The sequence below is a fragment of the Marmota marmota genome, unplaced genomic scaffold (genome assembly GCF_001458135.2).
Source record: "Marmota marmota marmota unplaced genomic scaffold, marMar, whole genome shotgun sequence".
Classification (NCBI taxonomy): Eukaryota; Metazoa; Chordata; class Mammalia; order Rodentia; family Sciuridae; genus Marmota; species Marmota marmota.
The window spans coordinates 35,409,453-35,481,541 of NW_025999900.1; the positions used below are offsets into that span (position 1 = coordinate 35,409,453).

The following is a 72,089-nucleotide window of genomic DNA, read 5'->3' on the forward strand; positions in this document are numbered from 1 at the left end:
CTCTTAGTGTTTTCTTATGTGTAGGCAAGTTATGTTCTGGCATCTGAGAACAACACAGTGTAGCACTCCACAGGCCACTGGGGAATTCTCACCTGATGGCAAAGGCAGTGGGCAGACAGTAAGGTTGATTCAGGCTTGGTCCTGGGCAAAACTGTGAAATGGGCCCACATCATCTTCCCATCTCACTTCCTACCAAGTCTTCTTGCCCTCTGACAGTTCCTTTCCTGCCAAGGTGAGTTGTTTCCCTCAAGGTGAGCAGCACTCTACATGGGAAGGATACCAGACCTGGAATTGGAGGGTCTGAATTTAAATTCTGACTCAGCCACCTCCTACCAGCTGGGTGGTCTTAGGCATGTACCCCTAACCCTTGAGATTCTCTGTCCCCTATTGGAAAATGGAGATCATAATGCCACATATGGCACCTCAAATAGGTGTTGGAAAATTCAAATGATATATATAAGTGAACCTGGACAATTACCAGGTTCTGTAATTGTCCAAGATTGTCTTAGCTATTCTTGGCTTACTGTGTTTTCATGTTGATTATAGAGCTAGCATGTCAATTTCTTTTTTAAAAAATTTATTTATTTTTGGTAGTTGTAGATACACAGAATGCCTTTATTTTTATTTTTTATATGGTGTTGAGGATCGAACCCAGTGCCTCATGCGTGCTAGGCAAGGACTCTGCCACTGAGCTACAGCCCCAGCCCTAGTGTGTCAATTTCTCTCTCTCTAGATTTTGGTTAGGACTCTTGAATACCCAGATCAACTGGGGAGATAATATAGAATCTTTAAGCCTATTTATATGGAATATTGCTCCAATTATATAGTCTTCTATTTTCCTTAATGATATTTTGTAGTTCTTTTTATTTGTTTTATTTTTGCAGGATAGGGGATCAAACCTATGGCCTCACCCATGCAAAGCAGGCACTCTATCACTGCCCTGCCTCTCCAGCTGAGAGTGACAGTGTCTACTAATTTGCTGAGGCTGGCCTTGGATTGCTATCTTCTTGACTCAGCCTTCTGAGTAGATAGAATTACACTTGTGTGCTATCAGACCAAGCTGCTTTGTAGTTCTTTTAGTTTTATCCTATATATTTGATTTTTTTTGATAATGGGGATTGAAATCAGGGGTACTTGACCACTGAATTACATCCCCAGCCCTATTTTGTATTTTATTTAGAGACAGAGTCTCACTTGGTTGCTTAGTGCCTCTCCATTGCTGAGGCTGGCTTTGAACTTGTGATCCTACTGTCTCAGCCTCCTGAGCCACTGGGATAACAGGCATGTGCCACACACCTGGCTTATTTGATATTTTTTGATGCTATGGAAAAATAATATCATTAAACATTAAAATTTCTATTTATCACTGGAGTATAAGCATAAAATATAAAACAAACATTAAACTTCCCATAGGTTGAACTTGTGTCCATGAACTTATTAATTCCAAGAGCATGTTAGTGATGATGATAATATTTCTTCCTTTCTTGCTTAGTCCTTTAACTTTTTCTTCTTGCTCTAATGCACTGGTTAGAAATTTTACTATAATAAAGATGGGATAGTAGGTGTTTTTAGTTCATTTCTGTTCTCAGAGGGTAATTTTTCAGTATTTTACCATAAAGAATAATGTTAGAAATATCAAGATGTATGTCACACAGAAGTGGCATATTAAATTTTCTGTTTTCTGAACAAGAATGGATGGACTAATAATGATACATATATGAAATGGCTATATGTTAGACTACCTGACAAAAATTGTCTATGAAGGGAGAATCTATGGAGATCAAGACAAGACTTTCATTAGCAGAGGTTGACAAGGAGGTGATTTTTTTCCCTCTCTCAGATCTGACTCAACTTTGTGAGAGGAGCTTGCTCACCTGCTCCCTGAATACCTGCTTCACCTGTTTGTTCCTCAGGGTGTAGATGAAGGGGTTGAGTGTTGGGGTCACCACAGTGTTGAGCAATGCCACCACCTTGTTCTGGTCCTTCCCCTGCCCACCCTTGCCTGACCGGATATACATGAAGATGCAGCTGCCATAGAAGAGGGACACCACAATGATGTGGGAGGAGCAGGTTGAGAAGGCTCTGTGCCTCTCCTTGGCTGAGGGGATATGCAGGATGGTGTGGAGGATGTGGCCATAGCAGGTGGCCGTCACGGCCAGAGTGCCCAGGAGGCTGCAATTGGCTATCACAAACCCCAGAAGCTCTATCAGACTCGTATCTGCACATATGAGTTCCAGGAGTGGAAAGCTGTCACAGAAGAAATGGTTGATGACATTGGGTCCACAGAACGGCTGCTGAAATATGATGTAACAAGGAACACAGATGAGAAGGAAACCTGTCATCCATGAGCAGAGCACTAGCTGGACACACAGCCTTTTGCTCATGATGGTGACATAACGCAAAGGGTTACAGATGGCCACATACCTGTCAAAGGACATCACTGCCAATAGGAAGAATTCTGCAGTACCAAGGAAGAAATAGAGGAAACATTGTAGGAAGCATCCAGCTAAGGAGATGGTCTTATGTCCTGTGAGGGTATTGTTCAGCATCTTGGGAAAGATGGCTGAGGTGAACCAGATCTCCAGGACAGCAAAGTTACGGAGGAAGTAGTACATGGGGGTGTGGAGGCGCCTGTCCACAAGGGTGATGGCCACAATGAGGAGGTTCCCCAGCAGTGTGAGGAGGTAGGTCAGGAGGAGCCCCAGGAAGATGAGCATCTGTAGCTCACAGGCATCTGAGAGCCCCAGCAGGATAAACTCGGTGATAGTGGTGTGGTTCCCCATGGCTCCTCTGACCTCTGCTGAAGCTGGAGTATCAAAGATGGTGAGCATCAGGGTCTGTGGTGCTCTGAGCATCTGAGGACAAGCTGGAACCGGAAAGACAGAGGGATGAGTGTCCTATTTTGTTCTTAAGGAATCTTTTAATTCTTTTAGCTACCAGCCCTGGTTTTTACCTCCTCATGCTGGTTTTCTGGGTGCTTCCTTGAGTTAGCATCAAGTTGTATACTTCAACCTAATTTTGCTCAAGTTTTTGCAAGTATTTTGGTACATTTTGTTTTTACCAATTTTTCTGCTATTTCCTTATTTTCTGTAAGGAAACTATAAATTCCTCTCATTCTTTTAGATCAGATGATTATCTTTTCCTACATTCATTCAAATGCTGTCAGGGGTCTCCTAAAATTAAAATATTTCCCTTTTAAAATCTGGCATCCAATGAGTCACCGACTTTTAATGAAAAGCAACATGCTGGCACTAGTCTCTGAAGGCATTTTATTCAAATGTGTGATTTACTAACTTATCTGTGACAAGTTACCTGTCAATACCACACCAATCCCTCAATGGGAACAGTTACAATACCTAGGCAACAATATTGTCCCTGGATTTAAATGGGTAATGTGTACCCAACATTTAGCCCTGGTCTGGCTACAAAGTGAGCAATCATATAATCCAAGCTATTTTTTTATCTCTCCATGGTTGAAACTCTATTAGGACAATAATAGTAAGAGTAAAATTACAAAAAAAGATGGTGGGTTTAGGACAAAATTATTGAAATCATAGAGATAATACAAGCCAATTTAGGGAATACAGAGGAATAAGAATAAAAAGAATCACCTATTGGGCAGAAGTTGTGGCTCAGTGGTAGAGTGCTTGCCTAGCATGCGAGAGACACTGGGTTTGATCCTCAGCACCACCTAAAAATAAACAAATAAAATAAAGGTATTGTGTCCATCTACAACTAAAAAATTAAAAAAAAAAAATCACCTATACCTATCCGGAAACAACTTCTAAGATTTTGATGGGGCTGGGGTGTAGCTTAGCGGTAGAACACTTGCTTCTTCTTTCTTTCTTTTTTAAAAATATTTTTTAGTTGTCAATGGACCTTTATTTTATATATTTTTATGTGGTGCTGAGAATTGAACCTAGTGCCTCACACATGCAAGGCAAGTGCTCTACCACTGAGCCACAAGCCCAGCCCCAGCACTTACTTATTCTATGAGAGAAGCTGGGTTCTATCTTCCAACAACTGAAAAAGAAAAAAAAATTTGATGTATTTCTATTGTATTTTTTTCTATTTTTAATTTACTGTTTATGTATTAGTTTACATAACTATGCTGATAGATTATGTTATTTTGTACCCCTTTCCTTGCCATATACTGCTATAACATATATTCTGTCATGCCATTACAAACTTTTTGTTATTATTTGGTTGATTTGTTTTTTGAGGAATACATGTCCTGTGAATCTGGTATGTAAATGGAGGAAAGCACACATTTAGAGTTTGGGTATTATGTTTAATACTTTCAGATAATTCCCTCAGTAATATAAAACAATAAATGCTGATAGAGATGTTTATGGGCTCAATTTTGACTTTAAAGAATATATCTTTCCTTCTAGTGATTATTATTTCTAGGTTACATTGCTTAATATTGTTCTCAGACATTTGGATAAAGAAGAAGGCAACCTTATGATTGATTGTTTTTATGGAAATGTCAGGTTAAAGCAAGCTTCTGTTTATTGAAAAGCTGACTCTACCCAGGATGAGTGCAGGAACTAATGTGATAAAATTGAATCAGAGAAATGATAACATAGGACCTCACAGACAAGGAAAATCTGAATTTAAGTGGAGGAGGACTAGATATGAATATGAAAAAATGAACATAATTTCCATGCAAAGATGGGAGAATTGTGGGTGATTTTTCTTTCATTATAACTTGTATGAAATTATAAATTATACAATAGCTTAAACCCCAAAATCATAAAAAGAAACAGAGTGAGCTCATTAAGAGTTGGGTAGAACATTTCAGGAGAGACAAAGGGAAAGCAAATGACTGTTAATGGAAAGCATAAGAAAAGCCTTGGGATTCTGTAACTTATTGGTTGAACATGAGTCAGGATATTAATAACAATGAAATTTCAAAGAAGTCAGTGGTGCCATAGCCTGCCAATGGACACCTGGAAACAAACAATAGACTTCTAGCAAGAGTGTTCAGAAGAACCCAATTCCTTTTACCCCATTCCTGAGATTGTACCAGACTGGTTACTTGACTAGCCACCGGGTGAGGTGCTCGATTGTTCTCCCAGGCAGTTCTGATGACATAGTTCCTAGTTTCATCAGAAGCTCCTGGGTCTTCAGTGCTGCTTGAGGACTATGGTTCCTCTGGGTTCACTAGACATGCAAAGTTAGACTTTCACAGTGAACGAAGCTCTGGAGCCAAGGCATGGTCTGCAGGTCATGTGCGTGGACAGGTCCTGTCCTTACCAAACCTTCATGTTTTCCCAAACCAATCTCTCTTAATGCTGCTCCTGGCTCTCTTATGACTGACATGTGCCCAGATCTGTTCTGGAAGTCCTCAGAACTTCTAGGTTCACTGATTTCTCAGGAGGCTACTGTTATTCCTGTCCCACTGCATCACTGTTTACTACTTTCCTGGGGAAGTAAATATAGAAACTTAATGAATTATCCTTCTACTTCTCCTCTGTTAAAGGAGACACAGATATCAATTGATGCAGATTTATAAGACTCACTTTCAGTTATACTTTAGAGTTTTCTGACTAATAATACACACTCTACGGGGCCATGGTGTCCATAGAAGATTCTGGGGATAAGCTATTCATGATAGACCCCTTGTCTCTGTGGAGCTGGCAGCAAGCCTGGATTGTGGAGTTGTGTTTGGTCTCCATGGAAACGCAGAGATACACAAAGCTATCCAGCTCAAACTTAACCCATCTGAGATTCTCACTCTTCTCTTGCTGGATACATCTGTACTTCCCTTGAGAGTCATTACCATCGAGACAATAGGGACTTTGGGATTGAAAGTTTACTTTGTTCTGACCAAGAGTGACAGAAACTTCTAATGAAGTTAAATTATAACAAGGAAGCAAAATGTTTAAATCATTCAATGTACTTTCGTTGAGAGCTTATTCTGTGAAAGGTTCTGCTTTAGATTGTAGATATACAGAGACAGAGTATTGGGAAGACAGACATTAAAAAGCCCACAAACAAACAATTACCATTAGTGTTCTGAAGTAGAGCTCATAGGAAATTCTGACCTAGATGGATAGTTGAGTGTCTTAGTCTTGGGCTGCTATAATAAAATACCAACACTAGGTGACTCAACAGAAATTTATTTCTTATGGTTCTGGGGATTGGGAAATCTAAGATGAAGGTGCCAGATGCTTTGGAATCTAATGAGGACCCAATTCTTTGTTTGCAGTTGGCTATTTTTTTGCTGTATTCTCACATGGCAGAGATAAACAGGGCTCTGGTCTTTTTCTTTCCTCATAAGGGTACTAATCCCATCATAGAGCTCTACCTTTATGACCTCATCTAAAATGAATTCTCTCTCAGAGGTCCCATCTCCAAACACCATCACATTAAAGGTCAACACATGAATTTTAGGGAGACAAAAACATCCAGTATGTAGCAATGAGGGAAGATCTTCCTGAGAAGTTTCATAAAAACAGGCTTGAAAGATGAATTGGACTATGAGAGGTGAAGAATCTTTAATTGAGTCATCTCTTAATCATTTATTCAACACGTGTTTATTGAACATCTACTAGATGTTATTCAGTCATTCAAGATGACTGACTGGTCAATTAAACAGATGTGGTTACCTCCCCCAGTGGGGGCTTACTCTTTATTGGCAAATCATGGGAAGAAGACATTGGGATAGTTCTTGGTCCTTGGTGTAATTTCTCTTTCTTTCTTTGGTTACCAAATTAACCAGATCCTCCATTATACTGTATCCTCCATTATAAAACTGACTGATATAACTTGACTGCAGTAAATCGTCTGACTTTAGAAGTCTTTCTATGTTTGAGAAGGCAAATGAGTGATTGGATTTCTGATATTGCTTAAAATGTGAGTAAAGAGGCTATTAATTTTTAAATTATTTTATCTATTTAGTGCTGGAAATTGAACCCAGTGGCACTTTCCCATTGAGGTATAGACTAGCCCTTTTTATTTTTATTTTGTGACAGTATCTCAATAAATTTCTTAGGACCTTGGTAGGTTGCTGAGGCTGGCCTGAAACTTACAATTCTCCTGCCTCAGCTTCCTGAGTTGATGAGATTACAGATGTGCTCAACCACACCCAGTTAAATAAGTTTTTAAAGTTTTAAAATATTTTCTCTTTTAATTTTATTTTTATTGGTGCATAATTAGGAGCTTCCCAGTTTCTGTTTTTTACCCTCCCCTCCTCACTCCCTGTGATCTTCTTCCTCTATCTAACACTTTCTCGTCTTTTTTTCCCCTGAGATCCTTTTTTTTTCTTTTTCTCTAGCTTTCATACATGAGATAAAACATACCCATTGACTTTCTGAATCTAACTTATTTTGCTTCACATGATGCTCTTCAGTTCCATCCTTTTTCCTGCAAATGACATCATTTTGTTCTTCTTTATGGCCAAATAAAACCCTATAGAGTATTTATACCACATTTTCTTTATTCATCCACCTGTTGATGAATACCTAGGCTGGTTCCATAGCTTGCTGCTCTAAACATTGGTATACATGTATCTCTATAATATGTTGACTTTCGTTATTTTGTGTAAATACTGAACCATCTCATGGTAGTTTCATTCCTGGTCTTTTGAGGAAACTTCATACTGATTCTCATACCGGTTGTACTACTTTACATCCCCGCCAACAGTGTTAAAGATTTCCTCTGGCCCTGCATCCTCACCAGCATTTATTATTATTTGTATTCTCAATGATTGCCATTTTATATGGAATGAGATGAAATCTCAGTGTAGTTTTGAGTTGCATTTCCCTGATGGCTAAAGAAGTGGAACTATTTTTTTTTTAAATGAAATTGTTGACCATTTGTGCTTCTTAAAAAGTGTCTATTTGCCCACTTATTGATTTGGGGATTTTGGTGTTGAGTTTTTTGAGTTTTTAAGGTATTCTAGATTTTAATTCTCTGTTGGAAGCATAGCTAGCAAAGATTTTCTTCCCACTCTAAGTTCTACCTTCATGCAGTTGTTTTCTTTGCTGTGCAGCAGCTTTTTGGTTTGATGCCACATATTTATTAATTCTTGGTATTATTTCCTGAACTTTAGGAGTCCTACTGAGGAAGTTGCTGTCTATGACTATATGTAGGAGTGTTTCTCCTGTGTTCTTTCTGGTAGTTGCAAAATTTCTGGTTTAATTTCCAGGTTTTTGTCTATTTTGAATTGACTTTTGTGCAGAGTAAGAGCTAGGGATCTATTGTCAGTGATTTAAGTATGGATATCCAATTACCCAAACACTCTTTGTTCAAGAGGCTTTTTTTTTTTTCCTACATAGGTTTTTGGAAATTTTGTCAAGAATTAGATGACTGTAGCTGTGTGGGTTTGCCTCTGTATCTTCTATTTTGTTCCATTGATCTATGTATCTGTTTTTATGCCAGTACCAACCTGGTTTTGAATTCTACCAGATCTTTAAAGCAGAGCTAATTCCAATGCTCTTCAAATTGATCCAGGAAATACAAAGGAAGAGAACACTTCCAAACAGATTTTATGTAGCCAGTATAACCCTCATACCCAAACAAGATAAGGACCTTTGAAGGGGGGGAAAAAGTATAGAACATTACTTAGTAAAATATTAGCAAATCATATTCAGCATGCAAGGCATTTGTATATGGTTTGCCATATATAAATCAATAAATGGACAAAAAAGATCACATGATCCTCTCAAAAGATGCAGAAAAAGCCTTTGACATTCATGACAAAAACTCTGAAGAAACTAGGGATAAAAGGAACTTAACATAAAAAAAATTATGTATGACAAACCTAAAGCCAGCATCATGATGAAGGGGGAAAACTGAAAGCATTTCCTCTAAAGTCAAAACAAGACAAGGATGGTTACTCTCACCTCTCCTATATAATAGAGTACTTGAAACTTTAGCCAGAGCAATTAGGCAAAAGAAGGAAATAAAAGGGATGCAAATAAGAAAGGAAGAAGTAAAACTGTCCCTGTTTGCAGATGATATGGTCCTATACATAGAAGATTCTAAAAGCTCCACCAGAAGACTTCTAGAGCTGATAAACTGATTCAGCAAGTCAACATACAAAAAACTGATAGCTTTTCTATACACAGATAACGAGTCTGCTGAAAGAGAAACCAGGTGAACAATTCCATTCACAATAGCTTCAAAAATAATAAAACACTTAGGAATAAAACTAACCCAGGAGGTGAAAGGCCTCTACATGGAAAATTACAGAGCACTGAAAAAAATCAAAGAAGACATAAAAAAATGGAAAAATCTCTCATATTCATGGATAGGCAGAATTAATATTGTTAAAATGGACAGACTGCCAAAAGCAATCTACAGATTCAATGGAATGCCCATCAGAAATGCCCATCAAAAATTATATGCTTCTCAGAATTAGATAAAAACAATCTTGAATTTATATGGAAGAACAAAAGAACTAAAATATATAAAGCAGTCCTGAGGGAAAAAAGTAAAGCTGGAAGCATCACCATACTTGTCTTCAAGTAATACCATAGAGTCCTAGAAATAAAATAGAGACTATTATTGACTAGAATTACTGGTCATCCTTGATGTGGCAAGGTGACTAACGTTGGCAGTCTATCCCTTCAACAGCTGATTGTCTCATGTGAATTATTGTGTAGACACCTTACTCCTGGTAAGAATTATGATGACCCAGTGACCTATAAGAAGGAGACCCAAAGAACTGGTCAGCAGATTGTAGGAGTGTACATGATTCACATTAGTTACATCTCCTGGGATATGCTTTTAGAAATTGTATTCCTCCTCTACCTAGAGCAGAAAGAGCCTGACTTTCTGTGCCTTGCAGCTCTCAAGCTGTGAGTACCCTTTTTTGGGTACCTGCTTAATAAGGTAAGAAATGGATACTAAAGCTCCTCTCTGTGGCTATTTTTCTACAGTGATGCAGCCACTTCAATGTTTATAGTAGTTAAATTCACAATAGCTAAACTATGGAAGCAAACTAGATGCCCTACAACAGATGAATGGATAAGGATAAATATGGGTGTATTTCTGTGCCAGGTCTATAAGTATTTATATATTATATACCATAATATATAAACAATGGAATATTACTCAGCCTTAAAGAAGAAAGAAATTATGTCATTTATAGGTAAATGGATGGAGTTGGAGAATATCACGCTAAGTGAAGTAAGCTAACCCCCAAAAACCAAAGGCTAAATGTTTTCTCTAATAAGTGGATGGTGATCCATAATGGGGGGTGGTATCAAGGAAAAAATGGAGGAACTTTGGATTGAGCAGAGGGGAGGGAGTGTGTCGGTGGGGGAAAGATGGTGGAAGTCACCAGTGGTAGTTATCTTGCTGCATCGATGAAGGACATTATGACCCTCGGTACGGGTATGATTGCATGAATGGTGTGACTCTATATTATGTACAACCAGAGCAATGAAAAGTTGTGTATAAAAAAAAAAGAATATGAGACAGGTTTAATGCAAATGCTTGGAATATTTAATGATATATCAAATATCATATGTATTTGGTGTCACACACCAGCATTGTTCACACAACAGGCAACCCTTAAGATGACCGCAGTGATTCCCATGTGATGCTTTCCACTTGTGAACATGGATGTGCAAAGTCCTGTTCAAGTCCCTGCTCTCAATAATGTTGGATATACACTCTGAAGTAGAATTTCTGGATTTTATGGTAAATATATGTGTAATTTTTTTTAGGAACTACCATAATGCTTTTCATGGTGGCTGTATCATTTTAGATTCCTACTAGCAAAGCATAGACATTGCAATTTCTCCATAGTCTTGACAACTTTTGCTATTTTCTGTTTTAAAAAGCCTTTTATTTTAACTAATACCATCTTAGTTAATGAGTTCAGGAGTGCAGTTGGGTAGGAGTAACTTTCAACATTATATAGCGCAGCAGGATAACATGGCTAACAGCAATGAACTGAAGTTTGAAAATTGTGAGTCAAGAGGATTTTGAATGTCACCAACACAAAGAATGATACATGTCTGAGGTTGTCAATATTCCTATCTGATTGTATACATCTTTTGAAATGTCACGTTTTACCTCATGAATATATAAAATAACCATTTCAATTAAAAATAAAATATATTGGAAAAATAGTCATCCTAATGAATGTGAAGTGGTATCTCATTATGGTTTTGATTGGTATTTCTCTAATGGTTAGTGATGTTGCTTGTATTTTCATGTACTTATTGGTCATTTTTAGAACTGGGTTATTTGTCTTTTTGTTGTTGAATGTAAAATCCCTGTTTTGTATACAAAAAGCATTAAAAATGCTTTTGATGGTAATGACACAAAATTCTTTAAAAGAAGATCCAAAGTAGGATGAGAATGGGAGACAAAGAATGTACATTTATTGAGACACTGTTGAAGGCATGGGGCATAGAACAGCTCATTGAACTTCTATGATAATCCTTTAGAATGGGCTTGTCATCCTCATTTTACAGAGGAGAAAATGAGCTAGAGAGTAATACAACTAGTAGATAAAAGAGTTTTTATTAATTAGAATGAAGAGTATTTTATGAATTTTAATACTAAAAAAACCCAGATATGACATATTTAAAATGATAAGCAATGGCCCTCAGCCATGTTTTGAGTTCTTATGGGTGTATTTCTGTGCCAGGTCTATAAGTATTAAATCATGATAGTACAAATAAAGAACGATTCTTTCCTCTGAGAGTGTTACAGAAACAAGCATATAAAACAATCAATCAGTGTCTAAGTACCCATTCTCATGGCTATGACAATGGATTAATATTTGAGGCCAAGAAAGAATTGCAGAGCTGGTCCTTGTCCTCAAAGAGCTTGTGACATGTTAGAAAACCAGGTAGACAAAGATGGAATGAACAAAGCATTCAAAGCAAGTAATTAATAAAATTTCTCCAGGATACTGAAAGCTTTTGAGTTTACGGTGAGTTGTGTGGGGACTGGCACATCAGAAATATCACATAGAAATATATCACGGAATTTTTCTAAATGGAAAAGGCTCCATATCCTGAAAGGACTTATATTCTCTTAGCTCTTAGTATGGATTATTAGCTTCAGACTTTTTTAAAATATTTTTTTAAGTTGATGATGGACCTTTATTTTTTATTTATTTACATGTAGTGCTGAGAATCAAATCCAGTGCCTCACACATGCTAGGCAGGTGCTCTGCCACTGAGCTACAACCCCAGCCTTGGTTCAGTCTTTGGATTCCACAGCTTTAGGAGAGGAGCTTGCTCACCTGCTCCCTGAATACCTGCTTCACTTGTTTGTTCCTCAGGGTGTAGATGAAGGGGTTGAGTGTTGGGGTCACCACAGTGTTGAGCAATGCCACCACCTTGTTCTGGTGCTCCCCCTGCCCACCCTTGCCTGACCGGATATACATGAAGATGCAGCTGCCATAAAAGAGGGACACCACAATGATGTGGGAGGAGCAGGTTGAGAAGGCTCTGTGCCTCTCCTTGGCTGAGGGGATATGCAGGATGGTGTGGAGGATGTGGCCATAGCAGGTGGCCGTCACGGCCAGAGTGCCCAGGAGGCTGCAGTTGGCTATCACAAACCCCAAAAGCTCTATCAGACTCGTATCTGCACATATGAGTTCCAGGAGTGGAAAGCTGTCACAGAAGAAATGGTTGATGACATTGGGTCCACAGAACGGCTGCTGAAATATGATGTAGCTGGGAACACAGATGAGAAGGCAACCTGTCATCCATGAGCAGAGCACTAGCTGGACACACAGCCTTTTGCTCATGATGGTGACATAACGCAAAGGGTTACAGATGGCCACATACCTGTCAAAGGACATCACTGCCAATAGGAAGAATTCTGTGGTGCCAAGGAAGAAATAGAGGAAACTTTGTAGGAAGCATCCAGCTAAGGAGATGGTCTTATGTCCTGTGAGGATGTTGTTCAGCATCTTGGGAAAGATGGCTGAGGTGAACCAGATCTCCAGGACAGCAAAGTTACGGAGGAAGTAGTACATGGGGGTGTGGAGGCGCCTGTCCACAAGGGTGATGGCCACGATGAGGAGGTTCCCCAGCAGTGTGAGGAGGTAGGTCAGGAGGAGCCCCAGGAAGATGAGCATCTGTAGCTCACAGGCATCTGAGAGGCCCAGCAGGACAAACTCGGTGACAGTGGTGTGGTTCCCCATGGCTCCTCTGACCTCTGCTGAAGCTGGAGTATCAAAGGTGGTGAGCATAAGGGTCTGTGGTGCTCTGAGCATCTGAGGACAAACTGGAACAGGAAAGACAGAGGTATGAGTGTCCTATTTGGGGCTTAACAAATCCTTTACTTTTATGAAGGACACGTTTTCTCACTACTGGCTACTAAAGACTTATTTGCAGAGCCTCTGGGGTGCCTGTCTCGTGCCTGGTCTCTGATTGATATGTGTATTAGAAGAAAGAGGCGATTCAGTAAAGCTCAGAATTAAAAATTATCCTTTCAGGTATGCTCATACATTGCTGGTGGGACTGCAAATCAGAGCAATCACAGTGGAAAGTAGTGAAGATTCCTCAGAAAACTTGGAATAGAACCACCATTTGACCCAGTTATCCCACTCCTCAGTATATACCCATAGGGCTTAAAATCAGCATACTATACAGTGACGGCAGCCAAATCAGTGTTTATAGCAGTTCAATTCGCAATAGCTAAACCATGGAGCCAACCTAGGTGCCCTTCAATGGATGAATGGATAAAGAAAATGCAGTATATATACACAATGGAATATTAGTGAACCTTAAAGAAGAATAAAATGGTGGCTGTTGCCTGCCGCAGTCCGGCTGCAGCAAAATAACGGGGGGTGACGAGCAACTTGTGTAGATTGATAAAGCAGGAGTGGAAGCCGTTTATTGTAGGACAGGAGGGGTATAGATACATTCCACACAGTTTATCTTAATTAACATAAACTAGATACAGCAGTCAACCAATAAGGAATCTCCACACTTAATAGCTCGCTGGCGTTACTTCACAAACCACTCCCTCTGGCAAAATGCCAGGCTCCATCTTGACTTGTTTACAGACCCTAACACTTGCCAATAAATGGATGCAAGTGGAGAATATTATGCTAAGCAAAACAAGCCAATCCCAAGGAACCAAAGGTTGAATGTTTTCTCTGATAAGTGGATGCTAAGTCACAATAAGGAGGTTGGGGCTAGGGAGGAATGGAGGACCTTGGATTAGACAGAGGGGAGTGAAAGGAGGTGAGGAGGCACCAGAGTAGGAAGGATAGTAGAATGAATTAGACATTCTTACTCATGTACATATGACTACCTGACCGGTGTAACTCTACACCATGTGCAACCGGAAGAATGAGAAGTTATACTCCATTTATGATGTGTGAGAGTGCATTCTACTTTCATGTAAAACTAATTAAAACAAATGAAAAAAAGAAACACAAGTTATCCTTTCTGACTTTTCTTAACCAACCTTTTGTTCTTATTTCTCAACAAATTCTTTGCTCCTCTCTATATAACCCACATTCAACACTATTTGTTCATGTCATCCCTGCACTATTGGATTTTTATCTGCAAATAGTTCATATTTGAGGGTGTTGCTGTTTAAGATTATCTGAGTTGTTGATGTTGTTCTTGACATTTAGATGAATAAAAAGAAAGAGGATATTTATGAGAGAACACAGAAGTCTCATAAATAAAATGAAGAAAACTCAGATAGTATCTACTACATAAATAAAAATTCCAATATGGGAGTTTGTCATTCAGAATTCTTAAATGGTCCTTTCCCAGTGATATTTACAAGTTCTTCTCTTAGCACATCTTCCCACAAACCCTGAGCTCCAGATACAACAGATTCTGTAAATTTGGGGTTCTTTATTCACTTTCCTGCACCTGTGCTTTTGCACAGGTTATTCTTTCAGTTTGTACAAATCAGCATCTCAAATCCTATTTATCCTTTAGTCTTTCCTCAATAAGTACTATCTTTCTATAAAGCCTTCTCTCCTGAATGAAGGAGTGCTTCCATATTATGTCTTCCAGATTATGTCTGTGATAATATTATCACATTTTATTTCTATTTCTATAGTTTTCATTTGTTTTCCATCTAGTAAAAAAATTTATTTGCTAAACTTCATAACTTTTTGCCACTTTGGATACATTTTTTCTTGAAATTATGAAGTTTAATGACATTTACTGACAGTGAATAACATCAGCTCAGATGTCTGAGAGATGGACTTGGTGGGAGGGTGACACACAGGTGGTTGAGGACCTGTCACATATGTAGTATATACTATGGGACCACAACTTTGGAAAATCAACATGCCAAGCAGACTTTTCCTCATAAGATGAACCATTTCCTCACAAACATTCTCTCAAGGAAGATTCTCCCTCCTGAAGGTGGTTTTGGGGCTTAGAAGGAGATAGAAGTCTGTTTGGATCTGCTAGAGAGCTCCCAGCAGTGAAAAACTTCAAACCAAGAAACACTTAAGATTTCTCTTTAAATGTCAGCATCTGTAGCCTGCAATGGAGGTGCATACCTGTAATTCCAGCCACTTGGGAGGCTGAGGCAAGAGGATCAAAAGTTTGAGTTCAGACTCAGCAAATTAGTAAGACCTTCAGCAACTTGGTGAGATATTGTTTCAAAATAAAAAATAAAAAAGGAGTGTGCTCAGTGGTTAAGTGCCCCTGGGTTCAATCCAGGCTACAAAAAAAAAAAAAAAGTCAGCATTAAGCATCATTAGATATAGCTACAGCAAGAATTATTTGCCAGTCACTACAGAATAAGATAGGAACCAGTAATTTGGGTAACTGGGAGGAAGGAGGTGCAGGAAGGGCAGGGGCATGAAGGGATGGAAGTGGTATCAGTAGGGAGAACAAACTGGTAAATATATTAACATTCCCTTTCTAATTGTTTTACCTTCTTTCTACACTATGCAAAGTCTTTCCACAAACCACCATTATTTCTAACATTTATTTACACTTATTAAAAAGCAGAAAATATTCATCAGCCCCTGAGGATAAAACTAAGACTTCTCCCCTGAAGTCATTTCTAGGTTCTATACATTGTTTAGATTCATCAGTGATTTGAAAAAGAGGTCTTTGCAGCCTAATGCTTTGGCTCAAAGGAGACCAAGAAATGTACCCAGCTTTCCCCAGAACAATGGAAGAATTTGACATGTATGAGATACCCAGTAGCATCATGAGGACCTAGTAGAATGAGTATTACCCAGGGGGAAGTACTGGGTGGGAAGTGTGGGGAGAAGGACAGGAGCAGCCCCAAGGTGAGGAGGGACTGAATATGGGTGGGATGGAGGAGAAAGGCCTGAGTTCACCCTGAGTCATGTGTTCAGCATAGATAAACCTAGCAAAGGCCTTGAGACCAGCTGAGGGATAGAGCCCATAGACAGGACTGATGTTAGCTGTCATTCCTGGTCACCCATCCCCATTCTGATTTAGATGTCACCACTGGGAGGCCTTCTAGCTAGAGAGGGAAGCAGACTGCTTCATGAGTGCCAGGCACTTCCCCCTTGATCCTACTTGCCTGATGAGTATAAGGAGAGACCTTGTGTGGCAGCCTGAGCACCTGGACGTGGCTGTACAATCCACCTCAGACCATTCATCATTTTAGGGGGCAGTTGTGTCATGTCCAGTGGGAAAGTACACCTGACCTGGAGGTTGTCTTGCCATAGTTAGAACTGCATCCTCTTCTGAACTGTTCTGGTCCACTTAGAATGAGGCAAGGTCTCCCCCAACTAAAGAAAAGCAGTCAGAGTTTCATTCAGAGTGTTTCATTCAGAGTTAGTTTCATTCAGAGCTTTGTGTTTTGCAAGGAGATGCAGAGCACAGGGTGGGCCAACATTGCACTCTGGGCAGGCAGAGTCCCCAGTGTGAGCGAGTGACATAATGGCCCAGATGGACTAACTGTTGATTTAGTTCCTGCTGTTTTAGCATTGAGCTGGATTGGGGGGGCAAAGGTATATATGAGAGCCTTGTATGCCAGACTAAAATCAGAAGTTAAACACAAGTGCCAGTAAGAGAAAAATTTGAGGAAACCACCGCTTCTCTCCTTTTTCCTGAGCTCCCAAGGTGGAGATTGCCCTGAAGGTGCACTGTCCAGTGTCCAGAAGCCCTCTAGGAAATCCCAATCAGGTCATTTTGGGTACACTTCTCACAGGAGTACAGAAGATAACTGGGTCTTGTGGATATTTCTTGTTTGCAATAATGTTTGTGGGCTCTAAATGCAAATCTTATAGTATTTGTGTGAGATGTCCATCTCATGAGTTTGGTGGTGTTCTCTAAGAACATGTGTCCTTTTCCAGAGCCTCCTGAGTGGACAGCTGGATTCCCCAGAGTAGGATGGTTTCCTTGGACTTTGTCATCATTCAGCTCAAAGGGACTGATGAGTTGAGGTTGCTTCAAAATCTTCCACTTTCAGCAGGTTCTTCCTGGGGGAAGCCTTGGAAAAGTGCAGTTACTCTTTGGAACATTTCTTCATTTTTCTCTTGTCCTAATGAGGTCATTGTGAGTGATAAAGACTTTCTTCTTCCTTGCTTGGCTCAGTGTCTGTGATGATGTTTTTCCTGTAGGTGCTGGGGCTATAGGAGATGGTAGATGCACTACCCTGGAATAAACCCATGTCTTTGTGTGGTGACAGCAGGGCTGAGAGATTTGGCATGCAGCTTTGTTTTCTTGAGGGATCTATTTATCTCTGTCATTTGGTGGGACTTGGGATCCCCAGAGAATTAGCATAATGAGCCTCACTCAGCCTCTTCCAATTCTCTTGGTTTTTACTCCCTACAACTTCTCAGGCAAAGTTCCATTGTTTGTTCAGATCAAAAATAATAGTTGAATTGAAGAAAACTCTCCTGAATTCATTATGAATATAGACCAGTGTAACTGTACATGAAGTACAACCACAAGAATGGGACGTTATACTCCATGTATGTATAATATGTTAAAATATACTCCACTGTCATGTATATCTAAAAAGTACAAATAAAAGATAAATGTCCTCAGCTCTGGCAAAAAAAAAAAAAAGACTAAGTCACTTTAAATGAAAGTAATAAATTTAAATATGGGGACTCCTGCCTAACTGTTGGCATTTCAATGGTTGCAGGGATATAAGCAAGCCTAGAAAATAATATAGAACTTTGGTTAGATCCTTGAGACTACCTATATTGATGCTGGGAGGTGGTAAAAGATGGAATCCTGAAAGAAAGCGAGAAACAGAAGGGAATGGAAAACATTGGAATTAGTTTTATGGAAATATTTACACAATATAGAATAATCAAATTTAAATAATTAGCATATCCATCATCTGACATATTTAAAATTTCTTTCTTATGAGAACATGCAACATTTTTTCTTCAAGCTATTTTGAAATTTGCAATATGATTATTAATATGGTCACCCTGCTGTGCAACAGAACACTGGGACTTATTCCTATTACCTGTAACTTTTTACTTGTTGTTCAACCTCCCCCTAATCTTAGGAAAGACATGGACATTTAGGTACAGGAAGCTTATAGAACCTCAAATATCATGACATATCATAGTCAAACTGTCAAAAATACAGGACAAAGAAAAAATTAAACCCTGCAACAGAAAAGTGCCATGTCACATTTAAGGATAGCTCCATTAGACTAAGAGCAGATTTCTCAGAAGAAACCCTTTCCCTTCTCTGGCAACCACCATCCTACATTGTACTTCTATAAGACCAACTTTTAAAAAGTAGTGTCTTCCAGACTCATCCATGTAGCTGCAAAGGATTTCATCTTATCGTCCATTTTTTGTGTCTGAATAGTATTTAATTGTGTATATAACCACATTTTCCATATCCATTCATGTCTCAATGGACAAATTTAGATTGATTCCATTTCTTGGCTCTTGTGAAGTAGTGCTGGGATCAACATGGGATTCTACATGTGTCTTTGACATACTGGCTTTTTCCTTTAGGTATATATATACAGTAATGGGACTGCTGGATCATATGGTGATTCAACATTTAGTTTTTTGTGGAACATTTGTACTGTTTTGTATAATGGCTGTACTAGTTTACATTCTTATCAACAGTGTATAAAAGTTCCCTTTTCTTTACAACCTTCCCAGCATTTGTTATTTCTTGTCTTCTTGATAACAGCCGTTCTATATGAGGTGAAATGATATCTCATTATGGTTTTGATATGCATTTTCCAGAAAAATCAGTGGTGTTCAATATTTTTTCATATACCTGTTGGCCATTTGTATGTCTTCTGTGGATTTTCTTCTAGTGCTTTTGAATATCCTTGTTCATTTCTTCCTCTCTTAATCATCTGTGTGATTTGATGGTTTATTGTATTGATAATGTTTGATTCTTTTTTTGTTTCTCATTTTTGCATCTACTAGTAGGATTTGATAATCTTTTAGTGGGATTGATGCTTTCAATGCTATCATGACAATAAGTTATCTTCACTCCATTCTGTATGTAGGACTACCTGAATCATCGTTTGTAAGGCTGATCTGTTGGTTGTAAGTTCCTCTAGGTTTTGCTAATCTTTCAAGATCTTTCCCCCTCCTCCAATTCTGAAGGTTAGCTTTCCTTTTCCAGGTCCTGAAATACATCATTCAATATCCTCCTGACCTTTGGGTTTCTTCTAAGAAATCTGCTGTTAGTCTAATTGGGCTGTCCTTAAAAGTGACATTGCATTTTTCTGTTGCAGGGTTTATTTTTTTTTCTTTGTCCTGTACTTTTGACAGTTTGACTATGATATGTCCTCTTCTATGCCCTTCACTTCTAATTCTTCTACTTCATGTATGCCAATGATGTGCTCTTTTAATAGTGTCCCAAATATCATTTACTCTTTTAATATCCCAAATATCTTGAATTCTTTCTTTATTTGTTCTTATTTTTTTTCCTTCTTTTTGTGTGAATATGATATTTTGAAAGAATGTCTTCAAGACACACTATTCTTTGTTCTGCTTGGTCTAGTCTGTTGTTGAGAAATTCAAGTGAAGTTTTTACCTGACTTACAGAGCTCTTCATGTATAATATTTCTGATTGATTCATTTTAAAAGTTTCTGCCTCTTTGCTGAATTTCTCATTCACATCCTGCATTGTGTTCCTAACTGGTTATCTGTATTTTCTTGGATCATGTTTTGATCCAAGAAAAAATTAAACCCTGCAACAGAAAAGTGCCATGTCACATTTGAATCCAGTCAGAGATTCCACCCATTGTAATATTGTTGGAATCTATTAGTTGAGAATTTTGATCTTTAGGAGGTGTCATATTATCCATTTTTTTTCATATTTTTTTCCTTATGTTAAGACTTGTGCATGTGGTGGAATTGACATCATGAATACTTCTATGAGATGGACTTGGCCATTCTATCTCTCTCTCTCTTTAATTGCTGGGGATTAAAACCAGAGCCCCACACATGCTAAGCTAGTACTATATAACTGATCTACATCTCCAGCCCAGGCATGAAGGTGTTAGCAGCTTTCTTCTGAAATTATGTCTTTTGTTATAGTTTTATTATGCAGTGTTGAATTTAACGCCTCCAAATAATCTACAGAGTGCAATTTAAGCTTTCAAATCTGGCACCCTTTTGATCTTGAGTCCATCTACTTCTCCATTCTTATTTCTTACACCTTTAAAGTGTTTTGTGCAGCTCAGAGAGGTGTAGAATAAAGTAATAAAGTCATCAGGATTGCCTGAAGTGGGTGTAAAAGCAGTGGGGAGAGACTCCCAACCTTCACGAGCTTCACAGATTACGATGAGGAGTTAGGAACCAGTCCCCGTGTGCACCAATGATCTGGGGCAGGATAGAGGTTGCCAGAGGACAGAGGGGCAAAGGAGCCCCTCTTTGCCTCCTTACATGCTCCTCAGAACTCCATCAGAGCTCTGAAGCACAGTGCCCTGTAGGAGCACTTGGACTTGACCAAGATTTACTTTCCACCATGAGGTTAATGGGGTATGGACAGGGTGTCTACAGAAATTAAAGTGGATTTTAAAATATCCAAAGTTGTATTTGTTTTACATATGAGTTTGTGGACTGAGATTAGTATTTCATTTGCCTAATATCAGATAATGCTATAAGTCAATTAAATGATATTTATGTAAAATCCCCAAAGAATAGAAATGTACGGGTTTAGCTTTTTATTGCTGTGACCAAAATACCTGACAAGAACAATTTAGTGGAGTAACTGCTTATTTTTGGCTCACCTGTTTCAGAAGTTCAGTCCATGGTTGGCCAACTCTATTGCTTTGGTCCTGAGGTGAGGCAGAACATCATAATGAAAGGGTGTGGAAAAAGAAAGCTGCTCAGCTCTTGGTAGCCAGGAAGGGGGGAGAGAGAGAGGGAGAGTGAGAGAGAATGACTATGAATATATGTAAATGAAGAGCCAGGATAGGAAACGTATTATAATCCTCAGGAGCATGACACCCCAGTGATCTCCAGTCAAGCTCCACCTGCCTACAGTTACCACTCAGTAGTTCATTCAAATATTAATCCAGCAAATGGATTAATCCACTGATGTAGTTACAACTTTCATAATATAATTTCACCTCTGAACTTTCCTGCATTGCCTAACAACACATGGCTGTAAGGAGACACCTCACATCCAAGCCACAATATACAAATACCAAGTTGATACAAATAAACTTTGTAATAGAAGCATAATTTTGGCTACTAATGCTTTCTCAATAAAAATTTGTAAATGTTTTGCTGCTAGACTGTCTTGGTCTATTACCTATATGGTATACTGGCAAAGATTTTGACCTTAGCATCAGATAAACCTAGATGTAATATATGGACTATACATTCTGCCTGCTGGATGGCCTTTAGTATGGAGCAACATTTTCCTTGTGCATAATAAGTGCTCAGTACACATTGGTTTTTTTCCTTTATTTTCTGATTTGTTCTTTCTAATTTGATGACTAACCATAGATCTGTCATTGCTATTTATATCCAGTCACATTTATTGATTAAATTTTTGTTAAATTATTATTATTAAAACTCACTATGTTTGCTTCAAATTTATATGTTGATTATATCTACTATTCTTTTTTGTTGTTATTGTGCTACCTTGTATTGACTCCAGGTGTGCTCTATCACTGAGCCACATTCGCAGGTCTTTTTATTTTTTACTTTCAGATAGGCTTTTATTAAATTTCTTAGGTTGCCCTCATACTTGCCATCCTCTTGTTTCAGCCTCCTGAATCTCTGGGATTACAGGCATTTACCACTATGCCTGGCCAAAATAGTTTTACTTTTGCACAGCTTTGAAATTTATATAAGTGATGTGAATTTTTAAAAAATTTTAATATATGACAGTAGAATGCATTTATGCACTTTGATATATCATACATAGATGGAATATAATTTCTCATTTTTCTTAGTGTACATGTTGTAGAATCACATTAGTCATACAGTCACATATATACATAAAGTAATAATGTCTGTTTCATCTACTATCCTTCCTATCCCCACATCCCCTCCCTTTCCCTCCTTCACTTCCCTCTACCTAATCTAAGATAACTCTTTTCTTCTCTATTGCCCTGCCTCCCTTATAGTGAATTAGCATCCACATATTACAGAAAACATTTGGCTTTTGATTTTTGGGGATTGGCTTATTTCGCTTAGCATGCTATTCTCCAACTCCATTCATTTACTGGCAAATAGTATAATTTCATTCTTTTTAAAGCTGAGTAATATTCCATTGAATATATTTACTACATTTTCTTTATCCATTCATCTATTGAAAGGACACCTAGGTTGGTTCCATAATTTAGCCATTGTGAATTGAGCTACTATAAACATTGACGTGGCTGCATTACTGTAGTATGTTGATTTTAAGTCCTTTGGGTATAAACCAAGGAGTGAGATAGCAGGGTCAAATGGTGGTTCCATTCCAAGTTTTCTGAGGAATCTCCATACTGCTTTCCATAGTGGTGGTTCCAATTTGCAGTCCCATCAGCAATGTCTGAGTGTACCTTTTCCCCCATATCCTCGCCAATATTTATTGTTGCCTGTATTCTTGATTGCCATTCTGACTGAAGTGAGATAAATCTTAGTGTAGTAAATGGTGTCAATTTGTGTGTATTGTTTTGTTATTGTAATATTATGTTCCTGACAGTCATTGAGTTAAATTGCATCATAATTCATTCATTTTTGTGGCTGTAAAGCATTCCACTTTATAATAATTGCATTTATCCATTACTTGTGTGTGGATATTTAGATTATGTTCAGATATTCTTCTTTCTCCTATTTTTAGCAGTGGTGCTATTACTCTGGGCCACTTGTGCAAAAATTTCTCTAGAGTATATGTTTTTATGTGATTTTGCTAGGTTATGGATAATACTTATCTTTCATTTTATTAGATAATTGTACCAATTTTATACCAATTTCAATAGCAATATTTGAGTGTTCTACATTTTCCTGATACTTAGTATGTGAAACTTTAAAATTTTCCTTTTGGATAGTTCTGTAGTAGTATTTCATTGTGATTTTTCTATTCATTTTCCTGCATACTAGTAAGCTTAAGCATATTTTCACGTTATTGGCCATTTGTATTTTTTGAGCATTTTTTATAAGTTATCTTTTTCTTAAGGACTTGGTTTGTATTTTATTTGTATTTGGTCACTCTGTTTGATTGTAGATTGCTTTTTTTCACTTTGCTTTGTTGGTTTACTTTCTGTAATTAGATGAAGAGAAGTTTTAATTTTAATGTAGGTGATTATAATTTTTTCTTTGTAATTGTGGTTGGCTTAAAAAATTGTTCCTGGGGCTAGGATTGTGGCTCAGCGGTAGAGTGCTTGCCTAGCACCGGATTCGATCCTTAGCACCACATAAAAATAAAGGCATTGTGTTGAGTCCATCTACACCTAAGAAATAAATATTTTTAAAAAATCTGTTCCTTACTTTATTTATTTATTTATTTTTTAAAAATTTTTAATATTTTATTTTTTAGTTTTCGGCGGACACAACATCTTTGTTTGTATGTGGTGCTGAGGATCGAACCCAGGCCACACGCATGCCAGGCGAGCGCGCTACCACTTGAGCCACATCCCCAGCCCCTTGTTCCTTACTTTAAATTATGAAAATAATCTTCCATATTATTTTCTAAAATTTTGTGTTTTTTCTTTTACATTTAAATTATCAATTTTGTTGTATCATCACATGGCAGAAGACAGAAGGAAGAGAGAGAGAAGAAAGAAAAGAAGGAAGGAAGGAAAGATATTCACACCTCAAGTCCTTTTATAACTGGTATTTATCCATTCATGATTTATGGATGTTTTTGGTATAGTAGGAGGGAGAGATCCAATTTTATTTTTTTCCTTTAGAATAAATGATCTCAGCACTTGCTGGTCTGGAATTAAGTTAATGTAAATATGAACATAGGTTTCTTGGTTTTATGTTATGTTCTGTTTCATTGGTCTGTTTGTTTCTGTAGAAGCATTAGTGTGACTTAGTCACTTTAACATTAAAATAAATATTTTCTGGCAGGTCATATCCACTCAGTTTTTTTTCTTTTTCTCCTTTCTTCCTTTTTGTGGTACTGGGGATCAAACCCAGGGCCTCACAAATTCTAGGTAGGTGTTCTATCATTGAGCTACATTCCCGGCCCACTTAGTTTTTTCCTTAGGGCTGTCCTTGGTTCATTGCTCTTTTATAAAACAATTTAGATTAAGCTTATCAAATTTCTTAAAAATTCTCCTTTTAGGTTTTGATTGAATATGTATGGAGTTAATGATTTGTGGAGTGCTATTGTTTGAATGTGTTCTTCATAAAGCATGTGTTAGAAACTTAATCTCCACTGCAACAAGGTTGGGGTGGGCCCTAATGGGAGGTCTCTATATCATGGGGCTCTACTTTCATAAATGGATCAGCACCAATTATAAAAGGACTTGAGGTGGGAATATCCTTCGTCCTTCCTTCTTTTGTTTCTTTTCTCTCTCTTCCTTCTGCCTTCTGCCATCTGCCATGGGATGATACAACAAAAAGTGCCCTTGAAGTTTGGACTTCCAAGCCTCCAGAACTGTAAGAAATAAGTCTCTGTTCTTTATAAAGTATCCAATCTCAAGAACATAAAATGAACTAAGATGGAGTGTTCCTGTGTGTGTGTGTGTGTGTGTGTGTGTGTTTTCTTTCTCTTCTCTGGGGTAGCTGGATAAGAATAGAATGTTTCAGTTATCTCTTGCTGCATACAAACATCATGAGACTTAAAACAGCAAGTGTTTATTTTATTTACAAAACTGTAATTTTTTGTAAACAGGGTGGTAGACCAACTTGTTTCTCTTCCATGTGTTGACAACTGGGGCAGCTGGAAAGCTAATGCAGAGGAAAGAATAGCTAGAATTATCTCAAAGCTTTTTTACTTACATGTCTGGCAGTTGAGGGTGGCTCTTGGCTGGCACCTCTGTGAGGCTTTGGCTGCATATTTACACATGCCCTTTCCATGTGGCCCCTTGGCACACTCTCAGAATGATGGCTGGCTTCCAAGAGCAAGCATTCCTAACAGACAGGGGATGGAAGCCAGCTAGTCTCTTAAGCTCCAGGCCTGGCTCTGGTGGTGTCACCTCTGCTGATTATACTGGTCAGACAGTCACAGAGCCCATTCAAGGAGAGGGGGATACAGAATAGTGCCCCCTATGGTTGGAAGGAATGCCATAGAAATTGTGGATATTTGTTAAAATTGCTACAAATAATCTGACCCTTGAATGCCTGGTAAAACTTGCCTTTAAAACTGAGTATGATCTTAGTAAGAAGTTTAGTGTAGATTCACTTCTTTAATTTGTCTGTAGGGCCAATCAGATTTCCTATTTCTTCTTGATTCAGTTTTGAGGAGTTATATTTTTCTAGTAATATGTCCTTTTAAGTCCAGTTTTTCTAACTTATGCACATGACCCATAGACTATAATATTCTTTTCTGATCTTTTGAATCTCTCTTTCATTTCACTCCTTTCTGTATTCTTTTTTCTAGATCATTTTCATGAGAAGTTTTCAAATTTCATTGTTTCCACTTTTGGCCATGTAACTTTTCTCTATTTTGCCTCTCTTTTCTATTTTGGTAATTTCTATTCTTTTACTTTGATTTTCTTTTTCTCTTTTCAGTGTTTCCTCTAATATCCTTTTTCTTATGTCTTCAGCAAGATGTTAATCTCATTAATTTCCATATTTTTAATTTTCTCAAACATTTTAATTGATACTTTAAGTACTGCTTTAACTACATCGGATGAGGTTTCATGTAGGTAGTATATTCATTATTGTTCTCATGTTTCTTAACTTCTATCATACAGAATTATTTTTAAAAATTTTCAAACAGGGCTGGGAATGTGGCTCAGTGGTAGAGCATTTACCTCATACATATAAGGCACTGGGTTCGATCCTAAGCACCACAGAAAAATACATAAATAAAATAAAAGTATTAAAAATTTCTAAACAGATAATCATTTAAAATTATCTTTGTTGTTGATTTTTCATAATTTTATGGTGTATAGAGAATACAGTCTGTAGAATGCTGACACAATTTATTTTAAAAAATCATGTTTTATGGCTTGATATGTGATTGATTTTTATCAATGTTTCTGATGTTGTTTTAAAAAGTCTGTAATCTCTAGCTGTTGGGTATAGTGTTCTTGTGTCTATTAAATCAAGCTTGATGGTTGTATTGTTGTTTATTTTATAGTTTTTTTAAAAATTTTTTTTAGTTGTAGTTGGACACAATATCTGTATTTATTTTCATGTGGTGGTGAGAATCAAACCCAGTGCCTCACACGTGCGAGGCAGGTGCTCTACCACTGAGCTACAGCCCCAGCCCTTGTTATTTATTTTAAAAATTGCTTTAACTATCAACAGCTAAAATAATCATATTAAATATTCTCCTATAATTCTGCTTATCAATAACTAAATTGAGTATGATAAATATTCCACTATGATTATGGTTTTGTCAATTTTCTTTGGTCCTATAAATTCTTGTTTTATTTTTTTGCAGCAATGCTATTCAGTGTAATTAACTTTCTGTTATTACACAGTGATTCAGTTCATCTTCATAATTCTTTTTGGCCTTAAGGTCTATTTTGTCTCACGTTAATAAAGGTGTGCTCACTTTGTTTTGTCTAGTTTTCCCTAGTTACTTTTTTTCCTCCTTTAGCTGTCTTTTCTTCTTTACTTTTGTTCTTACAGTTTAGTTTTACCTGCTGCTATAGTTCAGATCTGGAAGGTCCCTTAAAGGGCCTGTATTAAAGGCTTATGGTGCTGTTGGGAGGTGGTGAAACCACTTTAAGAGGTGGGGCCCAGAGGTCACTGTGGGCATGCTCTTAAAGGGGATGGTGGAACTCTGGTTTCTCTAGTCCCTTCCCTGAGGTTAACAGCTTTGTTCCACATGTGGAGCCCACCATGATGACTGCCTCACCACAGGTCCAAAGCAATGGGGCCAATTGACCATGGACAGACCTTCAACATGGGGAGCCAGAAGAAACCTTCTCTCTTTCTAACTCAGTTATCTTAGGTATTTGTTATAGTAATGGGAAGCTATATCCTATAACCTATCCCCTGGAAATATCTTATGGTTTAGTTTTGAGTTAAAAAATTTCATTCTAGGGCTGGGGGTGGAGCTCAGAGGTAGAGTGCTTCTCTAGTTGCACAAGGCCTTGGTTTGAATCCCTAGCACTGTGTTCAAGCAAATAGCAGCAGCAACAAAATAAAATTCTTAGGTTAATTAATTTACATTTATTTGTGGTACTAATTTATTCCAATATATGTTAATCTTCTTATCTTAGACTATTGGCTCTATTTTTCTGTCTCTGTCTTCCTTTGTTCCTTGTCTTCTTTTGGCGTGAATAAGGTCTCCCAACCCTAACCTCATTCCTTTTCCTACCTCTACTAACATATGAATTCTCATTTACTTAAGAGGTTTTCTAGGGGCTGGGGATGTGGCTCAAGCGGTAGCGCGCTCGCCTGGCATGCGTGCGGCCCGGGTTCGATCCTCAGCACCACATACAAAGATGTTGTGTCCGCCGAGAATTAAAAAATAGATATTAAAAAACTCTCTCTCTCTCTCTCTCTCCCCCCCCACTCTTTCTTTAAAAAAAAAAAAAGAGGTTTTCTAGAGGTTTCAATATATATAAATTTAAGATGGTAGATTTTATTAATGTTTTTGCCTTCTTACTAAACACTGTGTGAATCTGATAATAGTTTAACTTAACTCCAAATGCTCCTTCCAAATCTCTGCTTTTGTCACACACTGCTTTAATTCCCTTGTAACAGGGCTCCACTTTATGCTTTGAGTATAAACCTTGCTGCTGCAGCACAGGTGGCTCATTTTAAAACTGACACTTCCCCCCTTTATTATTCCCCCTCTCCTCCTCCCTAACAGTGGGGCAACAAGACTGGCATTTTTCCTGTCCCAGGCTAAGCTGTGTGTCCTTCACTGCCTAGAAGAATATCATTGCCCACTAGAATAAAGAACTCCAAACCTGGAAACTGGAGCAACAGCTCTCTGAAGGACATCAACTGACACTGATTAATTCTATCTACTGATAATGTTTGCATCCCAGCTCTTGTACTTCTCTTTTAAAACCCTGTGTTTCCCTAGCAGGGAGAATCACAGCCTCTGGGATAGGAGTCCCCTGTATTTCTCCTTCACTAGTAAATCAGTAAAACTTCTTTTCCTTTATCTCAGAACTTTGATCTTCTTATTGGATTGGCAACAGAGACAAGAACAAAACTTTCAGTATCACCATCCTATTTGTTTTTGCATCTACAAATCAGAAATTATTGTTTTCTATGTTTGTTGTCTTTGCTGACCATTTTTTTTGTATCTTGTATTTCCATGTGGTATTATTATTTTTTTTCCTTTTAAGTTATTTATTTTATAGAGACTTTGTGAATGAACTACTCAAAACTCTGGTTTTATCTGATTTAAAATGTGTTTGATTTGTTCTGGACACAGTTTTGCTGAGTATAGGCTTCTAGGTTAATAGTTACTGTGTCTCCTTACATTCTATTGCTTATTTTGCTTGTTCTTTTCTAGTTTGTGAAGGTGAAAACTTAGGTATTTTATTTTAAATCTTTCTTCTTTTTTCTTTCTTTTTGTTTTTTCACCTTGAACCGGGGGGTGCTTAACCACTGAGCTACATCCTCTGCCCTTTTATTTTTTATTTTGAGACAGGGTCTCAATAAATTGCTTAGGGCCTTGCTTAGTTGCTGAGGCTGGCCTTGAACTTGTGATCCTCCTGCCTCATCCTCCAGAGTTGCTGGGTGTGTGCCACCATGCCCTGCAAATATATACTTTTTCTAATATAAATGCTTAATGCTAAACATTTTCTCCTAAGCATGATGTTAGTTACATCCACAAATAGTATGTTGTATTTTAATTTTCTTTCAAAATTAAAAGTAATTTCAAATTATTTTCTATTTTTTTGCAGTTTGTTTTTTACACATGTGTTATTTAGAAGTGTGACTTTTAGCTTCCAATGTTTAAGAATATTCTAAATGTTTTTCTTTTACTGATTTCTAGTTTAATTCTGTAGTATTCAGAAAACATCCTTTGTGTGATTTAATCCTTTAAAGTCCCCTGCACAGGGCATGTGACAATTTTCGTTTCGTTTTGTTTCTTTTGTTTTGTTAGATATTTTCCATTTAATATTGTGAGGCAGGATAGATTAGGGACCCCTGTCCCAGGCCCCACCCCATCTTGACCAGTAGAACTGACATAAAGCTAAGGACTTGCCTTTCATCCTGCCCCTTGCAGTTCTCAGAAGAGAAAACTTCCCTGAGTTAAACAGCAAGTTCCTGTTTTTTAAAAGATTGCTTAATTATCCCAAGGAGCATGTGCAGAGAGCCCCAGTTTTGACCTAGAGTAGCCTAAGAAGGGAAAGCCTCTGTTTTAAGACCTATACATATTACTTGAATTTCATGCATCTGATTTAAAAATGGAAATGAGCATTTGCTGCATGTGCAATAAGCATTATGGGCAAGAAACGGATATCGGTCAATCACCCTTCATTTAGTATAACCCACTCCTAGCAAAAAGCCTGCCAAAGGTGAACAGGGATCTCAGAAGCACATCTAAGCTTATATCCTCCTCTGAATCCACAGGCAGACATCTTTGTCATGTCCCTGTTGTACCATTGCAGTAAACTCTCTCTCCGGTAAACTGTCTTAACTGCTTTTCTTTGTCTTAGTAAATTCTTCTCACTACTCAAGCACCATCCATCACCCATTCACCCATCCCATGACACATTGGGGATCTGGTAAATAGTGATCCTCTTAAAATACTGTTGAAGTATTTCTGGAAAAATTTGAACTAAGTTAGTTCATCTTGTGTTGCTTTGACAGATTACTACAGACTAGATATGTATAACCAACAGAAATTTGTTAAGCTCATGGTCTGGAGGCTGGAAAGTTCAAGGTTGAGGTGTTGTATCTGGTGAGTGTTTTCCTGTTGCATCAAAACTTGCAAGATCACATGGGTAAGACAGAAAGAGGAAACCCAGCTGAGCACCTCCTTTTGTCAGGAGTCCACCTCTGAAATTTCCCACCTCTCAACGTGATTGCTTTGAGGATTACATTCCGACACATGAACTTTTGGGGGGCACATGCAAAGAATAACATTGTACATCTTTCCCCACAAAATCATGTCCTTTTCACATGCAAAATAAATTCATTTCATCCCTGTCTCAAAAGATCCTAACCTGTTTCAGCATCAACTCAAAATTCCCAAGTCCAGAGTTTCATTTTAGTCAGATATATGTGAAGCTCAAGACATGATTCATCCTGATGCAAATTCCCCTCTGTCTGTGAGCCTATGGATCAAATTATCTCCTTTAAAAATTCAGTGGTTAGATAGATATAGGGAAGACATTTCCATTCCATAAAGTAGATATACACAAAGAAAGGTATCTGGTCTCCAGTTAGTCTCAAACCCAAGAGGAAAAAATACTTAAGTTTTAAGAAGCTAGTATTTGTGAAGTCCTTTGATTCTATGTCTCATATTCTGGGCACACTTAGGCAGATGTTGGACCCCCAAGGTCTCAACCAGTGTCTTATGATTTTCCTGGGCTTAGGTCACTCAACAAATTTCATGGATTTGAGTCTTGTACAGGCAGCTCTTTCAAGCTGGAGTTACATGCTGGTAGCTCTACAGTTCTGAGGTTTCAGGGGCTGACCCACTCTCATGGTTCCACTGGGTATTGCCCTAGTGAGGACTCTGTGGTGCCTCCACCCCTGTCAAGTCTCTGCCTGGGCCCACAGGCTGTCTGCATCATCTTTTGAAATCAAGTTGCAGGCCACTATGGCTCTGTATTGCGTTCTGAACACCTGAAGAATTAGCTCCACACCGACGATGGCAAGGCTTACGGTTTGTACCGTCTGGAAAGGTGGATGGAGCCACACCTGGACCCGCTTGTGCTAGGGCAGGGATGGCTGAGAGGCACTGTGTCTGAGTTTGGGAAGCAGAGTCCTGAGTCTCAGGACAACAAAAGCTGAGGTCCTAGAGGCACATCTTTGTAAACCTTGCTCTCAAGGTTCTAGCTTGTCTTCAAGATCTCTGAAATGCCTATGGAGTCTTTCCTCTGTTGTCTTGATGAATAGAACTTGACTTTCTCCTATCCAAATTAATTTCTCCTTTTTTTTTGGTGCTGGGGATTGAACTCAGTGGTGCTTAAACACCGAGCCACATCCCAGCCCTTTTTTAACTAAGGTGCTTAGGGCCTTGCTAAGTTGCTGAGGCTGGCTTTGAACTTGAGATCCTCCTGACTCTGCCTCCCAAGCCACTGGGATTACAGGCATGCACCACTGCGCCCGGCCCTGTATTAATCTCTGTAGCAAATATTCACTTGGCCACTCTATTAGCATTCTCTTCCAAACAAGCTTTCTCATTCATCGTTTACGTGACCAGGCTGAGAGTTTTCTGAATATTTTCATTCTTCTTCACTTTTAATCGTACATAAACTCTGCTTTTCAATTCTTTATCTCTTCTCTCATTTTACTGTAAGCCACCAAGAGACTGTGTAGCAGCTCAAACGTTTTTCTGCTTTGGTTTGTCTTCTTCCATATCTCCTAGTTCATTGCTCTTACATTCTGCCTTCCATAAAGTCTTGGGTCATAATTCCACCAAGTTCTTTGCCATTGTATAACAAAGATGACCTTTACTCCAATTCTCAATACGTCTGTCAATGCAAAATAATGACTCTATATTAAAGAAAAATAAAAAGGCAATTTATTCTGATCCAAATATGAATGATGTAGGCCTGAGAACATGGCTGCTAATTTCCCTGAATGACTGTTCTGAAGAAAAAATAGGTAGAATGATTTTTATAAGCAGAGAACAAAGGTTAGCATACAGTGTACATTGAGTGACAACATTGATGGGGATAGTACATAGTTGGCTTAAGGTAAAACAGGGAAAATCTGACCTCTAGCTAATGACCTGCGCTGACAAGATGAACTGGGTTCAAAGGAGCTGGCTGCAACGTTAAAATAAGAAAATGGTGAAGAAATCATGTAACACACAAACATGAGTTTCTCAGATCGAGGGCGGGACTGCTCGCAATCTCAAGGGTCTTCATCTACGCTGGAAGGCAAGACAGGGTGCACGCAGAATCTCTTTATTTTTATAGGGGGGACACACAAAGGAGCTTCAATGGGATGTTCTTCACCAGATAAGTCAGGGGATAAGGTTTCAAAGGGGGGTTGCCCAATCCCATTGGGTAATGCCCAAGTCCAGGGCTAGAGTGAACTTCTTTGCTGAGTGAAGGTGGAGGCCACTTGCTTCACACAGCGCGGGGGGAGTGTCATGCCAGACCAGACACCCTCCTTACTCAAGGCTGAGAGAGGATGCTCAACTCATGGGCAGGGTGGCCTTCCACCCTGACCATTGGACTGAAATGGTATTTCACTGTATCCTTTGCAAGATGATTGGTCAAGTCAGCTGTCTGTCCTTTTACCTAATCATGAGAATGTTAGGTCCAATGTAAAAGTTCAGAAGTAATGGGTTGTTTTCTAAAGGCTCAGGGTAGCCCTTATCTTATAAGCCTCCTGGTGCCTTGTCTCACAGGCCTGCCTGCCTGTCTTTTTATCTGCTTTTGAGACAATGTCCATTTGGTACTTGCTCGAAGAGTTCTATTGTAATATAGTTTCTTTGAAATTATTTTCCTTGAAAATGCTTAGTTTCATGGGGCTTGGGGATGTGGCTCAAGTGGTAGCATGCTCGCCTGGCATGCGTGTGGCCCGGGTTCGATCCTCAGCACCACATACAAAGATGTTGTGTCCGCCGATAATTAAAAAAATAAATATTAAAAAATAAAAAAAATGCTTAGTTTCACACCTTGGTTCTCATTTCCATCTGAGATCTCATCAGAATGAAATTTTGGTTCACACTTCTACCAACATTGTGATCATGACCATTCGACTAACCCCTAAAAAGATTTGGGTTCTCCATACAGCTCTTGTCCTCTTGGATCTCAATAGAATTGCCTGAAATTCTGTATTTATGGAAATATAGGCTTGATTCTCTAAAGCTTCCAGCCTCCACCCATTACTCAGTTTCAATTTTGAGGTATTTATCATGGCAAGACCCTAATTCTCAGTCTCAATTTTTATGAACTTATTAATTCCAAGAGCATATCAGTGGTGATAATGGTAATATTTCTTCCTTTCCTACTTAGTTCTTTAATTTTTTTTCTTATTCTAGTGCACTGCTTAGAAACTATACAATAAAGGTGCTTGATAATTCATTCCTGTTTTCAGAGGATAACATTTCTACATTTTACAATAAAGTGTGATGTTTCATATGGGTTTCAATAGTTAACCTTCAATTGATTCCAAGTATTCTTTGAATGCACATCTGTGCTAAAGACCTATTTATTTATTTATTTATTTTATTACTGGGGATTGAACCTAGGGATACTTTACCAGTGAACTATATCCTCAGGCCTTTTTATTTTCTTAAAAAAATTTTAAATATACTTTTTAGTTGTTGATGGACCTTTATTTATTTATTTATAGGTGGTGCTGAGATTCAAACCCAGTGCCTCACACATGCTGGGTAAGCACTCTACCACTGAGCCACAACTCCAGTCCTGTCCTTTTTATTCTTAATTTTGAGACAGGATTGCTGAAAGCCTCATTATAAGTTCCTATAACATCTCTGAATTGAGACTCATTTGGGCCCAGTGATCTGATTTTCATCATGTGGCCATGTCTGGGCCAATATCCATGGCTGTAGTTTGACTGGGGATGCAGTCAGCACGACCCTAGTTGCATGGAACAATAGGAAGGAATGCTCCTGAGAAAATCAGGTTCCTAGTATGTTAATAATGGGGAATGGATGCCAGACAGATAGAAACTACATATGGCTATTACATTATTTCTGCTCACTTCTGACACAATGAAATTTTAAAACTTAAATGTCTAAATTTATAAGCTTATTTTTATATTTTTTTCATTAAAAATTCTCTATGCATCATTAATACATTTTCTACCTAAAGGTTCTTTCATTTTATGTTTTCAGGTTTATATTTATCTATTTCATTTATTTTGAATTTGCTTAGGTTAAGATATACAGTGAGGATTGAATTTAATTTTCTGTAAGATAGTAGATATTTTAATTTACCTTCATTATTTGACTTAATTTATTTGACTTATTTCTTCTAGAAAACATAATGTTTAACACCGAACGTGACACTCTATGCCAAACCCTGTGCTAAGCATTCTAATAAAATTGACTCATTCAATGAGTATAGGATTCTATGAGGTAGATATTATGATGATCTACATATGCGTAATGGAGATACAGAGAAATCTTATTTCTCTAAGACCAGTAAGTAGCTGAGCTGGAGTCTGAACACAAGCTATATGTTTCTGCCAGCTCTTTTCTCAAACTCAGTGCTGTACAGAATCCCAAAATTATTCATGTCCATAGCGTGCTGAACCTTTGCAGCTAATAGGCTTCTGAACATGTATGTTTTCCTTCCCACCAGTCGACTTACAAGACTCTCTTTGATAATTGGACTTGTTATTATATGTTACATATTTTAACTACATAAAGATTAAACAAAAGAAATATGTATGTAAGGAGAAAGTTGTTTTTTTCTGGGCAAAGTGGTGCTTGCGTATAATCTCTGCTACTAGGGTGGTTGAGGCAAGAGGATTGAAAGTTCCACATTAGTCTGAGTAGCTCAGAGATATATAACATATAACATATATGACATATAACATATAGACATATAACACATAGTAGCGGTATATTGAGTTTTCCGTGCTCGCTAAACAAGACTGAATAACCAATAATGCATGCAGGAAACTACTGTAGAATGGAACACTTGACAAAAACCTTTCTATGAAGGGAGAATCTATGGAGATCAGGACAAGACTTTCATTAGCAGAGGTTCAGGCAAGGAGGTGATTTTTTTTCCCTCTCTCAGGTCTGACTCAGCTTTGTGAGAGGAGCTTGCTCACCTGCTCCCTGAATACCTGCTTCACCTGTTTGTTCCTCAGGGTATAGATGAAGGGGTTGAGTGTCGGGGTCACCACAGTGTTGAGCAATGCCACCACCTTGTTCTGGTGCTCCCCCTGCCCACCCTTGCCTGACCGGATGTACATGAAGATGCAGCTGCCATAGAAGAGGGACACCACAATGATGTGGGAGGAGCAGGTTGAGAAGGCTCTGTGCCTCTCCTTGGCTGAGGGGATGTGCAGGATGGTGTGGAGGATGTGGCCATAGCAGGTGGCCGTCACGGCCAGAGTGCCCAGGAGGCTGCAGTTGGCTATCACAAACCCCAAAAGCTCTATCAGACCTGTATCTGAACATATGAGTTCCAGGAGTGGAAAGTTGTCACAGAAGAAATGGTTGATGACATTAGGTCCACAGAAGGGCTGCTGAAGTATGAGGTAGCTGGGAACACAGATGAGAAGGCAACCTGTCATCCATGAGCAGAGCACTAGCTGGACACACAGCCTTTTGCTCATGATGGTGACATAATGCAAAGGGTTACAGATGGCCACATACCTGTCAAAGGACATCACTGCCAATAGGAAGAATTCTGTGGTGCCAAGGAAGAAATAGAGAAAACTTTGAAGGAAGCATCCAGCTAAGGAGATGGTCTTATGTCCTGTGAGGATGTTGTTCAGCATCTTGGGAAAGATGGCTGAGGTGAACCAGATCTCCAGGACAGCAAAGTTACGGAGGAAGTAGTACATGGGGGTGTGGAGGCGCCTGTCCACAAGGGTGATGGCCACAATGAGGAGGTTCCCCAGCAGTGTGAGGAGGTAGGTCAGGAGGAGCCCCAGGAAGATGAGCATCTGTAGCTCACAGGCATCTGAGAGCCCCAGCAGGACAAACTCGGTGATAGTGGTGTGGTTCCCCATGGCTCCTCTGACCTCTGTGGAAGGTGGAGTATCAAAGGTGGTAAGCATCAGGGTCTGTGGTGCTCTGAGCATCTGAGGACAAGCTGGAACCGGAAAGACAGAGGGATGAGTGTCCTATTTGGGGCTTAACAAATCCTTTACTTTTATGAAGGACACGTTTTCTCACTACTAGCTACTAAAGACTTATTTGCAGAGCCTCTGGGATGCCTGTCTCGTGCCTGGTCCCTCATAAATATGTGTATTAGAAGAAAGAGGCGATTCAGTAAGGCTCAGAATTAAAAATTATCCTTTCAGGTATGCTCATACATTGCTGGTGGGACTGCAAATCAGAGCAATCACAGTGGAAAGTAGTGAAGATTCCTCAGAAAACTTGGAATAGAACCACCATTTGACTCAGTTTTCCCACTCCTCAGTATATACCCCAAACGCTTAAATCAGCATACTACAGTGATGAAGCCAAATCAGTGTTTATAGCAGTTCAATTCGCAATAGCTAAACCATGGAGCCAACCTAGGTGAATGGATAAAGAAAATGCAGTATATATACACAGTGAAATATTACTGAACCTTAAAGAAGAATGAAATGGTGGCTGTTGTCAATAAATGGATGGAAGTGGAGAATATCGTGCTAAGCAAAACAAGCCAATCCCAAGGACCAAAGGTTGAATGTTTTCTCTGATAAGTGGATGCTAAGTCACAATAAGGAGGTTGGGGCTAGGGAGGAATGGAGGACCTTGGATTTTAGACAGAGGGGAGTGAAAGGAGGGGAGGAGGCACCAGAGTAGGAAAGATAGTAGAATGAATTGGACATTATTACACTATGCACATATGACTACCTGACCGGGGTGTAACTCTACACCATGTGCAACCGGAAGAATGAGAAGTTATACTCCATTTATGAATGATGTGTGAAAGTGCTTTCTACAGTCATGTAAAACTAATTAAAACAAATGAAAAGGGCTGGGGTTGTGGCTTAGTGGTAGAGAGCTTTCCTAGCAAGTGTGAGACACTGGGTTCGATCCCAAGCACCACATAAAAATAAATAAATAGAATAAAGATATTGTAACCATCTACAATAAAAATATTAAAAAAAGAAAAAAGAAAAAAAAAAGAAACAAAGTATTCTTTCTGACTTTTCTTAACCAACCTTTTGTTCTTATTTCTCAATAAATTCTTTGTTCCTCTCGACATAACCTTCATTCAACACTATTTGTTCATGTCATTCCTCCAATAGTGGATTTTCATCTGCAAATAGTTCATATTTGAGGGTGTTGCTGTTTCAGATTACCTGAGTTGTTGATGGAGTTCTTGAGTATTTAGATGAATAAAAAGACAAGAGGATGTTTATGTGAGGACACAGAACTCTCATAAATAAAATGAAGAAAACTCAGATAATATCTACATAAATAAAAATTCCAATATGGGAGTTTGTCATTCATAATTCTTAATGGTCCTTTCCCAGTGATATTTACAAGTTCTTCTCTCAGCACATCTTCCCACAAACCCTGAGCTCCAGATACAACAGATTCTGCAAATTTGGGGTTCTTTATTCACTTTCCTGCACCTGTGCTTTTGCACAGGCTATTCTTTCAGTTTGTAGAAATCAGCATCTCAAATCCTATTTATCCTTTAGTCTTTCCTCAATAAGTACTATCTTTCTATAAAGCCTTCTCTCCTGAATGAAGGAGTGCTTCCGTATTATGTCTTCCAGATTATGTCTGTGATAATATTATCACATTTTATTTCTATTTCTATAGTTTTCATTTGTTTCCCATTTAGTAAAAAAAATTATTTGCTAAACTTCATAACTTGTATGCCACTTGGGATACATTTTTTCTTGAAATTATGAAGTTTAATGATATTTACTGACTGAGTGAATAACATCAGCTCAGATGTCTGAGAGATGGACTTGGTGGGAGGTTGACACAAGGTGGTTGAGGACCTGTCACATATGTAGTATATACTATGGGACCACAACTTTGGAAAATCAACATGCCAAGCAGACTTTTCCTCACAAGATGAACCATTTCCTCACAAACATTCTCTCAAGGAAGATTCTCCCTCCTGAAGGTAGCTTTGGGGCTTAGAAGGAGATAGAAGTCTGTTTGGATCTGCTAGAGAGCTCCCAGCAGTGAAAAACTGCAAACCAAGAAACACGTAAGATTTCTCTTTAAATGTCAGCATCTGTAGCCAGGAGTGGAGAAAAAAAAAAAAAAAAGAAAGAAACACAAATTATCCTTTCTTACTTTTCTTAACCAACCTTTTGTTCTTGGAGGCTGAGGCAGGAGGATCAAAAGTTGGAGGTCAGACTGAGCAACTTAGTAAGACCTTCAGCAACTTAGTGAGACATTGTTTCAAAATAAAAAATAAAAAAGGAGTGTGCTCAGTGAGTGCCCAGTGGTGAAGTGCCCCTGGGTTCAATCCAGGCTAAAAAAAAAAATAAAAAGTCAGCATTAGGCATTATCAGACATAGCTACAGCAAGAATTATTTGCCAGTCACTAGAGAATAAGATAGGAACCAATTTGGGTAACTGGGAGGAAGAAGGTGTAGGAAGGGCAGGGGCATGAAGGGATGGAAGTGGTATCAGTAGGGAGAACAAACTGGTAAATATCATTAACATTCCCTTTCTAATTGTTTTACCTTCTTTCTACACTATGCAAAGTCTTTCCACAAACCACCATTATTTCTAACATTATTTACACTTATTAAAAAGCAGAAAATATTCATCAGCCCCTGAGGATAAAACTAAGACTCCTCCCCTGAAGTTATTTCTAGGTTCTATACATTGTTTAGATTCATCAGTGATTTGAAAAAGAGGTCTTTGCAGCCTAATGCTTTGGCTCAAAGGAGACCAAGAAATGTACCCAGCTTTCCCCAGAACAATGGAAGAATTTGACATGTATGAGATACCTAGTAGCATCATGAGGACCTAGTAGAATGAGTATTACCCAGGGGGAAGTACTGGGTGGAAAGTGTGGGGAGAAGGACAGGAGCAGCCCCAAGGTGAGGAGGGACTGAATATGGGTGGGATGGAGGAGAAAGGCCTGAGTTCACCCTGAGTCATATGTTCAGCACAGATAAACCTAGCAAAGGCCTTGAGACCAGCTGAGGGATAGAGCCCATAGACAGGACTGCTATTAGCTGTCATACCTGCTCACCCATCCCCATTCTGATCTAGATGTCCCCACTGGGAGGCCTTCTAGCTAGAGAGGGAAGCAGACTGCTTCATGAGTGCCAGGCACTTCCCCCTTGATCCTACTTGCCTGATGAGTATAAGGAGAGACCTTGTGTGGCAGCCTGAGCACCTGGACGTGGCTGTACAATCCACCTCAGACCATTCATCATTTTAGGGGGCAGTTGTGTCATGTCCACTGGGAAAGTACACCTGACCTGGAGGTTGTCTTGCCACAGCTAGAACTGCATCCTCTTCTGAACTGTTCTGGTCCACTTAGAATGAGGCAGAGGTCTTCCCCATCTAAAGAAAAGCAGTCAGAGTTTCATTCAGAGTCAGTGTTTCATTCAGAGTTAGTTTCATTCAGAGCTTTGTGTTTTGCAAGGAGATGCAGAGCAGAGGGTGGGCCAACATTGCACTCTGGGCAGGCAGAGTCCCCAGAGTGAGTGAGTGAGATAATGGCCCAGATGGACTAACTGTTGATTTAGCTCCTGCTGTTTTAGCATTGAGCTGGATTTGGGGGGAAAAGGTATAGATGAGAGCCTTGTATGCCAGACTAAAAACAGAATTTAATCACAAGTGCCGCTTCTCTCCTTTTTCCTGAGCTCCCAAGGTGGAGATTGCCCTGAAGGTGCACTGTCCAGTGTCCAGAATCCCTCTAGGAAATCCCAGTCATGTCTTTTCGGGTATACTTCTCACAGGAGTACAGAAGATAACTAGGTCTTGTGGATATTTCTTGTTTGCAATAGTGTTGTGGGCTCTAAATGCAAATCTTATAGTGTTTATGTGAGATGTCCATCTCATGAGTTTGGTGGTGTTCTCTAAGAACATGTGTCCTTTTCCAGAGCCTCCTGAGTGGACAGCTGGATTCCCCAGAGTAGGATGGTTTCCTTGGACTTTGTCATCATTCAGCTCAAAGGGGCTGATGAGTTGAGGTTGCTTCAAAATCTTCCACTTTCAGCAAGTTCGTCCTTGGGGAAAGCCTTGGAAAAATGCAGTTATCCTTTGGAACATTCTTCATTTTCCTCTTGGCCTAATGAGTTCGTTGTTAGTGATACAGACTTTCTTCTTCCTCGCTTGGCCCAGTGTCTGTGATGATGCTTCTTCTATAGGTGCTGAGGCTCTAGGAGAGAGTGGCTGAGCTACCCCTGGAATAAACCCATGTCTTTGTGTGGTGACAGCAGAGCTGATAAATTTGGGATGCAGATTTGTTTTCTCGAGGGATTTATTCACCTCTTTTGTTTAGTGGGACTTGGGATTCCCCAGAGCATCAGTCTAATGAGCCTCACTCAGCCTCTTCCAACTCTTTTGGCTCTTACTACAACTTCTCAAAAAAATTTCTATTTTTGGATGTGGATTACAAGTTCCTTTTCGTTAATATAATGAATATAATTGTGCCTCCTTTATTTTAGAGATTTAAGGAACCATTGCAAATAATAAAGAACTTTTTTAGATACTCAGATTATAAAATTGCAAATAATAAAGAACTTTTTTTAGATACTCAAACAGATTATAAAATTTTCTAGATCCATTTAGCACCTCTTGATAACCTACAAAGTGAGATTAGTAGAGCAGTCTTCCTAGTTGTTATTTCTTTTAACTTTTGTTTATCATGGAAGATTTTTATTTCATTGTCAATTCTAAAGTTTAATATTGCTGTATATAGTATTCTTGGCTGGTGTCCATTTTCTTTCAGAGTTTGAGATATGTATATATTATTCCAAGACATCCTCCCTTGAGAAATCTGCAGAGATCTGAATTGGTTTCCCTCTAAAAGTGACTTGTTGTGGGAGGCCATCCTTGCATGTGATTGGAGTCACCTCCCCTGCTGGGCGAGAGGTGCTTAGACACAACTTTGTGTTCAGAGCTTTCCCCACCCTTCTCTGGTCTGAGGGCTTGTCTGTGTGGAGGCGTGTCTGGCCACAACCCCTGAAGACCCAATCGTCTCACCTGACCTTGGGACACTGTCCCCCTTAATCTTCATTGGATGGGATTTTCCCCAGAATTTTTTATTCCCCAATAAAAATCCACTCCCTGGTGTGTTCGCTCTCTCTCTCACTAGCCTCTTTCTTTTTGAGATTATATAGTTTTTTTTTTATTGCCTGAAGTTCTGTCTTGCAAGAGGTCTACTTTATTGGTGATGCTTTCCATTGAATTTTTAATTTCATTTATTTATTTCTTCATTTTGTAGATATCTGCTTGATTTTTTTTTCAGAATATCTATTTAAGTGAATGTCACTGCCTGTATTTTCTCTCTGATGTCACTCCTTATATTGTCCTAATGTAACTATGTACATTCTAAACTCCTTCTCTGACATTTCTTCCACCGTAGTATCGGATTCTGTTATTGAAGTATCTTGATTTGTTTGGTGTAACTTGTTCCCTTGCTTTTTCATGTTGTTTGTGTGTCTACCCATCTAACAGTATGGATATGAGGCAGTAGAGTTTCTACCCTGTAGAGTTATAGTGTTCCTGAAGGCCAGTACCTCACCATTTAGGGAGATACAAATAATAACAAGCAGTTCAAACAATATACAGCATTAAACCAAATAATTCCTATTATGACATCTACAATGTTGTCACAACAAATAGTAATGATATGATCAGTTATTGCCTACAATAAAAACAGTATGTTTGCAAGATGGTCTACAATTTTGAATGGTGGACAGGGAGAGAACAGAAATGATGTAGGATGTGATGTTTATGAGAAAGAAGGAGAGAGGATAGAAGTAAAGTATTAAAGGAAGAGTAAAAGAGAGAACAATAGAAATTGGCTGTTAGCAGAAGAAAAAAGAGAAGTGATTCAAGGGAAACAGATAAGTGAGAGAAAAATTTTAAAAATAAAAATAAAAAGTAAAAATTTTAAAAATAAAAGAATACAAAACAAAACTGAAATATGCTAATCAAATTTTGTAGTCCTCAAAAAACTGATCCATTAAAAATAACTGGTTTCAAAAATGCTAGAAATGAGAAAAGAAAAAAACAAATATGAATATCTATAAATATCCATGAACCATTAATGTCACAATTAAGCAGAGAAAAGGAAAAAAAAAAGATCTTGATGAAAAGTTAAGGAATTGTTTCCATTGGAGTTCAAAAGATTCTCAGCTTCCATTTTTAGCAGTTAGGTGGGATTGTCTGGAGTATGATGCTTGCTCCACCCTCAGGGTGGGGTTGCTAAGGCAAAAGAGGTAATTCTGTAGGCAGAACTCCTGGATGGGGGTTTAGGCTTAGGTAGGCTTTAGGCTCTTCACTGGATGCCAACTGATCTGGAGATTGTAAATCAGCACACCTCCAGGCCCAGTAATCACCAGTCCGCACTGGAAGATTGCACCCCAGAATCTCCTCTGGGTTCCATTTGTGTTTTGGAGAAAAGATTTTGACCTTAGCATCAGATCTTGTTGTTCCTACTGACTCTCATTCTGCCTGCTGGGCAGCTTTTAATCTCTGAGCAACATTTTCCTTATGAATAATAAGTATTCAATTCATGTTATTTTCTTTCCTTTCTCTTCTGATTTTTTCCCATGATATCCTGATGATTTAACCTATAGATCTATAATTATTATTAATATCAAATCACTTTATTTATTAAGCAATTATAATTAAAACTATTTTTGTTTTAAATTCATCTGTTGGTTATATCTGCTATTTTTTTTAATGTGTATGATTTCTCCTATTGAATTCAGGATTGTTCTGCCACTGAGCTACATCCCCAGGTCTGTTTATTTTTTGTTTTGATAGAGTCTAAGTTGCAGAGACTTGTGTCAAACTTGTTATCCTCCTGCCTCAACCTCTCAAGTCACTGGGATTACAGGTGTATGTTACTGTGGCTGCCTTGATTTACTTTCTTTAACCAATATTTATTTATTTCCTTCAATTAAAACTGATGATTTTTTTTTTTTTACTTACAGTAATTCTCTCCATAGGACTGTTTAAATGTTCTGATGACATAACAGCTGGCTTCTTCATAGTGAGTGATCCAGGATAGAGCAAGTTGAAAGTGGTGATGACTATTATGACCTCCTTTGAATCCCACACACTGTCATCTCCTCAGTATTTTATTGGTTGTGAGTCAGCCCCATTCAGTGTGAAAGGGGATTGCAGAGGGCATGGATACTAGGAGATAAAGTTATATCAGGGAACTATAAAGCTGCTGGGATGGTCTGAACATATCTTGAGCTTGCCAATGTGCTTTGAGGAATATATGATTTCTGTATCTTTAGTAGTTCTTTCCTCTTAGATTGGTTAGATTTACCAGAGAAGATTCTGTCAATTCCCTATCCAAAGGGCAAACATTTTATTACCAGCATTCTAGAAGCCCAGAAGAGGGAAGAGAGTCAGGGAACATTTTAGTATCTAGAATGCCCACATTCACTTCATCTTTATTTTTAGACTTTGCTACTCACCCTATTCTCTAACTTCTGGAGGTTATATTAGACTTTGGTTGGAATTTCTCATTCACAATTTTATGTCTTTTAATCTGTCTTTCATATTTCTCTTCTCTTTTTGTGTTTAAGTCACAATCTGGGTAAATTTCTCAGATCTATATTCTTGCTCACTATTTTTTGTCTTCAGTGGTATGTTTAGCCTGTAGAATTTTTTCGTATTTTTATTGGTGCATTATAATTGTAGGTTATTAGATGAGANTTATATCAAAGAAGACATTTGGCATTTGTTTTTTAGGGATTGGCTAGCTTCACTTAGCATAATCTGCTCTAATGCCATCCATTTCCCTGTAAATTCTATGATTTTGGCTTTGACACATTTTTGAAAAATCAATCAACCATAACCATAACGGTTTATTTCTGTAATTTCAATTCTGTTCATTTGAACTATATATCTATTTTAATACTAATACTATGCAGTCTTGACAGTTGTAGTTTTATAATAAGTTCTGGAATTAAATTGTATAAGTCCTTCAATCACGTTGTTTTTCAAAATTGTTTTAGGCTATTCTAGATCCTTTGCATTTCATACCAATTTTAGAATCAGTTTGTCAATTTCTTCAAAAACTGTTGGGATTTTGATTGGGAATCTTGTGATTATAGAAATCACTTTGTGGAAAACTGTCATTTAAAAAGATTGAGTCTTCCAATTTCCATTTATTTAGGTTCACTTTTATTTCTCCTAGTAATGTTTTGTGGTTTTCAGTATACAGGCCTTACATTTATTTTCTAAATTTATTTATTCTTTTTGATGCTCTTATAGTTATTTTTCTAATTTTATTTTCAAGTTGTTCCTCTTGTGTAGAACTATGATTAATTTCTTCTTGCCTTTTATAAAGGGTTTTGGGTTTTATTCTGAGTATGATTAGAAGAAATTGGAGGATTTTGAGAAAGGGTGATTTACATTTTAAAAGGATCCTTTACTCTTTTTTTTTTTTTTTTTGTACCAGGGATTGAACCCAGGGATGCTTAACCACTGAGCAACATCCCCAGCCCTTCCTTCCTTCCTTCCTTTCTTTTTTTTTTTTTTAATTTTTTGTTTTGTTTTGTTTTGTTTTGGGGTACCAGGGATTTAACTCAGGGGCACTCCACCACTGAGCCACATCCCTAGCCCTATTTTGTATTTTATTAGAGACAGGGTTTTGCTGAGTTGCTTAGTGCCTTGCTAAATTGTTGAGGCTGGCTTTGACCTTGCAATCATTCTGCCTCTGCCTCCCAAGCTGCTGGGATTACAGGTGTGTGCCACCACGCCGGCCCCCAACCCTTTTTATTTTTATTTTGAGACAGGGTCCTGCTAAGTGTCTTAGGGCCTCTCTAAGTTGCTGAGGTTGGCTTGGAACTTTCGATCCTCCTGTCTCACTCTCCTGAGCCGCTGGAATTACAGGTGTTTGCCACTGCACCTGGTATTAAAAGGATCCTTTACTCTTGAAGGATAGACTCTAAGGGACAAAAATGGAAATAGAAAAACTGGGCATACTTTTGGTAGCTTCACGCAGTCTCCTGAATCACTATGAAATTAATAAATAGCTATTAAACTTATAAAAAAAAACTGGGGATATAACTCAGTGGTAGAGCACTTGCCTAGAATAATGCCCTGGGTTCTGTCCCCATCACTGCAAAAAAAAAAGGAAAAAATGTCAAAATAGGGAGATGACATAGAAGAATGAATGGTCAAATTCTTAATTTGTTTCTAAGATAGAGTCAACAGGATCTGATGATGGATTTAATGTACAATGAGAGAAAAAATATCTTTGGTTTTGCCGTGAGCACCCAGGTGAATGATAGTGCCAGGAGAAACAAATGTTGGGGAATAATCAAGAGTTGTCTTTTTGACATGTTAACTTGGAGATACCTATTTGAAATGAAATTCATTAGGATTGGGTTCCACTTTTATAACATCACAGAAACCCAGTAGCTTTAGTAAATGCTTTCATTTCTTTCTCATATAAGATACTTTTATTTCTTTATGAAAGAAATCCAAGGCTGGAATGGCATATTCACAATCAAAGCCACGATGATCTTTTTTTCTCGTTGCTTTGCTATACTTACCTTCCTATTTCATGGTCCAAATGGTGACAGTCATTATACCCACAATCGTTCCCTTTTAGCTTTTGTTTATCATGGAAGATTTTTATTTCATTGTGAAATTTGAAGTTTAATTTTGCTGAATATAAGATTCTTGGTTGGCATCCCATTATCTCTTAGAGCTTGGTATTTGTTGTTCCCGGATCTCTTAGCTTTGAGAGTCTGGGTTGAAAAATCTACTGAGATCTGAATTGATCTTCCCTTATAAGTAATCTGATTTTTCTCTCTGCAGTCTTTAAAATTTTATTCTTATTCTGTATGCTAGGCATTTTCATTATAATGTATCTTGATGTAGATCTGTTGTAATTTTGTACATTTGGTATCCTATAGGCCTCTTGTATTTGATTTTCCAGTTCATTCTTCATGCTTGGGAAATTTTCTGCTATTATTTTATTGAAGAGATTGTGCATTCCTTTGGTTTTAATCTCTGAACCTTCCTCTATCCCAATAAATCTTAGATTTGGTCTTTTGATGGTATCCCATAATTCTTAGATATTCTGTTAATGGTTTCTTACTATCTTCACTGTGAGGTCAACTTCATTTTCAAGGTTGTATATTTTGATTTCCAAGTAATCTAATCTGTTGGTGATGCTATTTATTGAGTTTTTAAATTGGCTTATTGTTTCTTTCATTTCAAGGATTTTCTGTTTTTTTTTTTTTCGTATCTCTATCTCTTTCTTGAAGTAATCTCTTGCAACCTGTATTTGCTCTTTTATTTCTTGTTGGAGTGGTTGATTTTTGCCTGTATCTGCTCACTTAGGTCATTATTTAATTCCCAAATCATTTTAGTTATCTATATCCTGGACCCCTTCTCTGACGTTTCACCTACTGCACCATCTATGGGTTCTATTGTTGTAGTATCTTGGTTTGTTTGGTGTGTTTTCCTCCTTGTTTTTTCATGATGTCCATGTGTCTTCCTCCCTTACAGTATAGATCCAAGGTATTACAGCTTCTGCCCTATTGTCTTATAGTGTCCCTATAGGTTACCAATAGCTCACTTTCAAGAGAGAGATCAATATTACAGCACTCAATGTACCCAACGTGCAGCCATATCAGTTAGCTTCTATTTTTACATTTACCGTTTGGGCACTATAATCAGAAATGATGAGTTTGGTTATCTTCTTCATTCTAGTCAATAGGTTTGCATAATGGTTTATAGTTTCTAATAGATGAAGGGGGTTAGGGGGTTGGCTGAAATGTTTATGAGGTAGAATGTGAGAATATGGAGGTATTAGATTATATGACTAGTGAGAGGGTAATCATAAGAAGTTGGCTGTTAGTAGGAGAAACAAGAGAGGGAATCCCATGCAAGACTCCCTGTTACCTCAGCAACAGGATAACTGTTAGCACCCATAGTAGAGAAACCTCTGGTGCAGCCAGGCCCACAGGGTCCTTGGTGACGTCTTACCAGGTCCTTATTGTTGTCCCTTGATAGAAGTAGCGATATCCCAGTTTCGTGGCGGTGGCAGCTTCAAGCCTATATGTACCCTGATGTTGGGCTGTACAGCCATGCTTTGGTGAATAAGGAACCCCAGCATGGGGTGGCTCACCATGTATCCCTGGGCACCAGGCGGTCCTCTCCTCTGGAACTCTGGGCTGCGGTGTGGTGGGCGGGCCTGTCCTCCGGAACTCCCTTCCTTGTCATTTTCTTGAACAATGACGAATACATCTTTGTACAATAGACAGTGGGTATGCAGGATGCCTTATGGCTGCCACTGCTCCTCAGATTTATCATCTCTCTCTAAATTTCATTTCTTTTTAACGTAGATCAGATAAGCAAAATACACTGCTCCAGCAGAACTGAATCAAGAAGTAGAGTATTTTCTCTAAGGGATCCAAAGAATAATTCTTTCTACAACATCACTTATATTTTCAGAGAGAGGGGCTACACTCCCCCAAAGACCTTCAATTTACTTTCTTTGCAGTACTTTCCTGTGTGTGCGTGATATCATTGTTGGTGAGACAAGTATGCTGTAGTATTTTCCAGTAATCCCTAGGATGAACTCAAAGGGACTCCAATTGCTGTCAGCTGTTTGAACTTAGAACACCAGATACTTAGCATCTATTGTACCCAGCTTTTTTCCTATACTTCAGAGATAATTCTGAGGAAAAATCCCATTGGACATTCTATTACCCAACTAATAATAATCTACAAAGTACTCTAGTCCACAAGAAATTATTCAAAGAGTATGTATTAGTTACCTATTGCTGCATGTCCTATAATCCAAAATTTAGTGCCTTAATAAACACATGTCTCACAGTTTCTGTGAGTCAGGGATTCAGGAATATCTTTACTGGGTTGTCCTGGCTCAGGCCATTTCATCATGAGGTTGCAGTCAAGATGTTGGCTATGACTGCAGTCATCCAGAAGCTTGGCTGGGGCTGGAGGATATACTTTCAAGATGACTCACTCACATGTCTGGCAAGATGGTGTAGGCTATTGGTAAGAAGCCCCAGTTCTTCTCCATGAGGGTTTTCCCCAGAGCAAAGAGATGACAAGGTGGAAATTGCGATGCTTTTTGTAACTTGGCCTCAGAAGCCACACATCATCATTTCTGCAATATTTTATGATTACATGAGCCAGCACTAGTCACTGTGGTAGGGCACTACACAGGTCATGAATACCAGAGGTGAGCACTATTGTCAGCCATCCTGAAGGGTGGTTACTATGTCACCATAGGATACCACATCATATTCTGCATCCCAAGGACAGGAGGTACATCTGGTTTCCCAACAAGCCCTAGAATCTGAAAGCCAGAAGCATAAAGTCTGCCTGTCTTTTTTTTTTCCCCCTGTTTCCTTCTCTTTCTCTCTCCCCACCCTTTCTTCCCTTCCCTCCTTCCCTTTGATTTTTGGATCCATTGCCACTGCCTCTGTTTTATTCTGTTAACTATAAACCTGTGAGCCTCCTTTGTCTGCCTTGGTTATACTTCATAGCAGATATGGCTGCTGCACAATGGTTGGCTCATTTCCTGAGTTTTCATTACATTCATTTAAGTGAGTAGCACAGAATGCCTAGAATCAGTGAGTCACAGTTCCATATTCTCAAGCGATTAAGTCTGTTGTCTATCCTGGTTTCATCAAGTAAGGAAAGGGGATCAAGAGGCATATAGTAAATAGCATGATTGTAGCTGTCCTGAGGGTGGTGAATGGGTTGTGAGTTGGCAAATGCCCCTAAGTGTGTAATGACTGACCACAATGATATCTTCTCAAAACTGTTAAATTGAAGCTGGGCACTGTGGTGCCACTTGTAATCCAAGCACCTTGAGGGCCTGAGTCAGGAGCATTGCAGGTTTGATGCCAGCTTGGGCAACTTAGCAAGACTGTGTCTCAAAATAAAAAATATAAAGGTCTGGCACTATAACATTGAATGCCCCTAGGCTCAATCCCCAGCATTGTGCATATACACAACACACACACACACACATACATTATAGGATTGAACTGTATCACAATTCATCAAGAATTCAACTTTCAAAAGGGTAAATTCTTTTATAGACAAATCTTTCATACAACCATATTAAAATTCCATAAGAACATATATTCTCTCAGTTCTCAATTTTGTTTTGTATAAATATTATTCTTTAAACAAAATTGTAGGGCTGGGAATATAGCTCAGTTGGTAGAGTGCTTGCCTTGCATGCACAAGGTTCTGGGTTCAATCCCCAGCAACACACACACACACAAATTCTAAATTGTATAAAATTTGCTTTGAATTTATCTATAAAATCTTAACATATAGCTTGTGATTTGAGAAAATTCTGAAAGAATTAACCTCTGAAAGGTCAACTCAACCAACTAAAAGTGGATTTAAAAAAAATTTGTAGTTGTAGATGGACAGAATCCCTTTATTTTATTTGTTTATTTTTATGTGGTGCTGAGGATGGAACCCAGTGCCTCATGCATGCTAGGCAAACGCTCTGCCACTGAGCTCCAGCTCCAGCCCCATAAAAGTGGATTTTTAAAGAGAGAGAAACTTAAGTCATTCTCTGGGAATTTCTCTTATTAGGATGTTTACCACAGTAGTTTGAGGCACTTGTCTTTGCTGTACTAAAGTAAGTGTTATGTAAGCAGTTTTCAATATTTTACTTAATCTATAGATAGAATCCGAGAAAATGACTCGATCACAAAATACTGTAGATTTTTTTCCACTTTAGTGAAGTCAGTTTTCTTTCCACAGAGCATTCTACTGATGGATGTGCTAAAATGAACACATTCCTTGAGAAGAATATCTTATCAGGAAACAAAATTTGTTATCCCAATATTTAGCAGTAGGGTAAAATGATGGTTAAGACGAGGAGTCAAATCACTCTTTAAGCCTCACTTTCTTCATTTGCAAAATGGGGTTCTGATTTCAGTTGTGTAGAAAATCACCCTGAACTTAGTGGTATAAAACCTGGGTTAAGACTTTAGAAAGGACTTGGCTGGGAAATTCTCCTTAGAAAGTGTCTCAGGCAGTTGCAGTCGCCTGACAGTTTGACTGGCCTGGTTGTCCAAGACAGCTCACTCACATGACTGGCAGCTGAGGCTGGCTGTTGGCTGGAAGCTTAGCTGGCACTGTTGATTAGAGACACCCATACATCATCCTCCAGCTTGATCACCTTTAGTAGTAGGACTTCTTAAGTGATGTCTGGTTTTCCTGAAACAAATTTCCCGGGAGAGGGTGGTAGAAGTTGTAGGCCTTTCTGTGACCTTGCTTTGGAAGTTATATGACATCATTCTACTATACTCAATTGATCGAATCCTATAGGTTTGAAGGAAGACACACCCAGGACCCACCCTGTTGATTTGGAGGAGTAGCAAGTTCACATTGTAGAAGAGTGTCTAGGATAGGAGATACTGTGTGGCTGTATTTAGAAAATACTATCTGCCACATATAGATTTTATTATTGCTGATTGCATGAGTTGTAATGAGAAAATTGAACAAGTGCATGGTGAAGTGCTAAATATAGTGTGGTACATCAGAAAAAAGCAACAGATGTTAACACACTTATTATTTCAACACTAACCTTTGGAGAATTTTTCAGTTTGGGAGAAACACCATTTTGACATTCTGAATTGTTTTCTGGTTCTCAGAAATATCTGATTAAGTTTAGACAGGTCACAGCCAAAAGTACAAGTGAAATTGGATGGAAGTGTATTGTAGTTACCTTTGAATTGTCTTCTTGAGTTCTGAAGTACAGAGCAGCCTTTGTCTGAAAGTCAAATGTCCCATGTCAGGGAAATATTCTCTGAAGCTCTTTTGCTTGCTTTGAGATAATGAAAATGCTTTGTATTGGAACTTAGTGTTAGCACCTATTGCTTTTTCCTTTGTTTTCTCACCTGTAAGTATGTTGTAACGATGCAATCAATGTAAACTTTTTTATCATGGTTTTCAGCAGTATTCTTTAGGATTAGAAGAGTCACAGATTTTCAGACATTAGAACTTTAGCAGTGGTAACTTTGCCTTTCCAAAGTAATTTGAAATGAGCATACCAGACAATGAATCTTCTTCATACTAACTCAGCTTGTGCTTTGTTGTCAAGCTGTGTTGATTTAAACTGTCTTTTCCTTGGCATTAGAAATCAATGTCACAGCTGTGGGAGGTAGCTGGCAAATGATGTTCTCTTTATCTGCCTTTAGCTGTGAAATTGTGTTCTTCTTATCATTGTAAGTTGAAGGACATCTTCTTACCTGACCACCTTGATTTGAGGGTGATGTCAAATAGATTTTGACTCAAATAAATATTCAGTTGGGGCAGGAATGACAAATAGAATTTTTTTGTGGCCTTGTTTCAGTCAGGATAAATGTAAAATGAATTAAGTAAGGAAAAATATTAAAGTAACAATTCTGTTCTCTTTTTACTATAAAATAATTTATGAGCCTCATAGGAAATTTTAGAAAATCCAGGCAAGCAAAAAGAGAAAAATAAAAATCACCTGTATTCTTATCACCTAGATGCAATAATTTTTAACATTTTGGAATATGTATCTTGGTCATACACAAATACATACACACCACAGATTTTTAAAGAAAAGGATAATGTTATTTAGCATATTTTTATCTTGCCCATAGGTTAATTTAGAAGTGGAAAAATCAGCCAACATTATTTATCATACTATTGGCTAAATACTACTGTAGTTTGATTAGATCCAAGGAAGAAAATGTAATTCATGTCATCTACAACAATTTTCCTTTGCAGCTTGAAGGAAAATCTTCCAAATGTCAAGATCTAGTCAAAGATAAATTCAGGTTTTGTGGGTCTACTCTTGTACAATTTAGGAGACCCTTTCAAGAGAAAAAGATAAAAATTATAAATACAGCACTGTAGAGTCCAACCTTTTGCCTTCAAAAGGGCCTGAAGTGAGTGAGGGGCCTTGAAGCCTTAGCTTCATTAGCTTCATGGTAAATCTGCTTTTGGGTCTAATGGACCTTCCTTTTAAGCTTCTTTCACCTGCGATAGGGTACATTCAGTGGCTTTCATGTTTCTTGTGTCCTGTGTGTTCTCCTGGTTCATTTTGCTGGAAGTCCTTCTCCAGCATTTTATTTCACATGGTATACTATACTCAGAGTGTTTGTATGTTGCATAAGCATTTCTTTTGCCCAAACTTGATTAAATGTTTGGATTAATTTAGAAATCTAAATTAACTTTTTTCCCAATTGGAAGGATAAAGAAGAAACTAATAAAAAATGAATAAAAACTAATAAAAATTATCTTTGAAGGCAAATGAGTGGGCCATGGGGAGAGTGGGAAGGGTAGGAACGAAGGCTCTTCATACTTTTTTATGTAGTTTCATCCTCTTACCAAATTAAAGTGTTGCTTTGAAAAATAAACAAACAGAAACACATTAATCTTTCCTTGCCCTCAACATTTTAAAGCTGTTGTCCCTTTATCTTTGAGTACTGAATGTTGTTGAGAAGTTTGTTGCCGATCGTTTCCTTTTTTTGATAATTTGTTTTGTCACTTCTCTGGAAGCTTTCAGGTTTTTCTCTTTACCCTTGGAGTTCTGAAATTTCATTAAATTGAATCTGCTCCTTTCAAAATTAATTTTGTTTGGCTCTACACAGACCAATTTATAATGAAGACAAAGTTCAGGGGAATTTCCTTTCTTTTCCCCACATTTTTTTAATTGATGAATTATAGTTGTACATAATGATGGTATTTGTTGTTACATATTGTGCCTCCATACAATATGACAATATAATTTATCTAAAATCTCTCCAGCACTTCCCCTCACCCTCTCACCCTATGGTTTCTTTCCTCTACTGATTTCTCTTTGATTTTGATGAGACTCCCCCCTTCTTTTCCTTTTTCCTCTCTAGCTTCCACATATGAGAGAAAATACAGAACCTTTGACATTCTGAGTTTGACTTATTTTGCTTAACATAATGATCTCTCATTCCATTCAGGGGAATTTTTTTCAGCTACTTCTTTGAGTATTTCTTCCTTTTCATTGTCTCAATTCTTCATTTTCGACTTTTAAGACAGATGTTTGACTTCTGGATTCTTCCTCCACATGTTTTAAATATATTTTTGTACTTCTGAATTCTTTACTTTTTAGTCTCTGTTATAGGACATTAAACTTAATTGATTTCCAAAAGTCTTCATGTTCATTTTATTGTTCAGTCCAGTGAAATTTGTTGAAAATTACGTTTTAAATATCCAAAAGCTTTTTTGTTCTTTGATTGTTCCTTTTTGCTCAGAGACTGTATACTTCAATGGATACCATATCCACTCAAATTGTTGTAAAATTATTGCATACATTTAAAAAGTTATTTTTAGGTTCCTGTGTCATCTTGAATTTCTTCAATGTTAGTTGCCTTTTTATTCATCTTTGTACTCTCACTTCATGTTATTGACTTTTAATCAAATACTAGTGGTATTTAGGCATCTGATTATAGACACAAATACAAGCTTTATTAAAGTATCTGGTGTGAGTTTTTCTCCCCAGTTAGGTAGGACCATTTCCATAAAAGGCATTTCTCTTGAATGAGAGAGCTCACCTTTGGATCTATATAAGTGGGCTGGTTTGTCAACAGGTAAACTTTTCTTTAGGGCTAGAGGGTGTGAATCAGGCAGGTCAGTGGCCTTAGCATTGCAGTTGCCCAAGTAAAGAATTCTCTTGCAGTGACAGACTTCAGCATATTTCACCCTCTAGTGGAGTAGCTTCTCTGCATCTTAACATTTTTCTCTGTGTTTTGAAACTCAGTAGTTTGCTCTCAGATCTCAGTTTACTCCCTACAAATTTAGGTAGATCACTGATTATTGATTGATTGGTACTGGGGATTGAAACTAGGGCACTTTGCCACTGAGCTACATAGCCCTTTTTATTTTATTTTTTAAAAATTTGAGACAGGGTCTCAGTTGCTTAGGGGCTTGCTAAATTGCTGAGACTGACTTTGAAATTGTGATCCTCTTGCCTCAGCCTCCCAAGTTGCTGAGATTATAGGCATGTATCACCATGCCCAGCTATGATCACTGATTATTCAGAGAACAGGTCTCCAGCTTTAGTGGAAGAGTAACAACTTCAACTGTTATCCACTCTGTTCCTTGGGGAGGTACAGGGAGCACCCCAACTGCTCCAACTATTCCAATGCCCTGTACTTACATGTCTATCTGGGCTTTGGGCAGGTAGTTTCTTCTACAACTTGGGCAGCAGATTGCATTTATAGTATACCCAGTGAGATTAAATATCTTTAGTTTGTTTATTGACCACTTGTATTTCTTTTTTTCTGTAAGTTATTTATACTTAGCCAGTGCCTATTTTCACTGTAGGATTTACCTTGTTGAAAAATATTTTGCTTTAATTCACAAGAACTCTTTATATGAAGCAAGGAATCAGAAATGAGATGTAACTAGAGATTCAAGGAAAATTAATTATGAGTTTGCCTGATATGCTGTGGTAAAAAGAAAATCCCTTTTTAAAAAGGAAAGTTTTTCTTGAAAAATATGAGAGTTGTAGATATCAAGATATTGCCTGCTGAATAGACCAATGGAGTCTATTCAGCAGGCAACATCTTGATATCTACAATAGTAGAGTCTGGAAAGGAGATTAAAGATTTAACACTGGGAAGGGAGCATAACCAGATAGATTCACAGCTATATTATGTTTAATCTTTTAAGACCAGGTAATTTCAACATTATTTGAACTATTATAGGTCATAGTAAAAGACAGAAACCTGTGATTCATTTTGTAAAGCTAAAATAACTTTAACCTAAAATTGAAAAATAAAAGAAAGGCACATATACCAGACTTGCTTTAGAATGTGAGGGAAAATTCTAAATTGCTATTAAATAAAAATCTAGTGTTTATCAAAAGGATAATAAATACTGATCTATGATCTAAAAGATTTGAAGAATATAATTGGTTCAATATCAGGAAACCTAGCACCATAATCTATGAAATTAACAAATTAAATTTAAAGTAATGTGATGATGTCAATTAGATGCTGGAAAGTCATTTGACAAAATTTGGCCACCATAGAAAAAGAGCAGTCTTAAATAATGAAACCAATTACCAAACACATGAATAAAACTAATTTGAAAATGGTTTGAATTAGAATTAGGAACTAGATAAGGGTACTTGATATCAACATTGTTATTTGACATTATCTTATAGACTTTCTAGCAAATATAATAGCACAAAATTAAATAGTAAGTTGAGTCATTGGAAAAGAAGAGATAAACACATTTCTTCAAGCTGGTAATATAATTGTATAAAACTCAAGAGATTTAGTAATGTCACTAGAATTAATAAGGAATTAAGCAAATGGTGTGAATAATGTATTCACAATAAGAACTATAACAATAAGAACTCCAAAATGCTGACATATACATTTAACAAAAAAGGTAAGATATTTATGAAGAAAATAATTTTACATAAAATTTGAACAAAAGGAAAGACATTCCATGTTCTTGGGAAATCTTACATTAAAAAAAAATACCTGATTATTTCAAAAGCAAATCCAATGTAACTACATTAGAATACTGTGTGTGTGTGTGTGTGTGTGTGTAAAACAAAGTTTAAATAAAATATAAGTGCTTCAGAATAGCAAAGGAATATTTTATTTGGGAAAATTAAAAAACAGCAATGATGAGCTTGCCCTCCTATATAGGAATAGCTACATAGCAAATCAGAATGTGTATTGACATAAAGATATCAAGTGGACTAGTAGAATAAAATGGAGGATCCAAAACATATTCCATTATGTATTAGACTTATGTTAGTTTATTAGGCTGGAAAGTTCAGTATTTAGGCACCAGCAGATTCAGTGTCTGGGGAGGGCTTGATCTCTTGCTTCCAAGATGGTTCATTGAAGGTGTTTGCTCATGTACATGGTAGAAGAGAAAGAAGGGCAAAATGGGGCTAGCCCTTTCATAATATTGTTCATTAATTCCATCCATAAGACTCTGTCTTCATGATAGTATCACCTCCTAAGGCCTCTACTTCTCAATATTGTTTTAAGTTTCAACATGAATTTTTGGGACATAAACATTCAAGCCATAACTCTAGGTTACAAGACAACTATACTTGGAACTATTTTTTTGCAAAATCTTTCAGGGATGAGGAAGTATGAGCTTGCCCTCACATATATGAATAGCTACATAGCAAATGTTCAGTAGTAGAGCACTTGCCTCATGAAAGTCCTTGGGTTTGAGTCCCAGTATTCCAAAAAAAAAAAAAATTAACAATTTATTTTTTAAAATTTGACAATTTTAGTTGGCTGATTGGGATAAATACTCAATATTCTATGACACAAGACAGAAAATATAGATTTAACTGAATTTAAAATAATTGATATATAAATATTCTTGCTGATTATTTTCTTATCTACCTAATAATATAAAGTGATTAATTTAGGGCTTTGTTTTTTTAAAAGCATCAATGTCAAGGTTCTTTCCTTCAAAGTACTTTGAAGTCAAAGAACTTTGAAACTTAACTAAAGCTTACAGCTCTTGTCTTCAGTTTTAATTCTAACCAAGATCAAATTAATGAATATGGGGCTTAGGTTTTTTTGATTTTATAGTCAGAATTATTTTTAATATTTCAACATTGAATATAATCATTAATTAGACTTATGGATATTTGGAATTCTCATTATCCTTGGCTTATTAAAAATTTAAAAACTGAATTAGGTGGTGGATTTTGGATATTCATTGTATTATTAAGATTTTCTGTACATCTGAACATTATACAATGAAAAGTTTGAAAAATTAAATCTATTAAATTATGATAAACATTTTAGAATATTGCAGAAATAATAAAAGAAGGAAGGGGTCAGTCATAGGAAGGAACACAGTAGCTCCTTGAGTTGCAAACAGGCAGCCATTACCCTCTGCTATTTGTCCTTGTGGACAGAAGGAATGTTTGGTGGTGTGATGGGAAATATTTAGCTTAGATATAATAAGGAATGTTCCTCTGAAGGAGACCATGCAGCTTCTTGCCCTGTCCTTAAGAACTTCATAGATACTCTCTGTCTAGGATGGTGGCAATCACCTGAGGCAGGTGCTGCCCTTTGGTTGGAGAGAGGCAGATATCAAACTGGTTCCTCCAACAGACCTGGGGGCTGCCACTATTCATATGTATGTATAGAGTTAGCAGGATAGTACTAGGTAGGGAGGTAGATTAGTTTCTGCCTGCAATAGACCCACTGGTCTCCACAGGCTTCCCTATGTGGATTAATTAGCCTCTGCCTGGCATCTCAGGCGGAACAGTTCAATAGAACTGAGCACAGGGCAAGGAGAGACCCTGCAGATCATGAAGCCCAACTGTTTGTACTTCTGGTGATGAAGAGCTCATACCACTTCCAGAAGCATGGGATTTTCCAAGGGAAACAATCTTGATACCATTAGTTGGGCAAATTTCTGCAACAGTAGAAAGTAATTTATGCAAAAGATTAGTTGGTGCTGATTATATCCAGAGGCATATGGAGACTATTTAGTCTAGTGGATAGTTTCCAGAGTGCCACAAATGTCCTCAGGGAACAGGCTCTGCATTTTTCATCTTGATTTTAATCCTGATATGCCCATTGACTAGCTATGTAACTTTGGAACCAAGTGCCTTAGTGTCACTGTGCCCCAGTTTTCTCCTCAGTGGACTGGCTATTATAATAACACTTCTCAAAGGGTTTTCTTGGAGGATGCACTAAAATAACATGTAAAGAGCTTGGAATGATACATAGTTGACTATTATTATTGTTGACTATTATTATTTAGCTTAGTCACATTGTATCTTCTTTTTCAAGCCCATGCTCCTTGTTTTCTAGTTATCTTCAACAAATTCTAAATCATCCAGGGATGAGAAATATCTATTTATTCTTGGAATTTCCTAAGTCACCCAGCTAGAGGGGCTTTCAAGGCTCCCCAGGAACTTCCTGCTTCTCCAGATCTCTGACCCTGCTTTTGGATTCTTTTGGTGAGAGGCCAGTGAATCATACTAGGGAAATGACTTTGGAGTCTCTCCTGTGTTCTGTTGAGCTCAAGGTGTAACTGTGGAGATTCACTGAACTCAACCCTAGGCAGTACCAGAGACCTTGCTGGGTTATTGGAGTAACTTCCCTAACAATTCCTTGTTATAAGGTATTTTTTGGAGACTTTGTGACACTGCGTATCTAGTACAGACCTGATATATTTGGATTGATTCCAAGTTTCTATGAAACTTTGAAATGTGAAGTCCCAAGTAGTGACCCACTAAGGAAAACTTTCCCCTCTGTGGAGTGAAGCTATAGAGCTTCTCTTGAGATTCTTCACAACACTGTGCTAACAAGGCCCCAGACACTTCTAATCCCTTGTCTGTTGATTGCTCTAACTTTAAGATTGGAAGTTCCAAATCCCTTGGCTATTGATTTCTCTAAGTTTAGGACTGGAAATTTGTCCCTTTCCCCAAGTTGCAGAGCATACTAACTTTGGATAAATTTTAATGAGGCTGTTGAAAAAGTAAAGAAAAAATGGTAGGCAAGGCCCTTCCAAGGGCAGGAGCAGTGGGGCTAAGGCCATAGGCAGAGCCACGTGCACTGTTTGGCTATCATGGCCAGAAGTGGACCACACTCCATAGTACTATCTGATATCTACATATTTATATTTGTTCGTCTTTCTTACTAGAAGGAAAACTCCATAAAGGCAGAGACTTTGACTTGTGCATCTCTCTAAAAATCTGGTACAATTTCCTCTCCCACAGCAATTGTATGAAAATTTCCATCTTTTTCACCATTGCCATTGTAGATATTATCAACAGCCTTTAAATTTTTTGTCATTCTCCATATAAAACTAGCATCTCATTATTCTTTTATTTCTTCTATTACTAGTGAGGTTGAGCATCTTTTCATATGTTTATTGGTCATTCATGTGTCTCCTGTGAATTACTTAATTCATATACTCTTTACATAGATAAAACATTTATTTTTCTGCTGGATTCCTTTTCCTTCTTTCTTTTTTCTTTCTTGAGACCAGGTCTCACCAAGTTGTGCTGCTTCAACCTCCCAAGTAGTTGGGATTATATGTGCATGCAATCATGCCCAGCTTTGCTTTTCCTTTTCTGATTGCTTGATATAAACTATTTTCATTGCTTATAAAAATACCCTTCAATTCTGCAATCTTCTGAGAAGGAAATTGTTGGTCAAATGGGCAAAAATGTATGTACAGGTGTCGATCACACCTTGTTTAAAACATAAAAATATTTAGAAGCAACTTTAAAATCCAACAACAGAGAAGTGGATGAATTATGGCAGTTTCTCACAATGGAAGACAGTGCAACAAATAAGAATAATGATGCATTTCTGTAGATTGTATATGTTTTGATGCAAAAAGAGATTTAGCTGGGTGCAATGATGCATACCTGTAAACTCAGCTACTCAGGAGCCTGAGGCAGGATGATCTCCAAGTTTGAGGAAAGTTTCCATGCTCATGAGCCAGTAGTGAGAACAGAGCATCCTGAATGACCTTCTTGACTCCTCTTGCACCTGCTCCTAAGAGGTGTTTTTGCATTGGATTGGGTTTGGGGAAATCATATCAACATTATTGTACACCTTCCAGAGAAAAGTGACTCTTGGGCAAGCAGGATGAACTTTTAGGATCATCGGCCCTACTTGTACACAAGGGCTTTCTGGGTCAAGAGTCAGAGATACAGAATCCCTTAGATAAGTGACTGCAGAGCTGGGGCATCAGAATCCCCTAGGAATGCCTTTTAATGCAGATTTGATGGTCAGATTTCTTTCAGGTTTATTAAAGGAGGAATAGAGATCAGAAATCTATATTTTAAAAAATGGTTCCAGGTTGTTAAATGAGCAGGTTTGGTAACCACTGTACCATCTCACTCAGCGCCTTCTTGAGGAGGGTGATAGCATCACTTGGTGTTGACACCTTGGTGTTGTCCCTTTAATCACCCAAACATTTTTTACATCTTTCTCCACTAGTCAAGTCCAATCTGCCAGCATATCTGGCCTTTACCACTGTGGAGTCTCTGAGTTTTCCTGCAGGGAGGGACTCATTTTTCTCTAGGCTGTCCCCCACAGAGCAGTCAGAGTTGCTGTTTCAGAATCAGTCTGATCCTGTCACTCTTTACTCATCCAGACCAGAGCTCAGTTCCTTCCACTGCTTTTTAGGATGAACACATTCTTCCCATGACCAGACAGTCTGTGTGAGCAGGTGCTTCCCAGACTTACCTCAGAGCCATTCTCCCCCAGGGGCTCCTCCCTGCTTCACTTTCAACCTCAGCTGCCAGAGGCCTGCACCAGGCTTCCCCAATCTTTTATGGGCGGCACTTTTCTTTTCCAAGTTCTCATTGATTTACATAGTTATTAAATTAAGTATGTCTCTCCAAGTAGGCTGGAATTTCCTACAAAAGCAGGGACCATGTTTATTCATTATTATAGCACTAGAGCTTGGCTTATAGTAAGTTCTAAATACCTGCCCTCTTCCTCTATACAGCAATTTTCAGAGAAGACACAGGGTCCTGGGATGGATCAGAGATTTGTAACTCTTCCAGGTGTTCTATTGGTTCATTCAGTTGTTTGTCATGGCATATACAGTATCATATGCCACTCAGAGGTGTAATTCTGGGCTTACCTGGAGTCAGCCATACCGTGTGTCATGATTTGATCATTTTCCAACACTTGACATATCTCATTTCCTGTGACTTGTACAAAACATTTATTCATGAACTAGGTCCCAGATATACCCCTGTCCTTTTGTAGTTTATGTTGAAGGAAAAAGAGACGTTAAATAAGTGATCATAAGTTGAAGAGTTTTACAAACAGAAGTGTAGCACAGAGAGACATAAACAGGTATTCAAATTTAATTTGGGAGCTCACGGTAAGACTCCCCTACAAAAGGAATATACGAGCTAAGATCTGGAGGATGAGTAGGAGTTAGAACAGGCTGCAGGGAGCAGTACATGTGCAGACCCACTGAACTTTAGAGAGAAGGTGTCTAATGGGAAGCAGGGAGCCTCCAGTTCTGCTTAATTCTCCTCCTGTGAACTGGGGCTGAATCCATCCACACTCTGGGTTGACTCCTCTTCTATCACAAGTGGGTTTGAGATGGTCTGTGTTGGCCTGGACTCTGGGCCAGGTCCAGAGGGCAAACACAGCACTAAACAGGACAGGGAGTGGCGTGTAAGTAGACCAGGGATTCCTTCTCCGACTTGGACACCACATGGACAATTGTGAAGTCAATACCACCTAGTACTCTCATTGCAGCAATATTAAGTATCATCACCACCAGTAGTTTTTACTTATTTCTTTATTAATATAGAAAAGGAGCCCAAGGCAGCTGGACCAGTAGTACACAGCACCAGGAGTTAATACTATTCTGGTGAAAGGGTTGGCTTTACAAAAGTGAAGGAGCAGACAGGAGCTGCCCTGCTTCTGGGGCCAGGCCCAGCCTACTGCCCAGACCTCAGAGCAGCACATGGAATGAGCCCCTGGGAGAGAGCTGACAGGTTCTTTGCTGGATGAGCTGGAGACCATGGGGACAGATGGTAGGGATAGAGGGTCAGGCAGTAAGAACCATCCTGTGGATGATGAGGGCAGGGGCCTGCTGGCTTGAGGCTCCCCAGTGGATCATGGGCAGGGGCTCTTAGTGGTCCTCAGTTCTGGGGGCAGGTAGAAAATGCTGTGAAAAGTGGTGGGCATGGCGAATCCAGACGTGGCCCTGGGGTGAAGGGTTTTCCTCCCTCTCTCCACCAGGAGCCACCTTTGCTCTATACTACACATGGGGCTTCACGCCCAAGGCACAAAGGGAGACTCAGAAGTCTCCCATAGGGAGAAGATGGGGCAAGGAAGGAAGTACTTGAGTGTCCTTAGTTTAGGCAGCCAGGACAGGCACAGGGCAGGACAGCAGCATGTCTGCATAATGGGGCTAGAATATGGGATAAGGATAGGCTTGAAGTCAGTCGGTGACCAGCCCCTTGGTGTCTGCCATGAATCTGCAGTATGCAGTGTGTGTCAGTAGACCTGCATTCTAGTCTTCACTCTGCCAGAACTATTATCACTCAGGGCCGTGTCACCATGTCCTGCCCTGGTCTCTTTCCTCATCTGCCATTGAGGGCTTTGTATATGACTTCTGAGGTCATGGAAGTGAACAAAGCTTCAGGACCTGCTCTTGGTGGTGAAGTGGGACCCGATCCCAACCAGAACCTGGATGGAGTTGGCATGGGATAGGAGTGAGGAGGTGATGGAGAGGGAAGATGTTCTTGCATGGAACCTACCCCCATAAACACTCCAGAGCTAGGAAAGGCTGTTGGGAGACCTCCTCTGCTCAGAGGAATGAAAGGCCACATAGAGAGGCAACGTGGATTGGTGCAGTTCCTTTACAACTTTCATCTGGGTGACACTTGGCATGGAGAGACTGGAGTGGCACTGGGCAACCCTTCATATTCTTCCCCAGGGCGGGGGAGCTCAAGGCCTCTTGTGACTTCTGCCTCCAGCCCTCAGCATGGGATCAGAAGTGCTCTTTTTCACGGTGGTCCTATCTTGGGGACAGCCTAAGACTCTGCCTGGCTGGCACATGTTAGTTGGTGAGGAAAGAACAGAGGGGTGACTAAGCAGACAGGGAGGTGAGAACAACTCTCTGGCTTTCTCCTCTTCCTTTAGCAAGAGCAGCTCAATCCACTGAGTCACAGATCTCTTCCACTACAGCATTAAAGATGTGCGGCTGGTCAGCATAGACATGGTGCGATGCACCCTCAATCTCCTGTGGAGAAAAGACCCATCAGGGTTGAAATGGCCCTTTATTCACAATACTGGAAAGCTGCTCCACCATTTCTTCTCTCCTTAAACTTGATTTTCATCCACCAGCTCTTATCAGAAATGTGTTATGGTTTGTCTCCCAAAAGCTCCTATACTGGCTAATGCAGGTGGTGAAATGATTGGATTATGAGGGCCATAATGCTTTCAATGGATTAATCCATCTGATGGAGTGATAATTTGAATGATTACTGGGTGGTCACTATAAGCAGGTGGGGGCATGCCTAGAGTAAACGGGTCACTGGGGGCATGTCATGAGGATTATATATTTTGTCCCTGGCTCCTCTAGCTCTGCTTCTTAGCTATCATGAGCTGAGCTGTTTTCCTCCACCACATCCTCTGCCATGATGTTCTGCCTCACCAGGGGCCTGGAGCAATAGAGTCAGCTGATTATGGACTGAATCTCTGAAACTGTGAGCCCAAAATAACTTTTCCTCCTCTAAGTTGTTCTTGTCAGGTATCTTGGTCATTAGCAATGCAAACTAACTAACTCCTAATGCTCTTTCTTCCTGGATCTTGGTACATTCCTTTGGGAACCAATGACTCTTCATATCCTGTTCTACTTCTTCTTTGGCCATTCACTGTATCTTTCCTTCCATGTGAGTTCCATCACTATTCTGCTCCAAAACCCAGGAAACCAGGGCTCATGGGTGGCACCCAGCCTAGAAACATGCTCCTTGGCAAATGAGGGGAGGGAATAAGAAAAAAGGAGAAGGCAGAAGTGTAGCAGCAAGTCTTCATGATGATCTCTACTATTCATGACACTGGTTTGGGGCAGGAATTATTTGGTGAGGGGTGCTGGAGTGGCAATGTGTGTATGCCTGGCTACTGGACAAGAACCTGCCTTTTAGCTAATTGGGCTCTCCAGAAGTGGGAAGTCTCTAATTTTGATATTACCAAGACAGTCAAACATTTCAAATCTAATGCCCTAGCTCAACCTGTTCATTCCCCTTTTCGCCCTACTCTGATCATCCTTCTCTACCCAAGGCAGAGTTGTTTGACGGAGAGTCAATTAACATGTGCTATCATTCAAGTCACAGCATTTCCACCTTGGCTCCCCCTCCTTGGGTAGACTAACATACCATGTCTCGGACATAGGAATCTGGCCGCTGCATCTTCACTTTTTTTCCTGTGCTAGTATCTATCCAGGTGTTGGCCCCATAGATCATGGTGATGGGTACATCTTTTCGAATTAAATGAATTCGCTCCAACATGGGGCGCCGGGCCCAGCCAAAGGACTCCATCATGGCTTTGAATGCTGTTTCACCACTGACAGAAACAAACCAGGGTAAGACAATGAATATAATAAATCCTGCAGCAGACAATGTCAACTTCTTGGTCCCTTCAGAGGCTGGGTCAGAATCTTAGTGCTGTATTTGTATTTCCCTCAAAACCCAGCACTGGGCTTATTAAATACTGGTAAGATTAGGAGATGATGGAATCATCACACAATGGAAAACCCTATGGCACAGAGAACCATCCAAGAGTGAAATGGACTGCTTTCATTCAACAAATATTTATGTGTCATGCCCTGGGCTGGTGAGGGAACATATGAATGATAGATGAGGTGTCTGCCCTCCTGAAGCTCACATTTTGGGAAGTTGAGTGTTAAATAGCTAATCATACGATTAAGCATTTAGCTTAAAATCTCTTGGGGATTATGAAAGGGTAGTAGAGAGCTGTGAAAGCACAGACTAGGAACTTAGCTTATTGGGTGGAGGGTAGGGGAACCAATTGAGGTGAACTCTGAAAAGTGAGGACTATAGCAATAAAGAGGGCTTCCTGAGAAGACTCTGGGATTAAAAACCAGTCTTAGGAAGACAAGGGGAATTATGATTTCTGCTAAAGAGAAGCAACAAATGCCAACCCAATCTATTTTACTCTCTGGTCATTTCCTGGATAGAAGTAACTGAGGCCATATCATGAGGTATCTGCAAATCTAGCATAAACTCCAGCTTTCAGGGGTCTGAGCCATCTTTAAGGCTCTGCCTGTTTATTATGGTTATACCTCTGGTCTCCTTTGCACCCCCAGGATGAATTCTGCCAAGGCCACAGGAACCTGAGAACTTTTCCTTAATATGTCACAGCAAAGTAGATAAATCATGGAATTTGGAGTCAGACAGACATGAATTCAAATTCTGGCTATTTCCTTAGCAAGGCATGTAAACAGGATACACCTTAATTTTCTCATTTACAAATTTTCTCATGATTAAGAGAATGAAAATAAATACAAAACCCCTAAGTTTAAGTGAAGTGAAGTAAGTATCCCCTCAAACATTTTTCTCTTGGCCAGATGTCATGTTTTCCAAGGGACTGATCAAAGTCATCAGGAACTTATCAGTTACAACTCAAAAAAACTCAGGGAATTATAAAATTGAGCAATGGCAGTTGGGGGTAAGGGAGATGATTATCATGATGTCATCTTTGCTTCCTCTAGGTCATGAATCAGTTGCAAGATTATTCTGTGACTTGGACTGGGTGGCTACTGTACAGAACTAGGTCCACGGTAGGGAAAATTCTGAGGGAAGGACAGGAATAGGCCTATGGGACTGGTGCTGAGCATGTGGGGGCTGAGATGAGCTAAGAGCAGGAAGACAGAGGTGTCTGATGTGACTGAGGAGGGTTTTCGTTGCACTGCTTTACTGGGCCCTTCCATTAGCTGAACTCATGTGCAATGTTGGCAGGACAGCTCCCACACTACCCCAAAGTTCTCTGAGGCTAATGCTGATAGTATTGCTGGAAGGCAGAGCCCCACCTTCTTCACAGCTTTGGGCTCAAGGCAGGTAACTTGGAAAAGCCTAGTAGGGCAGTAAGTGACCTTAGCTCCCGAGATGCCTCCCAGCAACTTGGGGAGAGGACTCCACAAAGGTGGTGCCACCAAAGTGGCCTTTTGCTATCTGCCACTCACAGGACATCTATTATAGGAGAAGATTGCCTCCTTGGCTTGGCCCTGGCTGTCAATGTTGCAAAGACTACAGGCTGGCAAGAAATGGGACCTGTTGTGTCAGTGAGTTGCCAGGGATAGACTTTCTCAAGGTTCCAGGGACACCTTCAAACCTCCAGAAGAGTGGGAATTTGTGTCCCAATGATTTTATTTCAAAATGCACATAATTAATTCAAACACATACCCTTTCACTCAACAATTCTATTTGTAGGAATGTATTCTATAGATGTATTATATGTGTATATAAAAGAATATGTGCCAGGAGGTTCTCTGAAGCAATGTTTGGTGACATCTTAAATTGAAAATAATGAGGAAATTTAGGAACTTCAGGCTTTCTTTTACTTTGCTTTTTAAAAAATTACTATGTTTGTATCACTTTTTCAATTAAAAAAAAAAAAAAGTCTTTAAAAATGTTTCCTAGACTCTTGCCCATCAGGCCAACTGCCTATCTCTAGGGAAGAGGGAAGACCTTTCTCTAGAGATGGACAAAATGTTTAATTAATCTATTATCTTCTACATCCCTTTGTGCCCATCCCTGGAGAACCCTTTGGAAATGATCAAGCCTGCTACTACAAGTGTGTGTTCCCCTGAGCCAGTGCTTTGTAGAAGAAATAAAGCACAGCACTATATAGCGGAAATTTTTTCTTTAAACCATCCACCCCAAGTGGGCCCCGACAGCCGCCCTCACCTGGGATTCTGTGCATTGCAGTGGTAGATATACTCTGATATAGTATCATCTTCAAAGAAGTCTGCAAATTTACGCTTGAAGTCTGGCCGGAATCGCTGTACCAGGCCAGGCCCTAGGAGGGGATAGAAAAACATGAGTGGCCAGTTTGGGCAGTACAGGGGATAAGACTCCTGCCTGTGTATGTTTAAACAACTTTAACCAAATATTATTTCTCTGAAGGGTTTATTTGCTTTATGCATTTAATATTATAGTGGCAAAAAGAGTATAGAAGTCTGCTGGAAAACTCCAGATGACTTCAAATGATAGTTAGTTGGTCACCTAAGAATTTAAAGATAGTCTAACATCACTGAGAAACCAGGTTATTTTCAGCTCAGTGAAGTCCCAAGGTCTTTTCCTAAAAGGACCATAAACTCCACAAGAGTCTATGGTGGAGATGTTTTTCTTATAGTCTGAGCCATGTTTTCTTTCTCCCTGGGACCCATATGGCCTTTTAACCTTCTGAAGGGAGTAGATGAAACTGGACCACCTCCCAAGAGTCCTCTCATTTTCAAGCCTGAAATAATATGTGGAGAGGTGTCCTTAACGATCTGGCTCAGGACACTGTGTTAGAACAATCTGTTCCTTTCACCTTGCTTGATGGTACACATCCAACCAGTAGAGCACCCAAAGAGACTGTAAAAACTGAGCCTAAGGGTCAATTTCTCATCTTTCTTTCTTTTTTTCTGTTTGCAAGAAGTAGCTGGGGAGGTGCAGTGTAGATATCTATGGGCCCTGCCCCTCTGCTGACTCAGTCTTCCATGGTTGCCAGCCAAACACCCCAATAGCTCCGATACACTGCACAAACCTGCCAGACCCAAGGCCAGAAAGGGGGATGGTGGTTAGAGCAGGGCTTCTCCTTGTAGAGAATCTGGTGGAGTCCACAGTGCTGGGAACACTAAGGTCAGCCCTCTGCCCACATACTCTCCTTTGGCATCTGTGTCTCTTGCTAGCCTTCTTTTCTTCTAGGACTCTTGAACTCCTACCTCCTACTCAAATGCTAATGACCTCCTTTATTTGGAACCATTCTGTTTTTCTTGTAGGGACCACAGAGATAACTTTTATTTAGCCATTAGATTTAACTCACAGTAATTGACTATTGAACATTACTATGTATATATATATGCCATTAGAACAAAAAAAGAGTCACTAATCTTTTCTACAAAGGAAATCTGCCTTTTACTTCATCAGAATAATAAATTTCCCAAAGTGAAGGGTGTGGACAATGAAAATATGAAGAGTGGAGCTACTAGTACTATACCATGGCTCCCTACTCTACCTCCTTCCTTCCTTTAACCCAAAGAATCACTTAGTACTCAGCAACCCAGAGAAGATGAAGATGTAGTATTTTCTTGAAGCAGGGCATGGCTTAGAGGGGTGTGCTTGCCATTGTGAGTTAACCTTCAGGCTCAGGCTCTGACCCTCCCTGCTACAGGTGCTAGGTGAGCCCCTGGGATGGGATCCAGTGGTGGTTACTACACCTGAATCACAGATAGCTTGGTCCTACAAACTCATACATGTAGCAGAGAAAGAGTCACTTCCCAGGCTCTTTCTTTCCCTGAGGGTCTGCCAAGGTATGAGGTAGCTGTTCTGCTCTATCTATTCTCTACACAGCAAAACTTTAAGGGAAAAAATAACCCTCTGAAACACCCAAGAGATCTGGTCCAGATCCCACTTTTTATGAATAGGTGGAGATGGTGGGGAAACCAGATACAGCAGGGCTTGGTTGAATGAGACAGCCTTGCTTTAAGAAGAGGGTTTCTTTATCAGCAGGATACTCACCCCAGGGCCCAGCTACTCGAAGAACAGCCAGGGGATTGGAACGCCCCAGGACAGAAGCCACAGCCTTGACCCAGGTGGGAGGTGCACGGATCTCACTGGGGTCAGTTGGCCGGAGGGGAAAGCCCCAAGGGTCCACCAGGATAAGGTGTTTAACTCTGTATTAAAGGAAGAAAAAGGAGAACATGCTATAGTCACTTGGCACCATAGCCCTTAAATCACCCAGGAAGAACAGGACTTTTGGAAATTAATGCTTTAAAGTTCCTACAAGGTAAAGAGTCAAGTCATGAGGAAGAGAAGTAGCTGCCTGCTTGTTACCTTTCAGGGTACTTGATAGAGTAAGAGGTGGCCAGGAATCCTCCCAAACTGTGCCCTAGGAGGATCATGCTGGGGATCCCCATGGTCTCCCTCCATGTCTCTATTGAGGTCACAAACTCATCCTCGGCCCCCTCCGGATCTCTTGGGAATGTTGGCCTTGAGCTTCGCCCAAAGCCAAGCAGATCAAAGGTGTGCAGTGTGCGGCGGGCACTCAGTGAATCCATGTTGAGGATCCAGAGGCCCACGCCGCCCCCAAAGCCATGCACCATCACCAGGGGGGTGCGGTCCTTTTGCTCAGGGCTCACAGTCACCGTCCAGATCTTGTTCTGGTTTGGGAGAGACACATATCGGGCCAGGAACTTGTTCTGGAGACCTGAGGAGGGGAGAATCCCAGGAGAAATCAACAAGACTGTTTTCTGACAGAAAAGTCATTTTGCATGGACTCCTCTTCAGATTTCTCTTGACAGTCCCAAACTCTTCCCAACCTCCCTCAGTTCTTCTCTTGTACAACCCTCTGACAACTGATCAACTCTCTTCTTGACCAAACTTTAGGCAAGCTCCTCTTGACCTTGGCACCTACCCTGTCTTCAGCCTGCCTACTACTTCATAAAAGGTGAGGTTAACAAAAATTCCCTCACCTTTTATAGTTGATCAAGTTCCTCATCTCATACCTTTGACCATCCTTCAGCATAAAGTCAATTTGATAAGAACTCCCCTGTCCTTGATATTTCCTCTTAGTAATTTTCCATCCTCTGAACCCTTCACCCTGTTCCTCAGTTATAAATGCCCCTGTCCTTGCAGTATTTGGAATAGTCTTCCTATTAGATTCAGTAAGTATCAGAGTAATTCTTTCTTTTGTACCACATGCCCCAAAGAATTAAAGTCCAAGCACAATTTGTATACCATTTGCTTGTGAGTAGTAAGAGGAGCCATATTATTCCTTGATGTTATGTTCCCAGCTTGCTTTGGGCCCAGGGTGGTAGTGACACCACTGACACCATGCAGCTCTTGCATCCATCACTTTTTTAAAAATTTATTTATTTTTAATTAGGTATATATGACATCAGAATGCATTTTGATTCATTGTACACAATTGCAGCACAATTTCACATTTCTATGGTTGTACATGATGTAGCATTACACCATATGTGCATATGTACCTAGAGTAATGATGTTCATCTCATTCCACCATCTTTCCTGCCCCCATGCACCCTCCCCTCCACCCAAAGTTCCTCCATTTTTGCATATCTCCCCCATCCTCATTATGGATCAGCATCCACTTATCAGAGAGAACATTCAGCCTTTGTTTTTTGGGGATTGGCTTACTTCCCTTAGCATAATATTCTCCAATTCCTTCCATTTACCTACAAATGCCATAATTTTATTCTCTTTTAATGCTGAGTAATATTCCATTGTGCATATGTACCACAGTTTCTTTATCCATTCATCTATTGAAGGGCATCTAGGTTGCTTCCACAGTTTAGCTATTGTGAGTTGAATTGCTATGAACATTGATGTGGCTGCGTTTATATAGTATGCTGGTTTTAAATTCTTTGGGTATAGACCAAGGAGTGAGATAGCTGGGTCAAATGGTGGTTCCATTCCAAGTTTCCTAAGGAATCTTCATACTGCTTTCCAGATTGGTTGTACCAGCATCTATCACTCTTGAACCTGGGACTTGGCAGCCAGGTGGAGGGAATTTTGGGAGTGTGTTGAGCCTTGGGCTTAGACACCAAGGTAGGTAGTTTTTGCTCTGTTGTCATGCAACAGAGTTGTCTGGGTGATATAGCCTGGATCTTTCCATTTTGTTGGGCAGAGTTGTAGATAAGGTGGCTGGGGGCAGTAGGGCAGGGTGGGGACTATCATGGGCTAGGCAGATTGAAGACAGGAGAGAAGCCAAGGTCAAGTCATAGCCCAAAGATCTTGTTTGAGCCATTAGCTACTGCTGTTTATGGGATGCCTTGCCTCAACATAATGTCTAGGAGAGCTGGTCTGTGAGAGTTTCAAACTGTGGTAAGTAGATAGGTGGTAGACCACAGCTGGGTAGAACACCACAGCTGGGCAGAACACAGGAAACAACGTTAGAGAATGTAGGATTGCTGGTCCTCAGAAAGGAAAATGGTAAGTTAATAAGAGCTTATGTGTTAAGAGAAAAAGAGAAGGAGGAAGAGAGGAATGGGGATAAGGAAGGAGGGATGGAGAGAAGTGTGCATGTGTGTTGTGTGTGTTGACACATTAGGGATTAAGGTGAAGTTGTAGGATGTGACAGGAGCTGGATGGCTATGGAGAAGCCGAGGAACCACTACCATAGAATATAGAGTTCTCTGTGTGAATCTTCCCTCAGATCATTGCCATATTTTCCTCTACCCCATATACTGTTAATCAGAACTCAGTGGGCTCAGTGTACCCAGCTCTGGACAGATCCTGCATCTTTCTTGGACCTTCTAAGGGAGGGAGGACAGGCTGCACCTTCTACTTACACTGGAGGATCTTGGCTTCCACATTCTTCAGCTGAGACATAGAAGTGGGACGCCAAGTAGGCAGCCAGCTACTCAGCCAGCCTTGAGGCCTAGAACAAGGAGACACAGATATGTTTACTGGCAACATTGGAAAGGAAATACTGAAGCTCTCAGCCTTGCTGATAGAAGAGTTATCAGAGCACAGGGTGTTACTCAGGCTCAGGAGACCTGCCCACTATAGCAGTGAGCAATGCTCTACTGCCTGATAGACTGTTACTCTTCCCTGGGAAATGTCTGTTACCAACAACATGCCCATTGTTTCAACAGATACCATAAACTTGACAAAGCTCTTTGTCATTTATTATCTCATTTGTTTCAACTCCCCTTTGTTACTGGTTATCATAATTTATGTTCAAGGATATTAAAAGGGGAGAGAAAGCAATTTTTAACTAATATTTCAATTATCCTTTTCTAGTCTTAGGACTAGCTGTTCCTTTAGGGTTAGAAAGACAATTCCCATGCCACCTGCCCTCCTGGCCCTGTTTCAGGCTCCTACAAGTGTGAAGCATGTGCCTATGCCCAGTTGAGCTCTCAGGTAACCCAGTCAGCCCAGAACATGGAGATTGGGCAGGCACAAGGCAGTAGAACTGGGTTCAAGCCCCACTA

At 39.2% G+C, this 72,089-nt stretch overlaps 4 protein-coding genes across 5 annotated transcripts in view; all 4 read right to left on the reverse strand.

Annotated features, from left to right (window-relative positions):
- Positions 1 to 1,647: 1,647 nt before the first annotated feature.
- LOC107143970 (olfactory receptor 49-like) lies at positions 1,648 to 2,785 on the reverse strand. The gene has a single exon (XM_015487823.2). It carries the CDS (start codon positions 2,781 to 2,783, stop codon positions 1,848 to 1,850), a length of 936 nt encoding a protein of 311 aa, XP_015343309.1. The 5' UTR covers positions 2,784 to 2,785; the 3' UTR covers positions 1,648 to 1,847.
- Positions 2,786 to 12,113: 9,328 nt separating this feature from the next.
- On the reverse strand, positions 12,114 to 13,212 carry LOC107143977 (olfactory receptor 49). Its single transcript, XM_015487835.2, has one exon. It carries the CDS (start codon positions 13,196 to 13,198, stop codon positions 12,197 to 12,199), a length of 1,002 nt encoding a protein of 333 aa, XP_015343321.2. The 5' UTR covers positions 13,199 to 13,212; the 3' UTR covers positions 12,114 to 12,196.
- A 22,073-nt stretch (positions 13,213 to 35,285) lies between these two features.
- Positions 35,286 to 36,375, reverse strand: LOC107143986 (olfactory receptor 49-like). Its single transcript, XM_015487844.2, has one exon. It carries the CDS (start codon positions 36,344 to 36,346, stop codon positions 35,339 to 35,341), a length of 1,008 nt encoding a protein of 335 aa, XP_015343330.2. The 5' UTR covers positions 36,347 to 36,375; the 3' UTR covers positions 35,286 to 35,338.
- Positions 36,376 to 61,676: 25,301 nt separating this feature from the next.
- The window catches only part of Abhd4 (abhydrolase domain containing 4, N-acyl phospholipase B), a 13,208-nt gene continuing 2,795 nt past the window's right edge, over positions 61,677 to 72,089 (reverse strand). For both annotated transcript variants that reach the window (XM_015492942.2, XM_015492947.2), the window contains exons 2-7: positions 71,445 to 71,533; positions 68,965 to 69,337; positions 68,650 to 68,804; positions 66,832 to 66,943; positions 64,282 to 64,468; positions 61,677 to 63,146 (exon numbers count right to left, since the gene is read on the reverse strand). In XM_015492942.2, coding sequence (XP_015348428.1) covers positions 63,057 to 63,146; positions 64,282 to 64,468; positions 66,832 to 66,943; positions 68,650 to 68,804; positions 68,965 to 69,337; positions 71,445 to 71,533 — 1,006 coding nt within the window. In that variant the 3' untranslated portion in view covers positions 61,677 to 63,056. The remainder of the gene's footprint in view (positions 63,147 to 64,281; positions 64,469 to 66,831; positions 66,944 to 68,649; positions 68,805 to 68,964; positions 69,338 to 71,444; positions 71,534 to 72,089) is intronic.

Coding starts and splice junctions, on each gene's coding strand:
- LOC107143970 (XM_015487823.2), bottom strand. CDS start 2,783: ATGGGGAACCACACCACTATCACCGAGTTTATCCTGCTGGGGCTCTCA.
- LOC107143977 (XM_015487835.2), bottom strand. CDS start 13,198: ATGCTCAGAGCACCACAGACCCTTATGCTCACCACCTTTGATACTCCA.
- LOC107143986 (XM_015487844.2), bottom strand. CDS start 36,346: ATGCTCAGAGCACCACAGACCCTGATGCTTACCACCTTTGATACTCCA.